The sequence below is a fragment of the Haliotis rubra genome, unplaced genomic scaffold, assembly GCF_003918875.1.
Source record: "Haliotis rubra isolate DU_JTF1 unplaced genomic scaffold, ASM391887v1 Scf809, whole genome shotgun sequence".
Classification (NCBI taxonomy): Eukaryota; Metazoa; Mollusca; class Gastropoda; order Lepetellida; family Haliotidae; genus Haliotis; species Haliotis rubra.
In genome coordinates this window covers 297,707-369,795 of record NW_025767534.1, presented here as the reverse complement: position 1 = coordinate 369,795, position 72,089 = coordinate 297,707, and the positions used below count along the sequence as shown (strand labels likewise).

General features: G+C 39.9%; 1 long non-coding RNA gene across 1 annotated transcript; it reads left to right on the top strand.

Moving 5' to 3' along the window:
- The first annotated feature begins 35,064 nt into the window (after positions 1–35,064).
- Positions 35,065–60,355, top strand: LOC124261782. The gene is made up of 3 exons (XR_006894425.1): positions 35,065–35,076; positions 36,979–36,984; positions 60,279–60,355. It is a non-coding gene; the product is annotated as an uncharacterized LOC124261782 (long non-coding RNA).
- The last annotated feature ends 11,734 nt before the right edge of the window (positions 60,356–72,089 follow it).

Here is a 72,089-nt window from a genome sequence, read left to right as displayed (position 1 = left end):
GCTGGGGTACCCGACTGTATTTCAGTCATATATCGACCAAAACAAGTTATACATGGCAGAGTAAGGGGGACATCGGTGAGTATTTTGTCATTTCTCATACTGGCTGTCTTAAAATACAGACTGCCCGAGTATAAAGAGCTGAATTTCTACCGTCCCGACGTGAGTCCCCGTGTGTGGTGTCAGTTTCAACCACGTGAAGTCCGTGCACTACAGTTCCACCGACACACAGTGGACGGAGAGCCTAAGCCAGGTTATAAAACTTGGACGGACTGTATGTAAACCTTCATTTCATTCAGATCGTGAGCGTCCTTGGAGCTGGTCACAAGCTAAAGCAAGCCGCAGCATCTAATTGGAATTGCACAATCGCCCGACCCTAGTGTCGCCATTTTCACCCAGACATGGACATTTAAACTCAAAGTCTCGGCAGGGCTCCGGCCCCCCTCAAAAACTGCAAGTATAACTTGCCTTCTGTAAATACCATCACCTATTTCAGTAACTGTAAATACCATAATCTCACCAATTGTCTTGTAAATATTAATATCAATCTTATATGTTTCTTCTGTGTATCTTGTACATGGTATATGTAACACAACCCCACCAACACCCACTGCCCCCAACTCTCAAACCCCTCCCCACCCCCAAACATGTCATCCCCACTACCTTCCACATCACTTTTCTCCACCCCAAACAAAGATTTCCCACAACTTACCTCCCAATCAATATCAACCCCATACCAATCAATTTCGAATAGATTTAGACCACCTCCTCCCATCCCAACCCATGGAAATCACTAATCCCCCACCACCACCACCCACAAAAACTCCCAATATCCAACAAAACAAAAAACGCCCACATATCTCACCTCAAGCCCCTCAACAAGCAAGCAAAAAATCATGCGATCAAGACACACCACCTCAACCACAACCAACCAAACACCTACTACTCGCATTCGCCACAAATACCAACACACCTCTAAATCACACCTACTCGACCAACAGATTAGCCCTCTGCCTGAAAAAACAAAACATCACCTACAAGTACATAAACTTCTGTGGCAGAGGGTTCAAGGTAACATTTCCAGACGAGCAATCACTAAAAAGCACACTAAAACACACACTCATCGACGGAAATACAATAAAATGGGAATACCCGAGGTGGCAGACACAATCACAAGGAGTCATACACATCGACAACAGGGAAACACCAGCAGACATACAAGAGTACATCCACATAGCAAATAACATCACAAACCAACCCAAAATCACCGACTACAAAACAATCAACACAAAACAACCATCTGCAAGCAAGCCCAACACTCAAATTACTTTCCTCACATTTCAATCCACCACCCTACCAACCTACATCACATTCGGAGCACTAAATTACAAAGTTCACCCCATCCGCAAAAACCCCACACAATGTAAAAACTGCTTTCAATATAATCACACTACAGAAAACTGCAAAAACTATTCACTATGCCCAAAGTGCGGGTCAGACATGCACGACATAACAGAATGCACACACGCCACATATTGCATACGCTTTGAAATACATGGACACTCTGCAAACCAAAACACATGCCCCATAAAACAAACACAAATATTAAAAATTAACAAGCACCTCAAACAAACTGACCTGCCCAAACCTGCAACTTACAACCACAGAACAAATTACTCACTACTACTATCACTCTCATCCTCCTCTCCCTCAAACATCTCTTCCTCCAACACTTCCACCCTTCCTACCACGCCCCACCTGCCCACCAAATCCCATAAATCCCGCCAACCTCCATCCCTACCTCCCTCCCAACCACCCTCCTCCCCCCATCAACCAAACCTCCCCTAAACACCCTAACCCACCCCACCCCAAACCAACCAAACCCAAGCCCCAACCCAACACCAAATACCCACCTTCAAACTCCCAACCCATTAAAAACCATTACTCCTGCTTCCCAACCCCACCCCACCCACCCAAACAACCCCGCCCAAAACTGCTCCCCCCACACATCCTCCATTCTCTCTCTCCCCCCTCCCCAAAACCATGGTCTCTCCAACCCAAAAGTCACTACATCTGCCCCCCAAACAAACCTCACACTCACCGTACAAAAAATAAACCACAACCTAAACCTCATCATAGAATTTATCACCGCAGCAATACTTATGCAAAACCCAACAGCTAAAAAATTCCACAACATGGCATGCAAAACAAAATATACCACAAGAGCCTAGCCAGTCTCATCATCGCAGTAAAATACATATCATAAACAACCCACCACTAAGCTACCCTAGCACCTAAACCCTCCATTCAAAATTTCTGCCCCATCCATGGCTTATTATAATATTCTATTCCAAATTACTGCAGTCATGGCTCTAATGCAATGGAACTGTAACGGCCTCCGAGCAAACGGGCATGAGCTTAAGGCACTCATCGCCCAAAACAAAATCTCGCCCCAAATAAATTTCTTACAAGAGACAAAACTATCACCCAAATTCGCCTTCAAAATCCCAGGCTACAATTATATCAGGAAAGATAGACCTCGGCCAATAAATCTCCCAGGTCCCCCAGCTGGGGTACTGGGCATATTTATTTCAAACAAACTTAACTATTCAGAAATTGACATTCCAACCACTAACCTAGAAGTCCTGGCTATAAAAACAACAATAAATAATAAATTATTGACATTCATAAACATCTACAGAAGACCCTCTATTAAACTTATACCCCAAGATTTAGACTCTATAGCAAAATTCTTAACGCCCAACACATTTATCCTCGGGGACCTAAACTCTCACCATCCATTATGGGGCACAAAACCCTATACTGACAATAACGGCTTTCTTCTATCTAACTGGCTAGACGACCACAACCTCATTACACTTAACGATAACCAACCCACCAGATACCCTCTCTCCCACGTACAATCACCAACTGCAATAGACCTAACAATCACCACCCCTACATATACAAAATCTTGCCTTTGGGAGGTACATTCAGACACCTGGGGCAGTGACCAAAACTACCATATCTACACTACTTCCACCAGAATCACAAACAAACCATCACACTACCCCCATCCCTAGTGCAGAAATCAAATACAATATACACAAAGCAGACTGGAATAAATTCACCAAATTATGCAATCAAGTTGACCCATCCAACATTATTAACACTGATACAGAAACCTTTAATTCCCAGCTCACAAACACCATTATCGATATAACAAATACATGCATACCCACATTTCGGACCACTCAAGCACAGAAAACAGTCCCATGGTGGAGCCAAGACATTATCAACGCCAGAAAGGCACGGAAAAAGGCCCTCAATAAATCAAAGAGGGACCGTTCTAAATTACATTTGGCTAAAAAACTCAGAAATAACACTAAACGACTAATCGAGGCAGCAAAAAAGGAACATTGGAGAAAATTTTGCTCGACCCTGAGGCTAAATCAACACAACTCTAGAAAAATGTGGAAAAAATTTAAAGCTATTCAGGGAAATTCCAAATCTATAATTCAACCTAACCTTCCCACAAATAAACACAAAGCTAATGCTGTTGCTGTCCATTTTTCGAACACTAGTAGCTCCACCAACTACACAGCAAACTTCCAAAACACCGTTAAAACCCACACACCCTACTCACCTGAACCACCCCACTCACACCTACCTATAAACAAAATCATAAACATACACGAACTTAAGGCAGCCCTAAAACATAAAAAAACAGCCCCTGGTCCAGATAACATTACATACACCATACTCAACAAACTTCCACCAAACATGCTTAACTTAACACTCACACTATTTAACCATATCTGGACCACAGGAAACATACCATCTTCATGGAAAACAGCTAAGGTGGTGCCAATCCTAAAGCCAGGGAAACCCATCAACTCCCCAGGTTCATTTCGACCCATTTCCCTTACCTCACATTTATGTAAAACACTAGAGTCTATAGTAAATAATAGACTAAAACACCAAATCCAAACCCACAACTTAATTAAGCAGGACCAGAGTGGCTTCACTCCAAATAGGCAAACATTAGATCACATTTTACATTTGGAACATGATATAAAAGTAGCCCAAGCACAAAAACAATACACGCTGGCCATTTTTATTGACTTTAGCAAAGCTTTCGACATGATCTGGCACAACGGCCTAATCCAAAAATTACAAGAAAATGCCATACACGGGCGGATTCTAAATTTCATTCAAGCATTCCTTAATAACAGACAAATAATAGTCAAATCTCACAACACTGTCTCGGACCCCTTTCCACTAGAAAATGGACTGACTGACTGAGTTTAGTTTTACGCCGCTTTTAGCAATATTCCAGCAATATCACGACGGGGGACACCAGAAATGGGCTTAACACATTGTGCCCATGTGGGGAATCGAACCCGGGTCTTCGGCGTGACGAGCCAACGCTTTAACCACTAGGCTACCCCACCGCCTCTAGAAAATGGAACCCCCCAGGGGAGCATAATCTCCGCAACACTATTCAACTTTATGATTAATGACATATTTCCGGACAAGTGGCCAGAAATTTCTACCGCAAAATGTGCTGGTGAGATTTCATTTTGGACATCATCCACCTCAGGAAAACAAGCCACAATCAAAACTCAAAGAATGCTAAACCACATCCAAAACTGGGCCCATAAATGGGGGTTCCATATTAACGTTAAAAAAACCGTGGGCATCCTATTCAAAAAGCAAAGAATGCAAAATTATACACCCAAACTCCATCTTAATAACCAAGAAATCAAGTTCGAAAAAGAGGCAAAATTCTTAGGTGTAACCTTTGACCAACACATGACATGGACACCCCACATTAATAATCTGGTCAACTCATGCCAAAAAGATCTAAATCTCATGCGAGCCATCAGTGGTACAAACTGGGGAGCCGACAAACAAACACTTATTAATATATACAAAACTCTTATTCAGTCTAGACTGGACTACGCTGCTCCGGTCCTCCACTCCATCTCCCCAACCAACCTCCAAAAACTCAATTCTATACAGTACAAAGCCCTTAAACAAGCCCTAGGCACTAGGACTGGCACCTCCCATAACACTCTTCTCCTACTTACAGGCATCCCTTCAATCAAAACAAGAATAAATCAAACCGCACTCAATTACTGGGCTGGGGCCCAACACAACCCAATTTACAAACTCATCATAACTAAATACACTATCAAAAAATTTAAAAACAACCCAAACAAAGCCCCTCTACTCACTCACCTCAACAGTCTGCTTCACTCACAACACCTAAACACCATCCAACACACACCTCCCATAACAAGCTACATTCATGACAAACCCCCACCCCCTACAGACACCACCCTAGTAGAAACACTCCAAAATCTCCCTAAAACCACTGACACCCAAACCAAAACAAACCTCATCCAAACCCACATCAACCTAAATTACCCCAACCACACCCAAATATATACAGACGCTTCAATCGGCACAAACAAACGCATAGGCATAGGCATCCATGTAAACCAAACACCCCCCCTAACAACAAACCTCCACTATACAAACCACACAAACATCAACACAGCAGAACTTACAGCAATCTTAACAGCACTACACCTCATCCCCACACCAACATCTTAATACTTACAGATTCCCTCAGCGCCGTCAAACAACTTCAACACAAGCACTCGAAAGCATGAAACGACCTAATACACAACATAATTATACAGACCTACTCACTCCAACAATTAAATAAAAACATAACATTAATGTGTATACCAGCTCACACTCACAACCAAGGAAATAACACAGCAGACACGGCAGCCAAACTAGCCACCACACACAACTCTCCAGCCATAAAATTCCACACATCCAAAACTGAAATAAAACAACTCATTAAACACCACATAATTAACCAAAACTACCAACACAACCTCAACACAAACAAATCCACCTGGGTCAAAGCAATGATAACTAAACCTATCACCAAAACACCCACCTACTCAAACAACAAACACATGGACACACTCATCACTAGATGAATCACTGGCATTACAAACCTAAACCATCCATTATTCAAACAAAACAGACACCCAGATGGATTATGTACACACTGCAATCAACCAGAAACCATTGAACACATATTTACACACTGCCACCTCCAACAAACAAACATCACACAACTACACAGCAGCATACCAAATAAATATCACAACAACATACAGCTACTTTTTAATCCCTTAAACCCGTCAACTATATTTCATGCCATAGCCACCTTCATTCAAAACTCAAACTTAATCAATAAAATTTAGAACTTCCCAGTCAATCCCCACCATACTACCTCTCAATAGCCTATATATTTAGACCAGGCACCCAAATCTCACTTCTCTATACTGATACTCTATCACCAACATAAGCCTGCTCATTTAGACCTGGGAAACAAATTCATTTATTTATAGTTGTCTTATTTCTGCTAAAAGGTCCGCGCCTCTCTCAGCCAACCAGCAACCACTAAAACGTAAATAAACCCAGCACCAGCCCTCGTGTACAAAGGTCACGACCTCCATACCAAGCCAGCTCACCAACAGTCTTATAACCACTGCCACGACCTTTGCCTTATCGTCTCCTCACCCCCCACCCGTTACAAACCCTTTTTCTTTCTTTATTAGGTCCCCTATTATCAAATAAGTACAGCTTAACTGTACCACCATAACATATCCCCCAACATGCTATACATTTATTCTATACTCACCCCACCCCAACCCTCCCCAATTTTAACTATCTTATACTTATTCCAACTCCTCTTATTATTAACAACTGCTTTATTTTTCTGTCTCTCTTTATAATTTCGGCTTTTTATTTTATTTATATGATATTTTTAACTACTTTTATCCTAAAATGTCCTAGGCTTAATCTCCCATAATTTACATTTTTTGGGTATGGTGGTTTATCCCTATTTTACATTATTAATTAATTATATATCAACCCCACCTACCCGTCGGAGACATTGGCCATGCTAAAAGCCGACGTTAGACTATAAATTTCGTTCGTTCTGGCCATCATTCTAACAGATCTTACAAGCTTCGAAATGGAAACTGCTCTCTTTGACCTGAACACTCGTCTGTACGACACTGAGATGAAGTTTAAAAGGGCCTGCGAGCAAGTGGTCCTTCTCAATGACAAACTGGAGGGATTTTGGAGACACGCTACAAGCAGGCACGTCGAGCAAACCAGCACTCCTTTAGATATAACCTACGACTCAGAATGGCAACAGTTGAAGGCATTCGGAATGCCTTCCTCGAGTATGCCTTAGAAAAGGCTGAGAGAATTATAGAGCTCAGATTCAACATCGCTCAATTGGACATCACAGACACCAGCTCAGAACACAGCGATTCTGACGTGATGGCAGATTGAAAAGACACCATGAGTTTGACAACATACGCTCTCTAGCCCTTTTCAGGGCTGACAAAATGAAACGTGTATGTCTAAAAACTGTATTTAATACCAGGTCCCACACGTGACCCAGTTGTATTCTGTTTCTGTACAATAGGCCATATGCCCAGAGTACTCATAAACTACTTGTTCTTGTAAATATCACGTGTGACATTTTTTAGCAATGTATATAATGTGACATTTAAATAAAATACTATCTTATCTTGTCTCATCTGTATATATTGCGCAATCCCTTTGCACTGTTTGAGGGCACCCGTGAAGAGCAAGCTCCTCGCGGTGGGTGCTGGATGATGCTAACAGCTGTTTGCCCGGATTAAGCTCAGGGCATAATAATGGTGTCCAAAGAAACAGTTAAAAAAAGGTAGACAAGGGGAGTGTATGGGCTAGTCTGAAGACCGTCAGTATTGCCCAGGAGGCAATCCTAGTTTCTTCCTGTTCACACGAGCATCTATATTACAAGAGATTGTGCAGTTGTATCTATAACAATAGAAAATAGTACATGGATTAATACCAAGTCCGTGAACACAAAAGAGATTTGAGATGACATGGTCGTTTTAAGTCTACATGCGCGATTATATCACTGTCCTTCGTCGATAGATATTTATATCTATAAGTTTTTAGTTAACATACATATTTCATAGTCACCATATGGCTGAAATACTGCCGATATGACTATCAATTTTAAGAAACACTCTCACTTCCCAGCAATCAATTGTTCTGCTTGTCAAAACTTTCAAATCCACGTCCGTATCACAGCCTCACAGGCCACCGCACCTGTCTACAGTCTGTCCAAGTTTTATAACCTGGCTAAGGCCGCTTCAACATCAGCTTGTCGTCCGCCGTAAGTCGGAACGACGGTAGTGCACGAACTTCACGTGGTTGAAACTGACACGAGACACTGGGAGAAACAACAAGACGACAGAAGCTTTGCTCTTATCACTTACGAAGTGTGTACATATTACAAGCAGCCAGAGAAATGAAACAAATATTACTGACGCTTTTACTTCAATACATCACCCATATTCCAAAAGTATCTAACTAAAAGTCTTAACTCACTCACTGTAACTGTAACTTGCCGGTCCATCGATCACTTGATTGTCTGGTTTGTTTACAGACAGCCGTCACACATGGCAGCGGCAGCTGTTTCTCGACTGGATCTTTTAAAATCAGGGAAACATATTCTGACAACCTTAAAACTGCTATAAAAATAGCTAGTTATGATTAAGTTGAGTGTGCAAAGGATTCAGTGTATAAAATTGTTGAAAGTCGGTAAAATAAATGCGTACACAGCGAACTAAAAAACAGCTAATCGAATGGTTTTCGAACTCTTTGATGACAACATCCGATAAGTAGAATGAGCCTCCGACACTGGGCAATCCCTTAATGTCTCCTACAGAACCAGTAGCATACATCCTGTATTGTCACAAACTTATATCTGCCTCATCTGTTTCATGTCGCCATACATGAGACAATCCTTCTCTAGAAGAAGACAGACAACTTTGGCTGTAATGTTGATCTTAACAAATACGAAAGAGGCATTTTATTACAATGCATCAATCACTGGCACAGACCAGTAATAATCATATATCTATGATACAATCTGCTCAGTCTTCTATCTTATGTTCATTTATTTCCAAACTTATCAAAACTTACCAGCTTTAATAAAACAAAAATGATGCTATTTATTATATGCTGCCCTAAGCAACACAGATTACATGGTTTATCAAATGATTATAGCTGGTTAAATTATCTGTATTCACTTTTTATGAGATATGTTGGGCTATGCTATGAACAAAACCAGAAGTAACCCCTTTAGAACTAATTGCTGTACTGTTTCAACTGAATGCAAAACACCTCATCTCAGGTATTATAAAATAGTGAAACATGTTCAAACTGAAACGAATGGTAGACAGGGACATAAATACTGTTTAATATATGTTTCCTGTGCCGGTTATAATTGTATCCTTATATCTCTTAGACAACATTGGTGTATGGAATCAAAGGAAATTTGGAGCATGTATAAATCCCCCCTCATATCATAATGAAGCTTGTCAAATCAAATTTCAGTTCAATCCAACTTCGAAAGAAATCATATACACATTGATTTTCTTTCAGAAATAGTGTCACTTCATACAGGTCAAGTTATTCCCATTTGATGGTTTCGATGAATTTGTGTCACTGTACATAACTTTGTGTTAAGTTCTAGAGACATTATCTCATGGATAGTCCGGTCTCTGCCATGTTTCACATCTGTGGAGACGTGGTCCTTCATACTCTTGAACTGGAAATCCAGTGGTGTTCAGCATCGCGAGCGGACGCTTTAACCACTAGGCTACCCCACCGCCCTTCCTCATTCTAAAGTTACATGGTAGGAACAGAGAATAGCTGGATATAGCATCTTTCATAAATCGCTTTTCTAATAAACCTGGTCATAATTAAATTAGAATCGACAAAATCCTGTCCACGTTGAGAACCCTCTGCTATCGACAGACTCGATTGTACAATTCGGGCACTATCTGTATTTGATTGACGCCGGATTCAGTTGTATTACAGCTGAACGACGCTGTCTGTTAACAGACGAGCCTGAACAAGACATGCCAATGATTCACACCATGCGATACGATGACAGACCATGTGTTTATGAATGACTATCAAATAGCAGGTCTTCGCGCCCAGGTGAGCGTATCCTGTCCCGTCGGTAGCACCCGTCTTAAACATATGCAAAGGCTTGTAAACTGTTCACCTGAGACAATTTCGGACAAAATATTGTATTATTATTCAGATCAGTCGGTCTCGTAACATATATGTTGCTGCATTTTGTGTGACGCTAAATATCAACACTCACTCATGCAATTTGTGAGAAAGTATACGTAAGGCGAGAGTCCCATTCAAGAGGGTGAGTGAGTTGCTCTATTTCAGCGTTCCAGCAACAACACAAATCATTCACATAGAAATAGTAATTCAATTTATGTTATAAAATATATTGATATTCAATTTGATTTTGGAAAATATTTAAGGGTATGTTGTAAAGGTTATGGTACGTGAAGCCGAAATAGAAAATGTATGAATTCAGGTGAGAAATCTGTTTTGTTCCGTCATTGTTGGCTATGAGAATTTCTAAAATGTCTTTCCTAAGAAACACAACACATTATGTCTGTCAGAACACTAAATCGTCCCAAATCAGTGTTGTAGTAAGTATCAAAAGTTAATGAAATGGTAGAAATACCTTTGCATGGTTACTTGCTTTCCGTTTCTTTCCACTCCTTGGTTCTTGACTCTCCCTTTCACTCTGTAATGTCTCGAGTTGTTTTTACATATCTGCGATCTGTAAATAAAATTACTGAAAATGATACACGTTGTTGCAGAGGCGTCTTTCACGTGTAAAACTAACCCCGTGTAATGTAACAAGTATAAACCTCAACAGAAACACACATGACATGAATGTCAATGTAAAAGGTTAGATTTACTGCTACACACTACACATCTCGTCTCAGGGCACCCTTATAGCGTTCCACATTTTGTCTTCCATCAGCTCCTCTGCTCCATTATCTGTAGGATATCCTCCGTGTGTTGCTTCTCTGAAATCGTAGAATTTCATGTTATATTTGCAGAAGTACTGCCTTATCGTCCTAATGTCATATACAGACAAGCAATTCCCTTATAAAAAAGAGAGATGGATATGTAGTTGATCTGTAACGAATTTGTATAATCCTGCTATATACATACTTCACTTACAGTATCTCTTGTCAAGGTTGAAATCTGCATCGTCTTCAGTTTCGCAGTCTGTAATTGGTAACAGTAGCCCGTGACAAACATAAACATCATATACATAACCATGAACGAAGCCAACATTCACAGGGAACACATATTGGAACTCCAAACACAAAGTACCTGATAACATGAAGGTGTCCTGCCCAAACTTCAACATGCCAACACTTCTACAGCTTAAAACAACAAAGTTCCTGGTTCACTGCACCACTAAGACCCGGTTGTATCAAACTTTAATGAAGCATGAACCTGCCATTAAACGTTCATTAAGTAATGTATCATTCAATTCTGTTGTACTAACGTTTTAATGATGCACTGTTGTCATTAGTGCGTCATTAACTTAATGAAGGTCCTGGGGTATCATTAGAGCGTCACTTCCTGGAAAGTGAACATTGCGCCAGAATTTCGTTTGCGCCGCACTGGATCTACCTACAGCTATAAAATTACACAGACATGTAGAGTATTAAATGTCGTACCTCATGGTATAAACTCAGTTTGAAAAGACACTGCTGAATGTTACTCCTAATTTTGTTATGCGTTAAAAACAGTAAATTTCTCTGCTTTTGATCGTGCACTGATAAAAGTACTGTGCTACTATATTTTCAATTAGCAATATTTACGGAAAGTGTGAGGGAACAAAATTCTGCCTGATACCTGAATGACATAGGTATGTATTAAATTAGTTTGTGTCCTTATGTATAACGTTATACACTCAATCTTAAAAGTGACTGGCAATATGTGTTGAAAATGGATTTTCCCCCGACGTGAAATGGCTACATAAAGGTCACACGCTTATAAAGATAAGGGGGCCTCACTCCAGTATGCTTCATACTAAGTCATTGTAACTCAGATCACTTGGCGAGAATTTGCAGTGAATAAGGACACAATATTTCCGTTTATGTTTTGTTCACGGAGTTATCGAAAACAATGATACTCAAAACATTTGTGACAAACGCGCACCTGGCCAATGATTATACGCCATTGTTTTGTCTATACCCCAACATAAACAAATTCAATGAACAAGACATATCCTTTAAACACGTGTGCATATATACATTTCATGAAATAAATAAATAATTTTTATTTATTATGTCAGTTTTACTTAGGTTTAAAATACTAAATGTTGATAATGAAATTAGTTTCATGAAACCATATCTGAATGATACGCAAAGTATACATTAATAACAAAAGTGTAATCCGCAGGACAGTGTGATTGTGTTTACTCTTTTTCAGCCGACCTTCACCGCAAAGAAATTGCCACATATGTCCAACAATGTTGATGTATGACATCACTACCGATGACCGATTTCTCATGAAATGGCGGCTTTGTGGATATGGGTGCCCACGATTTTGCGAGGGAACCTTTGTCCATAAATGTATGATGTAAGTAATCGGAAACATTCTGACTATCTGCGTATGGTTGTTTGTTTTTATTGTTTTCATTGAAAGAGTCAGAAATACCGATAATTGCCTGTATCGTTCTCCATGATTTTGCGTCTGGCATGGCGTCATGCTGCACAAAACTTTCCAATGAATATATCAAATGTCAGTATTGTATCTGTTTTTAATTTTCTAGTTCTTGTACGATACTCTTTCCGTGTACATTCTAAAAGTATTGAACTCATGCATGCTACGAATAGACAAACTGATGTCCAAAAACTTGCAAAAATGCTGCCCAGTATAACATCTGATTTCCGCTTTGTTTACTTTTCAAGCAAGCGCTGTGTTATGAGCACAACGCTCCGTTTTCACACCCAATATGTTTCGTTTTTTTTCTAGACACTTGGTTTTAGTGACAAAAACCATTTGTAAGTTGATTCTAAAATGTATGAGGAATTCAGCGATGCATTTGTCACAACTAACTATGAAATATACATGATGTAATAGGCGTCATATGACCGGCCTTAGCGAAACTTGATTTTGTAAATACTATCCAATATGGCGGAAAGCTCACTTCGGCGTTCGTGTTCCCCGTATTTTCCAAAACATCCCAACCGATTCTAGATTTATCGGCGACGTTTCAGAATTATTTAGACGTGTTTCTTCACAGCTGACGAAATGTTTGTTTTTGTTCCGAGGTTTAGCCGTGTTTACCTCGCGAAATCGTGGGAACGTCATTAGATAATGATACGCTAATAAGTGTTTGATACAACCGTTTTTAACGTTGCCATTAACTAATGATGCATTAAGGATTTAATGTATCGTTAGGGTTTAATGTTGACATTAGTTAATGAAGCAATGATACAACCGGATCCAGGACATCAGAAGCTTTGCTATTAACACGCACGAAGTATGTACGTTATACAAGCAGCCAGAGAAATGAAACAATGATTACTGACGCGTGTACTTCAATACAGCAGTCATAATCCAAACATATCAAACTAAAAATCTTAACTAACTCACTGTAGCTAGACTTTCTGGTCATATTGATTTGTTAATTCTGTTGATCTGAAAATTTAGCAATGTGAAATATATTTACAAACCTGGGTCAAATGTAGGTCAAACCTCTATCTAATACCTTAAAATGACAGTTTAGATTTCATTGAATGAATGCCGATGTGACGTTAAGTAACTCACTCCCATAAGGGCAAGACTTCCGCCCGTATCCCCCTAAATTTTAACGATAAAGAAAAACACTAACTTTGAGTGCCATTTTCAGAAGTTGGATATATGTTTCAGTATGTTCAGATACAATTAAAGAAACATGTTAAAATTAATCCTGATGCTGGACGAGGATATATATATATATATATATATATATATATATATTCAGGTGATATGATTTTCCAAGAATGAAATATAAGGGGGGATACGGGCGGAAGTCTTTTCCCTTTCTAGTCACTTTATGGCTGAAATATTGCCAAGGTGACGTTAAATTTTAACTCGCACATCTGGGAGACTGCATGATAGTTTAAGAGAGTGAGTAAGCGACTATGGTTTTACGCCGGTTTTAGCAACATTTCAGCAATATCTCGGCGGGGGACACCAGAAATGGGCTTCACACATTGTTCCCGTGTGGTGAATCGAACGCGGGTCTTCGGCGTGACGAGCGAACGCTTTAACCACTAGGCTACCCCACCGCCCCGTTCAAGTGAGTGAGTGAGTGAGTGAGTTAAAATTTAACGTCACCTCGGCAATATTTCAGGCAGTCCCCCGTTAAGCTGGTTTTCCTTTGGTTGCTACTTGTCCATAGATTAGTTTTAATTTGAACTAATTTTTTTCATTTTAATATTGACATGCTTTGAATCAAAATTAAAACTATGATATCTATCGTTTTGCTTTTATGGAATTTGTTGACAGTTTTTAAATAGAATCTTGTTGTCCCAGCTTATGGCTGAAACATTGCCGATGTGACGTAATGACTTTCACCCATCAGTACCATAAAGTGATACTGTACCTGCACAACGTCCTTAAACTTCTGTCCAATAGGGCTCAAACATAGCCGACACCAACGTTCGATATTAACTCACTCACTCACTCACTTTTCAAGACCATTCTCGAAAAATGTTTTATTTCTTAAAAATTGCATCAACTTGTATTTACCGACACGTCCTGACGTTTTAGCTACGTAATAAAACGGTACTTGAATAAATGTTGTTGTTTTTCTATAATAAAATAATTACAGTGTTTATTTGAAAATTACTGAACAAAATTGTTTCGATCTGAAACTGCCCGGTTCCTGCGATGTGGCAACTTTTAGAAAGCGGGAAAATTGCGCCTACACGGAATATGTGTTGGCATTTAAACACCCCGTAATAAAATCGCCGTATTGTTCGTCAATCTTACACAGCCACAAAATCACATTGGTAATACAGTCAGACAGGTTTACGTACCGTCTGTCCATGTTTTATAACCTGGCTAAGGCCGCTTCACCATAGGCTGCTCGTCCACTGTGTGTTGGTGGAACTGTAGTACACGGAACCGGAGGACAGAAGTTTAGCCCTTTATACTTAGGTAATCTGTATTTTAATTGAGTGGGTTAAAATTTACCTTCACATCGGCAGTATTTCAGCCATATCGTGACTAAGACAGTTGTAAATTTATATATGAAGAGCGGGTGAAAAACGATGGTAAATATGAGTATTCTGTGATTGAAGTCAGCCAGTATGAGAAATGAAAAGTAAATTTACGCATGTCTCCCTTACTCTGCCACCTACAACTTGTTTTGGCCACTATATGGCTGACATACTGCCGATGTGACTAGAAATCGTAACTCGATCAGTCGGGTACCCTAGCAACGCATCTGGGTACAACCTGTTTGACTTCTTATATATACTGATGGGCAAAAGAATCTTTCTCCTCGTTCAATTTGATCTCACTTGAAAACAACAACATGAAATCGAACTTTCCAATATATAATTTATAAAGCAGCGACATAGGCACGTGCTTAGTACAAAAGTTCGATTTTTAACAAGGCTGATAACTTATTGAACAGGTTATGGTGGCCATGGGGTAAACTAGAGAATTCACGATCAGTGGGTCCATTCGGGAAACACAGCAACACGTGAACAGAAGTCTCTAATAGCGAGTTTGTCCACCTCTGGATAGAATACATGCAAACACGCTTCTTCTGACTGAAGTTGTGAGGCGTCTGATGACGTCAGCTGGGATTCGCCTCCATTGTTCGACAAGGGCTTGAGTCATTTGCTGTACTGTAACTGGTGGATTCTGTCTCCATTGAATAACTATCAAGGTGGTCCCATACGTGCTCGATTGGCGACATGTCGAGAGAGCGTGCAGGCCATGGCAGGATGTTTTTGGCATGAAAGAAGTTCTGGACAACTCCAGCGACCATGTCGGTCTGTCAGCAGCGTTCCTCGGTACGGTCTGTAGGCCCTAATACCATAGGCCCATAGTCTCCTTCGACTCACTGGGTGACCGAGTGCTGTTGACGCTGATGACGTTACCGTCAGGAAGCGGTTTCTAAGGTGTAACGTCCTCAGGTGGCGGTCTTCCTGCGCAGTTGTCACCTGGGTCTGCCTGTCTGAGATCTTACCAGTCTGCTGGTAACGCCGACGAAGGATCCTTACGGTCACGACGGAGCAATTGAAGGTTTTTGCAACGTGACGCGTTGTAGCGCCCATTTGCAGCATTCCGATGCCCCTCTCTCGCTCTGCTGAAGTTAACCTCAGCATTGTAAAGTGTTTTTTTGCTGAAGTACGATCTGCTCTGCTCTGTGCTGTCAGGTGGTTTTATACCAAGCATGCACGTGCAAAACACCTGCATTTTGCTGTTTTCGATACAAAGTTGTCAAGAGGTGCGTTTGAGCGCTGATGTTGGTTAGAATCGAACCCCTGTTGTTGGCAATAATTATGGGGCAATTTGCATTTGATTTTATTTTCTTATGTTAATATTATGACAAATTGTGCAAGAAAAAGTTTCTTTTGACCATCAGTGTCGATTGGTAATATTTTCCACCTAATTATGACGAACTACTTATTTCATAAATATTTTTTGGTTCGTCATCAGACATTACCAACACCAGAGTTCTGTGTTATATCACGACAACCCTTGAGATACGGTGAAACAACTGATCCCATCAACTTGTGGAGAGAGCCACCTTTGTGGGTGGGTGGGGTCGAACTCAGTCACAAGTCCGCTTCGTGGGGCGTAACTGGTAATAATAATCACTGGATTGTCTGGTTCTGATGTTATTATCAGTACCTTCTAACTACTGCTGAGGATAATTCAATGTTTAAATGATGATAATATAGAAGAATGATGCCGGGATCCCAAAACATGTCGGAATTCACATATTGTTGGATAAATCAGATGTTGGATTATACAGAGTGCACTGTATCCAAAAACAAACGGATAGTGTTATGCTTAAATTAGATGTTTATTTATCTTCAGGGCAGAATTTCCAGATTACATATGTTTTCAAGAAGAAAGAGAAAGATGAAATTTCATGAAAACATACCATTTACAAATTTACATAAAAATATTACACATATCTGTACAAATTTAGCATTATCTCCAAAAGTCTTGGGCGGTGGGGTTGTGGAGTTTTTAAAGCGATCGCTCGTCACGCCGAAGACCTGGTTCGATTTCCCACATGGGTACAATGGGTGAAGCCCGTTTCTGGTGTTCCCCGTCGTGATATTGCTGGAATATTGCTAAAAGCGTCGTAAAACTCACTCATTCACTCACTCTAAAACATTCAATATTTGGTGTTATCCCACGAAAGATCGTTCTTCATCGTTGGAAAATCTGAATTTGATGGTGGTCCACGGACAGGCCTGGTCTTTGGGATGGCTCCTGGACCTTCTAACATTCGGAAATTTGCATCTGCAATCTTCTTTGCTGTCGTCAATTCCCTCGATTCTATCTCAGGTCTCAAATTAAAATATTTGACGTCATCTTCGTCACTTTCCTGACATGACATCATTTGTGCCTTCTGTAAAGCTTGTACATATTTTGTCTTTTTGTGGCTGGGGAAGTCTGTCTGCCGTATGCCTTGGACTCGGCCATGACTCTTCTGAAGAAAACAAGCCAATATGCTAATAATTGCATTTCCATGTGTGTAAAGTGAATGTTAAACCAATGTGAAAATAAAATTCATGGTTTCACTGATAATCTTATAATCAACTTGTCAGTATTATTGATCGTTGCGTGGTTAGTGCATTAGAATAACACAGCCTGGTAATGGCAGGTCATGTACGATACAACATGTTTACTCCTTTCAAAGATCATTTTAATTCCAGGTCACCCGGATTAATACTATGAGTTAATTGGTCTAGTTAGCATGCAGTATACTGTATCTCCCTAATCCTTTGTTAATTGATGAGTGAGTCAAGTCAGTTAGGATATCCTCTTGAAACTGCTTAATCTAATTCTTGATTCCTGAAAGCTGCTAAGTTGGTTTACATGTTTACATACAATAGGTTTTCTTGAGTATGATCTCAGTCGTTCTGTGCTTCACATACAATACAGTACCAAACAAACGAATCTACAATTTAATAAATAACTATGATTATTTACACGGCAGTGGGTCTTGCTTAATGTTTGCTGTGCGTTGATGCATATGAATGCATTACCAACTGATTTTGAACTGTACACCAGAATTGAAGACCTTGAAATTCAGGGAGCGTTGTCTTTACGAAGTTTGATGCATACTCCATCACTTCCTTAAGTTATTCTGCTCTGTTTCCAACCTGAAATCTAAGTTCAATATTTCAGCCATATCGTGACATGTGGTAAGTGAACCATAAATTCGAATATGGATGAATTCTGCTGAAAATTCTGTATTGTTCCGTCATTGTTGGTTATGATGAATTCCAATATGTCTTTCCGAAGAATACATTTTATGTCTGTCAGAACACTAAATCGTCCAAAATCAGTGTTATACTAAGTAGCAAAAGTAAATGAAATGGCAGAAATACCTTTGCATGGCTACTTGCTTTCCGTTTATTTCCACTCCGTGGTTCTTGACTCACACTTGTTTCACACTGTAATGTCTCGAGTTGTTTTTACATATCTGCAAATGAAATTACTGAACATGATACATGTTGGTCGAGAGGCATCTTTCATGTGTACAATTTACCCCGTGTAATGTTATATTTAAAGTCAACAAGGACGATGTCAATATGCACCGGTATCCAATATGCCGACACCAGGGATACAAGGGTGTCAGACTGGTTCGGCCGTGAAAATAAGTTGGAGACATATATCATTTGGATGTCATTAACACTAGATTGGCCCATGGGCCACCGCCTTCTGGCCGACTCTAGGCAAATTGATATATCAATAATTTATCCAATTGAAACGACAAGAAAAACAATAATAAAAATGTGCAAAAATACTCACCCTGCACAGGGATTGCCTTGACCTGCCGATTGATAGAATCGGGCCAATTCTACCACCCGTCTAGGTGAAGTAAGGGGCAAGGTGGTGCGTTGGGCACAAGGAACACGGTTCCATGCTTCCAGTGCCCTCAACCACCAGAATCCCGTCCTCCACCGACACAGGGGCGCAACCCACGGCAAACAGGTTGGCCAATTCTGTGTAACGACCTTTTATGGTAAACATATATTTCATTTCAATATCAAATGTGCTCGTCACGATATGGCCGAAATATTGCCGATGTGACGTTAAATATTAACTCACTCACTCACTAACTGTGTAACGACGAGCAATGGGGTGCTGTGGACCACTATGCCCCCGGGTCCACACGGGGGTTGAAGAGCGCTTAGCGTTACCCAGCACCCACCACTAGGAGGTGGCTCTTCACGGGTGCCAAAAGGAAGTGGAAGAAGTGGGTTGCGGCATCTCTATGGAGGACTGCAACATCAGGTACAATTGAAAGTGTGTAAGTATGTTCAAATTGCCACAATTCTATCCCCATGACACCAGCAACTACGAGGTACACATGTGAGAGTTCACATATTTAACCATTATCTCCATATACCGAATATTTAACTAAATTAATAAATAACCGAACAAAAGCTACTTCAGACATGACAATTAAACATTGGTTTACTATTAACAATACATGATTTTGATGTTTCATATTACAATGTACCTGGGAGGCACTAAATATATAAGAGTTGGAAACATGAGAGACTTTACATGAAGAATGTATAGCAAGAAGAGTCCCATGGTTGCTTAATGAGAAGTCTAGTTTAGTCTAGTGCAAGTAACTGTTCATGGAAATATCCATCCACTGCAGATTAAATCAGGTTCAGGTGCTTGGGTCTGAGGGCTTGTTTTTGGTTAACAATGTAAAGTAATGTACGACGACTTGATGTCGGAGAATGCAGAATCCAATAAATGGTCTCACATAAGGGGTACTTTCACATGCAAAAGTTCCTACAGTAGGGGTGGCTAATATTTTATTTTATAAAAGGTCAAATAATGTAAAGATAAGTGACATTTAACCTTATAATTGTGTTTCTGTTTCAGTTTTGAGAGGACTGAATCAAATCACAACACCAGATAATGGAAGAGAAATCATATCAAAAAAGAAAAATATGAACGTGAAGAAAGTCACAATTACACGGGATACATCCAAGCCATTTCACCTGTGAAGACTAGCAGGAGAAATGTCAAATAGTTCAATGGCATTTTCCAGTGCCAAAACCCCAATGTTTGCTATCCAGAAACTATAAACTAGATTATGTATTAAGTTTATCATGCAACAATTTGACATAATAAAATATTAATAATGTTCACTTCCACTGCTCGACTAATAACATGTACACTATTACATGTGTTTATTTACTTTGTATTCCGCTGAAGGTAGGATCCTCTCACAGAACATGATTCATAAATAGCTATGTGTTCTGTGTACATCAAGCAACTGGCATAGTTGATTTTGTTATTCAGTATAGTAGATCCTTTGGCCATTTCATCTCAAAGGCTGCGCAGTAATTATTTGTATTTTCTGTGCTGATGAAAGACTTTAAACTACAGTGCCCAATTAATTGTCACCCTGTGTTGCAATTGAAGAGTTAAGTGATTTCATGTTTGTTTAAGAAGTTCAGTTATTGTACATTTGTTGTCGGTTGTAAGAATATATTCGCAATGGAATATAGAAATATTAATTTGCAGCTGTATTTAATAATGCATTATTTTGAACTTATGTGGGAAAACATCTGATAGATAAGTCCAGTCAAACTGCTTAACTGCACCGTCCTACCGAACCGGATAAACCAGTTGCAGATGGATTTGAGATTTGGTTCTGGGTCTAAGCTGACATACATGGAGAATCTGGATTTCCAGTTCCAGAGTATGAATGACCACGTCTGCACAGATGTAAAACAACTTGATCCCGAATTACACGTTATCTCTCTTTAAATTTAGCAGATTAAATTCATTGAAAATACATGCGTGTCTTGTTGGGAGAGTATTTTGCACAGACAGTTTAGGACGCCGCATTTGTTACTTACATTCACAAAAAGTAGTCATACATCGTATTAATGCTATGGGAAGTTTGTGTCTTGCAAGCAACTAAGCACTGGTTGGATGGTTTCACACGGATTGATGATGCCAATTAACCAATCAGATGTCACTTTTCTGCAACTACTTGGCTTTGTTTCCTGAGCATATTTAGCTTTGAAGTTACTTGCTGTTTTTTTCTTAGTAGCTTGAGGAAAGGCATTTAGTTCGTGGAAGTTGTTTCAGTTGGTGCAGAGCTAGATGGAAACGGATGACGGATGCTGACTTAGTATCTACAATGTCATCATTGACGCTGTGTCACTGGTAGTGTTGAATTGTCACCTTATTTCATCATTCATAGCCGTAACCTTTAACATCATTAAGGACATTACAACAACATGCTTGTCATGCTTTCTACCCAACAAGACTGTGTACAGGGCCGGGTTAGTGTGAAAACCCAACAAGACTGTGTACAGGGTCGGGATAGTGTGAAAACCCAACACGACTGTGTACAGGGCCAGGTTAGCGTGAAAACCCAACAGGACTGTGTACAGGGCCGGGTTAGAGTGAAAACCCAACAAGACTGTGTACAGGGTCGGGATAGTGTGAAACCCCAACAAGACTGTGTACAGGGCCGGGTTAGTGTGAAAACCCAACACGACTGTGTACAGGGCCGGGTTAGTGTGAAAACCCAACAAGACTGTGTACAGGGCCGGGTTAGTGTGAAAACCCATCAAGACTGTCTACAGGGTCGGGATAGTTTGAAAACCCAACAGGACTGTGTACAGGGCCGGGTTAGTGTGAAAACCCAACAAGACTGTGTACAGGGTCGGGATAGTGTGAAAACCCAACAAGACTGTCTACAGGGTCGGGATAGTGTGAAAACCCAACAGGACTGTGTACAGGGCCGGGTTAGCGTGAAAACCCAACAAGACTGTGTACAGGGTCGGGATAGTGTGAAAACCCAACAAGACTGTGTACAGGGCCGGGTTAGAGTGAAAACCCAACAAGACTGTGTACAGGGCCGGGGTAGCGTGAAAACCAAACAAGACTGTGTACAGGGCCGGGTTAGTGTGAAAACCCAACACGACTGTGTACAGGGCCAGGTTAGTGTAAAAACCCAACAAGACTGTGTACAGGGTCGGGTTAGTGTGAAAACCCAACAGGACTGTGTACAGGGCCGGGTTAGTGTGAAAACCCATCAAGACTGTCTACAGGGTCGGGATAGTTTGAAAACCCAACAGGACTGTGTACAGGGCCGGGTTAGTGTGAAAACCCAACAAGACTGTGTACAGGGTCGGGATAGTGTGAAAACCCAACAAGACTGTGTACAGGGTCGGGATAGTGTGAAAACCCATCAAGACTGTGTACAGGGTCGGGATAGAGTGAAAACCCAACAAGACTGTGTACAGGGTCGGGATAGTGTGAAAACCCAACAAGACTGTGTACAGGGCCGGGTCAGCGTGAAAACCCAACAAGACTGTGTACAGGGCCGGGTTAGCGTGAAAACCCAACAAGACTGTGTACAGGGCCGGGTTAGTGTGAAAACCCAACAAACCTGTGTACAGGGTCGGGTTAGTGTGAAAACCCAACAAGACTGTGTACAGGGCCGGGTTAGTGTGAAAACCCAACAAGACTGTGTACAGGGCCGGGTTAGCGTGAAAACCCAACAAGACTGTGTACAGGGTCGGGATAGTGTGAAAACCCAACAAGACTGTGTACAGGGCCAGGTTAGTGTAAAAACCAAACAAGACTGTGTACAGGGCCAGGTTAGCGTGAAAACCAAACAAGACTGTGTACAGGGTCGGGATAGTGTGAAAACCCAACAAGACTGTGTACAGGGTCGGGTTAGTGTGAAAACCCAACAAGACTGTGTACAGGGCCGGGTTAGCGTGAAAACCCAACAAGACTGTGTACAGGGCCGGGTTAGCGTGAAAACCCAACAAGACTGTGTACAGGGTCGGGATAGTGTGAAAACCCAACAAGACTGTGTACAGGGCCGGGTTAGCGTGAAAACCCAACAAGACTGTGTACAGGGCCGGGTTAGAGTGAAAACCCAACAAGACTGTGTACAGGGCCGGGTTAGCGTGAAAACCAAACAAGACTGTGTACAGGGTCGGGTTAGAGTGAAAACCCAACAAGACTGTGTACAGGGCCGGGTTAGTGTGAAAACCAAACAAGACTGTGTACAGGGCCGGGTTAGAGTGAAAACCAAACAAGACTGTGTACAGGGTCGGGATAGTGTGCAAACCCAACAGGACTGTGTACAGGGCCGGGTTAGCGTGAAAACCCAACAGGACTGTGTACAGGGCCGGGTTAGTGTGAAAACCCAACAAGACTGTGTACAGGGCCGGGTTAGTGTGAAAACCCAACAGGACTGTGTACAGGGCCGGGTTAGTGTGAAAACCCAACAAGACTGTGTACAGGGCCGGGTTAGCGTGAAAACCCAACAACACTGTACAGGGCCAGGTTAGCGTGAAAACCCAACAAGACTGTGTACAGGGCCAGGTTAGTGTGAAAACCCAACAGGACTGTGTACAGGGTTCGGGATAGTGTGAAAACCAAACAAGACTGTGTACAGGGCCAGGTTAGTGTGAAAACCCAACAAGACTGTGTACAGGGCCGGGTTAGTGTAAAAACCCATATAAAACTGTGTACAGGACCGGGTTTGTCTGAAAACCCAGCTGGCACTAACGACGAAGTACCAAACACTCGACTGGCTCAAATTGTTCACTCAAAACAATACCAGGACTTCCAGGAGTAACTTGATCTGTATTAATTACTGAAAAGTCCTGTGATTTCACTTCATTTGGAAACTTCTCGTCAGTCTGGGGATCATCATTGTTGAGAGGGACGGATCGTCGAGGAAGCTTCTGTCCATCTATACAAATCACTGAAGACAGGGATTCAGTCACTACATCTAGATCACCTGCTGTAAAGGACCGAAGTCTGCTTTGCGATTTCACTTGTCTCCGTGCTTTACCCATTTGACCCTTGAAATCTGTGTCTTACATTAGGTCTAACCTGGACGTCAATTTCTGGTTCATCAGGGGTTGGGCTGGTGAAACGCCTGTAGCGGTATCAGGAGTAGTCCTGTAGTGAAAGAGAAATCTGTGTAACTTTGTGAGCAAACAATCTAATTCTTCAGTCTTCAAACCTTGCTTAACAATGCTAATCCATTGGAAGGAGGATGGTAAGGAAATGTTGTAACGTGATCTATGCGATTTGGTTGCATGAAATCTTGAAAATGTTCAAACACAAAATTTGTCCGATTGTCTGTCACGAGAACCTCAGGAAATCCATGCACGGCATATATTCCATGTAATCTAGAGACAGTGGCTTCGGCTGAAGAGGTATTCATCAAAGAACTCTCAATCCATTTTGAGAATTCATCTATCACGACTAAACTCATTTTGCCTTGATAAGGTCAGCCTCACAAAGTCAGCGTCAACGCGTTGCCATAGTGATTGAAATCCCCAAGAATGCAATGGCCCAGCTGATTTCTGGTTTTGATTTTCTTGACCTGGACGACAGGTTTGGATACTTCCTTCACAATCATCCTCAGTTGTAGGCTACCGCACATATCCTCTAGCTAAGTCTTTCCTCCGATTTGTTCCAGAATACCTCTGTGTTATTCCTCTAGTATCGCTTCTTGCAAGGAGGGAGGGGTGACTACCACGACTACCATAGGGTAGTCGTATGCCTGTAACATAGCACTCCGTCTGTGTGAGCAGATCCAGACTTGTGAACCATAGAGTAGTCCTATGCCTGTAAAATGGCACTCCGTTTGTGTGAGCAGATCCAGACTTGTGAACTATCGTGTAGTCCTATGCCTGTAAAATGGCACTCCGTTTGTGTGAGCAGATCCAGACTTGTGAACCATAGTTTAGTCCTATGCCTAGAAAATGGCATTCCGTTTGTGTGAGCAGATCCAGACTTGTGAACTATCGTGTAGTCCTATGCCTGTAACATGACACTCCGTCTGTGTGAGCAGATCCAGACTTGTGAACTATCGTGTAGTCCTATGCCTGTGAAATGGCACTCCGTTTGTGTGAGCAGATCCAGACTTGTGAACTATCGTGTAGCCGTATGCCTGTAACATGACACTCCGTCTGTGTGAGCAGATCCAGACTTGTGAACCATAGCGTTGTCCTATGGCTGTAACATGGCACTCCGTTTGTGTGAGCAGATCCAGACTTGTGAACCATAGCGTAGTCCTATGCCTGTAACATGACACTCCGTCTGTGTGAGCAGATCCAGACTTGTGAACCATAGAGTAGTCCTATGCCTGTAAAATGGCACTCCGTTTGTGTGAGCAGATCCAGACTTGTGAACTATCGTGTAGTCCTATGCCTGTAAAATGACACTCCGTTTGTGTGAGCAGATCCAGACTTGTGAACCATAGTTTAGTCCTATGCCTAGAAAATGGCATTCCGTTTGTGTGAGCAGATCCAGATTTGTGAACTATCGTGTAGTCGTATGCCTGTAACATGACACTCCGTCTGTGTGAGCAGATCCAGACTTGTGAACTATCGTGTAGTCCTATGCCTGTGAAATGGCACTCCGTTTGTGTGAGCAGATCCAGACTTGTGAACTATCGTGTAGTCCTATGCCTGTAACATGACACTCCGTCTGTGTGAGTAGATCCAGACTTGTGAACCATAGAGTAGTCCTATGCCTGTAAAATGGCACTCCGTTTGTGTGAGCAGATCCAGACTTGTGAACTATCGTGTAGTCCTATGCCTGTAAAATGGCACTCCGTTTGTGTGAGCAGATCCAGACTTGTGAACCATAGTTTAGTCCTATGCCTAGAAAATGGCATTCCGTTTGTGTGAGCAGATCCAGATTTGTGAACTATCGTGTAGTCGTATGCCTGTAACATGACACTCCGTCTGTGTGAGCAGATCCAGACTTGTGAACCATAGAGTAGTCCTATGCCTGTAAAATGGCACTCCGTTTGTGTGAGCAGATCCAGACTTGTGAACTATCGTGTAGTCCTATGCCTGTAAAATGGCACTCCGTTTGTGTGAGCAGATCCAGACTTGTGAACCAGAGTTTAGTCCTATGCCTAGAAAATGGCATTCCGTTTGTGTGAGCAGATCCAGATTTGTGAACTATCGTGTAGTCGTATGCCTGTAACATGACACTCCGTCTGTGTGAGCAGATCCAGACTTGTGAACCATAGTGTAGTCCTATGCCTGTGAAATGGCACTCCGTTTGTGTGAGCAGATCCAGACTTGTGAACTATCGCGAGTCGTATGCCTGTAACATAGCACTCCATTTGTGTGAGCAGATCCAGACTTGTGAACTATCGTGTAGTCGTCGTATGCCTGTAACATGACTCTCCGTCTGTGTGAGCAGATCCAGACTTGTGAACCATAGTGTAGTCCTATGCCTGTAACATGACACTCCGTTTGTGTGAGCAGATCCAGACTTGTGAACCATAGTGTAGTCCTATGCCTGTGAAATGGAACTCCGTTTGTGTGAGCAGATCCAGACTTGTGAACTATCGCGAGTCGTATGCCTGTAACATAGCACTCCATTTGTGTGAGCAGATCCAGACTTGTGAACTATCGTGTAGTCGTCGTATGCCTGTAACATGACACTCCGTTTGTGTGAGCAGATCCAGACTTGTGAACTATCGTGTAGTCGTATGCCTGTAACATGACACTCCGTTTGTGTGAGCAGATCCAGACTTGTGAACTATCGTGTAGTCGTCGTATGCAGTTTACTACAAGTGAATGGAAACAATAATTTCGAATTGACGGATACAAGATGCATGAACCCGAGCTATTATCTGTGGAAGTGACAAAATGGCAGAATGGACCAGAGCATTGTGTAATGCCAGTGGAAATAACCCCTGTTTGTTGAGTGTCAGGTGAAAACGATTCTTGAATGTATAAAGAATCTGTAAGAACTGCTATGACTTTCGAAGGTAGATACATGCTCAGATTGGATTCCTGACAACTGCAGGTAATATGGTAGGATTAGTGAGTGAGATTTAAAGTCACATAGGCAATATTTCAGCCATATCGTGACTAAATCTAGTTCTAAATTCATTACACATACATATATAGTATATAAAACTAGTAAGCATATTTCTTTAAAAGTAGAAAATTATTTTTTGACAACACAATGTAAATATGGGTTATAGATTGTCAACAAGTGAAGGTAGATCAGCATACTACAGTGCCTTTGCAAACTGCATTGACTATCGTAGGATTAAATCATACATACTTCTGCGTTTTACATTTTGGCAAATAAATATGTGTGGGTGTATCAACCTAGAGACAGTGCTCGTTGCGACAGCAAGTGTAGGATTCGTTGTCTAAGTACTACCGATATCAAGTCACACTGGTACCACAAACATCCTGAAACAATCAGATTGATTGAAAATTGTGAGCAAACAACTGCTAGCCATTTGAACCGTTTACTCGTCAGCGTTCAGCCTCTGACATCTTTTCACACACGTCTAGTGGTGTCTTGCAGTAAAGTGTGGAATTGGACACATTGTTCGAGTAATGTACGGTTTAACCAGCCGTGCCTTTTGAAAAGCTACTCTTTATTATGCAACGGGTATGTTTGTTGTTTGTTTAATGTCACAAACACAATCCGAGAAGACCTTCGAGCATCCGTCCTCCGTCTCCGGCAACTCTTTGTCCAACGCATTTAACTTCCAGGAGACAAGTGTCTTTCCTCACGCTACTAAGAAAGAGCTACGTAAAAACTCTCGCGAACATCTTTGAAACTCTCCATTTATATATGTTTAGGAAATTAAAACAAATGGTTAAAGAAGGGTGAGATCTGCCTGGCTAATTGCCATCAATATGTTGGCATTCATCTGTCAGCATCCAATGGGTGATTTGCCTCACAAAAAACATACTTTCCATGGCATGACAAACATTATGATTAGATGTACAAGGAAATCAGATATATAGATTTTTACGTGTGCTTTGTTTTACAAGTCACATACTTTCCTAAGAAGGCGTGATTAGATGTACTAGGGTATCGATAGAAACAAGGGAGTCGACTCCCACCAGGCTCAGGTTCTCCAACAAGAAAGAGGTACAATTGGTGACAACCTGCTGCAGGCGTATTTATTCATCTTGCCATGCTTTAGTCAGAGAAATATCATTACCATGACAGCCATACAGATTCAGTATGAACAGAACTATCACCGTTTACAATACAGGCATAATTATATCTGTATTCAATGTTCACATTTCAGAGAAGGGTGGCATTCAGTATCTTCAAGTATGCTGAACAATGTTGCGGCTGAAAGCATGGGGTAACATAATATTCCAGTTGTGTGCTCGTGGTCTTCATTTGCACTCAGCCAGTAGTCTGTCTTAAACTTTACCCTCCAGCTGTCGCCTGTAACCATTTCTTCATACTCCACTACAACCTGAAACTCCGCAAACACACTGAACTCAACAAGTAATATAATGAAGGATAGAGCAACACGCCTTCGTCAGTTTAAACCTGTATCTTCAGTGACTGGGGTGCCTGTCAACATGTCCTTCTCTGCTGTGCTTTGAAACCCATAACCATATTTATTGTTGCAATACCTCAAGCTCATTTTTAGTCTTTTTAACAAATATCTCAAATATATGGTGCGCAAAGGGTTCAAGATGGTGTACTTTTTAATGCCATATTGACCCCTCGGACGTACATAGTCCTTCCTTCATATGGGTCTGGCAATGTGTCATAGCTAAATACTCACTTAGCTTCAGTGTAATGATTCACTTTACTCAATACCAATTTTCGATGGGAAGAGTCATATATAATATATCTTCTCGTTGCTGTACAGCTAGTTCCGATGGGATGTTCAGGCTGCATATATTCAAACTTCCATATTCACAAATTTTGTAACTCACGTGTGCAACGAACCAGTCATCCCTGTGGCAGCGATTAGAAAATGCAAGACCAATGATTTTCAGTTCACAGACAGAATCGCCAAAAAGCTGAAAGAAAACATTTGCTCTAATTGGACAAGGAACGTTACTTCTTTGAGTCATTGTAGTCCAAATAAGTCAAAACCGTTATAATGATATCGATGTTCATCAAATGCAGTACATTTTTACAAAACTCACCATATTCAGAACGCACGCACGCACGCACGCACATACATACATGCAAACAAACATTTGTATAGCGCCGATATCCAGTACAACTGCTCATAGGTGCTTTGTTTTCCCTCGAACATTGGGTTTCCATCAAAATGGCACATCGTATTTTCAATCTCAACTCCCTGGGGATCATACGACTCCTGCTGCCTACTAGGCGCACCGAGTTAATGTGGCTTTCCCATCCTTACGAGGTACGTGTCAGGTAATTATTAAGACCTAACTCCAAACATTTGCATTTGGACTTTCATTGAGTAAGTAAGGTGGAGTTCTTCAGCTTCATTCCACTGGTGTCTAGTCCAGACTCGATTATGTACAGACCACCGCCAATTAGCTGGAATATTGCTGAGTGCGGCGTAAAACAAACTCACTCACTCCCTCTTTCCACTGGAGAATGGCACCCGTGAAGAGCCACCTCCTCGTGGTGGGTGCTGGGTAACGCTAATTAGCGCTCTTCAACACCAAACACACACACCCCCACACACCCCCGGGGAGATTGTGAACCCGGGGGTATATTTGGTCCACCAACCAGTTTGCCGTGGGTTGTGCCCTGTATCGGTGGAGGACGGGTAAAATGGAGGATCCTCACCCATAAGCAAATAATCATGAGTCTATCTTGTATGGCTTATGCGACAACGTCGTATAATGATCTCCTCAAATCTGGACTGACATCTTATGCAAGTTTAAGTAAAATGGGGTTTTATTTCATTCAATGTGTTAATATCAACTTGTGTGTCCCACTTCTAATGCATCAGATCTAATATCAAAGATCTAATTCCAGATTTATAATCTGAGTATAGTATATGACGTGGTGTCACCATCGTGTTACCATTGATTCCAATGTCGTATTGGTCAGTTGCAAGATCATTATATAACTAAATAATGTCATTTAAAATTGTGGCACCCGTGAAGAGCCCCCTCCTCGTGGTGGGTGCTGGGTAACGCTAAGCGCTCTTCGACCCCCCGTTGTGGACCCGGGGGTATATTTGGTCCACCAACCCGTTTGCCGTGGGTTGCGCCCCTGTGTCTGTAGAGGACGGGATTCTGGTGGTTGAGGGCACTGGTTCCAGGAACAGTGTTCCTTTGCCCAACACACCACTTCGCCACTTACTTCACCTAGACCGGGGGTAGAACTGGCCCGTTCTATCAATCGGCTGGTCACGCCAAGTCCTGTGCTACAACTATATAATGTTGCACAAAATTTGAAAATTATTAGATGATATTTTTAAGTCCTGGCAAATAGTTGAACTGAGAATTTCAAGTACGGAATTTCATGTATGTGTTTTACCTAGAGTCGTCTGCCCAGAAGGCGGTGGCTCATGGGCCAATCTGGTGGAATCATTAATCTTTTAATTTTTCTGCTGGTGTATATCATCCGGATATCCTTGGTGCTGCAAGTCGGAGATACGCTTGTTTTTAGCATTGTCCTTGTGATACTCCATGGTGGGTGGGGAGCTCGGATGACGAACCTTGAAAACTTAACCATGGCTTACAAAACCCCCTTGGAAAAAAACAAACGTCCACTGGACACTGATCCAGTTGATAATGGTCAACGACTGTCTATGTAAATTGAATACTGACCACGATTTCTTGTAATTGAAACTGACAAGACACCATTAAGGTTGAACCCTTTTGCCATTTCTAAGTGTATTCAAGGCATTGCCTTTCAACTTAAAAATATTAAACGTTTACGTTCCGGTGGGAAGGGGATCAAACTACCCTCCTTCACTTATACAGATCATTGGTGCGATCTAAACTTGATTATGGCTCGATCGTATATGGCGGAACCTGCAAAAGCAACCTTAAACTACTTGATTCTGTTCACCACCAAGGTCTCAGACTTTGTCTTGGATCATTTAGAACTTCTTCAGTTGATAGTCTCTACGTCTAAACGCCGTATAAAATTATCTTTACAATATATTACCAAACTATATTCTAACGAGTCTAACCCTGTATTTAACTGTGTCTTCAATCATCTTTATGAGGATTTGTATAACAGAAAGTCTTCTCTTGTTCCGCTTCTTGGACACAGAATTAAACCATTCATTGCTGCTGCCGGAATTGAGCTGGAGAATACCTTCTAGTCTTCTTTCTTCTCGTCCTTGGCAATTGGTGAAGCCAAACGTTGACTTAACATTAACCACATTTGAAAAATCCGAAACTAATGATTTAAAGTAAAAACAAGAATTTAGTCAATTAAGAAATAAATATAATACATATATATCCTTATTTACAGATGGATCCAAGGATGGTGACGCGGTGGCTTGTGCCACTGTCATTGGATCGAAAACAATATCTTCTCGACTACCAAATAACAGCTCTATTTTCACAGCAGAAGCTAACGCCATATTAACAGCTCTTCAATATATAAATAAACACCGTAAATATACACAATACATCATCTTTTCCGATTCTCTTTCGTGTCTTCAGGCTATTAAAAATATTTCTTGTAAACATCCACTTGTATTAGAAATTATTGAATTGCATAATGAGCTTGCTACTGGCCAAGGCGACATCGTCTTTTGTTGGTTACACAGCCACGTTGGCATTTCTGGGAATACAATGGCCGATCTTGCTGCTAAGACAGCACTCAACAAATCTGTGCTACCACTTCTTATTCCATACTCTAATTACAAAGCTAGCATTAGAACTTACGTTCGCGATCTGATGCAGAAGAAGTGGGACACACAAGTAGGTATTAATAAATTACATGAAAAAAAAATAATTATCGGTTACACCTACTAGGGTTGTCAGTCCAGATTTGAAGAGGTCACATGTGACGATGTCGTATTGGCCATACAAGGTACACTCACAAATATTTGTTAAAAGGTGAAGATCCTCCGTTTTGTATCCCTCGTGATGAGAGAGTCACAGTCAAGCATCGCCTGCTTGACTGTGTTAAATTTGCCATCATAAGGGATAAATAATTCAATGTTAAAACTGTTAAGGATCTTTTTAATTCTGTTCATCTTCATTTAATTCTTGCTTTTTTAAAAGAAATTGATTTAATGAATGAATTTTGATAAATATGTTCTGTAGATAGACGTGGTTTAATGATTGGTAGTGTAGATTATCAGCTTAGATTGTTAGTGGCTGTATCCTCAAAGGGGTTGAAGTAGCGTAAAATTATTGTCCTCCTGAGAGGGTACGTAAGTCCCCAAAACTGTCAAAGTAAATTTTTCACGTCCTGTGTTTTTAAACGTAGTATTCCTGTCATTTTAATTTGTGGTTAAAGTTTCTTACAATCGCCAACACCTGAAGGGATGATGTAAATCCAGCTAGGGTCCATGCAGGTAGCAAAAGTAATGTAAGTCCCCATGGTTCCTAGTATGGTGATCTACCTTCAGTTGTTGGGGATCTATAGCCCGTTTTTATATTGTATTGTCTTCGTAAATAAAATAGTTTTACATGTTCATGCTAGTTTTAGACTCCATCTGTGATACTCTAGTAATTTTACAGTCCTTCGATGACTGATTATTTAGCAACTTTAATTTATTGTTTATGTAAAACATTTCTCGTCACTATATGGCTGAACTATTGCCGAGGTGACGTTAAATTCTAACTCACTCACTCTCTCACTCAAAGTAAAATGTTCACGTCCTGTGATTTTAAACGTAGTATTCTTGTCATTTTAATTTGTGGCTAAATTTTCATACAATCGCCAACACCTGAAGGGATTGAGTAAATCCAGCTAGGGTCCATGCAGGTAGCAAAAGTAATGTAAGTCCCCATGGTTCCTAGTATGGTGATATACCTTCAGTTGTTGGCGATCTATAGCCCGTTTTCATATTGTATTGGCTTCACTCCATCCGTGATACTCTGGTAATTTAACAGTCCTTCGATGACTGATTATTTAGCAACTTTAATTTATTGTTTATGTAAAACATTTCTCGTCACTATATGGCTGAACTATTGCCGAGGTGACGTTAAATTCTAACTCACTCACTCTCTCACTCAAAGTAAAATGTTCACGTCCTGTGATTTTAAACGTAGTATTCTTGTCATTTTAATTTGTGGCTAAATTTTCATACAATCGCCAACACCTGAAGGGATTGAGTAAATCCAGCTAGGGTCCATGCAGGTAGCAAAAGTAATGTAAGTCCCCATGGTTCCTAGTATGGTGATATACCTTCAGTTGTTGGCGATCTATAGCCCGTTTTCATATTGTATTGGCTTCACTCCATCTGTGATACTCTGGTTATTTAACAGTCCTTCGATGACTGATTATCTAGCAACTTTAATTTATTGTTTATGTAAAACATTTCTCGTCACTATATGGCTGAACTATTGCCGAGGTGACGTTAAATTCTAACTCACTCACTCTCTCACTCAAAGTAAAATGTTCACGTCCTGTGATTTTAAACGTAGTATTCTTGTCATTTTAATTTGTGACTAAATTTTCATACAATCGCCAACACCTGAAGGGATTGAGTAAATCCAGCTAGGGTCCATGCAGGTAGCAAATGTAATGTAAGTCCTCATGGTTCCTAGTATGGTGATCTACCTTCAGTTGTTGGCAGTATATAGCCTGTTTTTACCTTGTAATGCGTCTATAGTTAAACTCTTTTAGCTTTAATTACTAGACGGGCTATAGATCGCCAACAACTGAAGGTAGATCACCATACCAGGGATCTCAAGAATTGAGAAAACAATTTTAAACCACTGTTCTAACGGTACTTAAAATGCCACGATTGTCAAATGTGCAACGTGAACATGCCGTTGTCATGTTGCAAGCGGGAAGAACAGTTATTGACGTCGCAAGAGCAATGGGATGCAGCCGTCGTACTGTGAATGACTTGCGAGGTCGTCTACAACAAACTGGCACCACTTCTGATTGCCCAAGGTCGGGTCAGATTTCTGCCGGCTACACGAACCAGGGCTGAGATGTTTAGAGGTAGACTGTCCTCACAGACCAATCGAAATCGGTTGTTGGATGCCAATCTTCATTCTCGACGGGCCAATATTGACGCCGTTTCATCAACGTCAACGTCTGCGGTGGGCCCAACGTCACCTCCGATGGACCCAGAGAGACTGGAATCGAGTCGTCTTTAGTGATGAATCCAGGTTTACCCTCAGATTCGCGGACGGCAGGCATAGAGTCTGGAGACGACGTCGTGAACGGTATGCCCAATCTTGTGAACAGGAAGTCGACAGATTCGGGGGCGGAAGTTGCATGTTGTGGGGTGCCTTCTGTGGGAACAACCGTTCCCGATCACTGGTCATCCGTGGAAACCTCACAGCTGCTGCTTACCGCGACCAGGTGCTCACCCCTGAACTCGTTCCTTTCATTGCGGCTCATGGCCCAGGTCTACAGTTCCAGCATGATAATGCTCGGCCGCATACCGCGATGTTGACACGAAATGTCCTTCAAAACGCTGGAATCAACGTCATGGACTGGCCATCGAGGTCCCCTGACCTTAATCCAAAAGAGCACGTTTGGGATGCACTTGGGAGAAGGCTTCGTGGTCTTAGGAACCAACCTCAGAATTTGCAGGAACTTGGCGCTGCCTTGCAAGAGCAATGGCGCAGAATCCCCAACCACGTGTTCACAAGCATCAGGCAGTCGATGAGGAGACGGTGTTTGGCAGTGGTGAATGCGTGGGGCGGCCATATACGATATTGAACTGAGAAGTTTCGCATTTTTATTCTTGTGACTTGACACTCTGTATACCCATGTTTTGGAACGGCGGTGTAGCCTAATGAAACTGATTATGGCACTGTCAGTGTATCGAGTACATCACACAGATCTCAGCAATGAAATAAATAACAATTTAACCATCTTACCATCTCTTGTTCTTTTGTAGTGCCCTGAAGAAAGAATGTGAAGTTTCTTGTTTGACTCTGTATATATAGAAGAGTCAATCCTTCAGTGTGTGTTGACGTTTCGTGAGATTACAGTTAGCACTCCTTAAGTATTTGGTGATTATTTCCTTGAGTATCTTTCCAGGTGGTAACAGATAGCTTACCTTGAGTGTGCGTTGGCATCGTTCAAGCATCTCTATAGTTGGGAACCGTTAGCTCACCTTCATTGTCTCTCGAGAACTTCCACTCGAGACGCGTTAACCTACCCTGAATGTACTTTGGTGTCCTTTCCATAGTTTAACGTCTCTTCCATTCTTCAGTTCAACAGCAACTCGTCCACACGTCCCAAGTATTGCTAAACTTAAGTCAGCTCTGGAATCGGAATCTCGTTCCTCCCGGTCTTGACAGTTACCTTGTAAGTCCCATTTTCCCCTGTGGTTTGGAAGGGGGTAAAGCCACTGTTTATCGCTGCTCATTTAGGCAGTCTCATCAATCAGCATCAACCGTCGTCGACAGGTTATTTATCTTTCCATAATTAAGAAGATATTTTAAAATTCTATTCTTTTTAAAATATCAATAAACACACATTTATGAAAATATGCAATACATATATCTCATCACGTGTATGTCCCTGTCAATTTAATACATATTCACACTATAGTTCAATGTCAAACATCACGATGTACAGACGGTACAGAACTGAAAGCTGGTGACACACACGTTTGGTTTTGAACTTCGTCATAGGATTTTTAACTTGTATAAAATGCAAATATAAAATGAAGAGCTTTGACCCAAATGCGACACAGAAGCTATAATGACACCCGTGCAAAGAGACAATCCCACGTGGAGCAAACACGCATGTATATACAAAGGGAAAACATTCACAACTAGACCAGCAACTGAGTGAGATAAACTGCCCTTGTGAAATCAGAAAGATCACAGTCACTACCATGGCCTGTCGACACCACCCGCGTTTATCAGTTCTAGATTGTTTAACAGGTATGGTGTTTCCTAGTTTTTATGACTGGGACAGTAATTATATTGTAGGCTATTGGGCTCACTGTCGACTGTAACAACATTTCAGACATGAAATCAGTGATGCACTGTCATCCATTCGGGAAGCTGATTACTTAAATGAGATGTTAGTATTTCAACATAAAGCAGATTATTGTTTTGAAAATATATCTGTGACATATAAACCTATGTTTCAAAATATATGTTGACTAGACGATATAAATTTACTACCGGTGTTTCCCTGTCTTAGGTGTTACACCATACTTATGATAAAAAACTCAGACAGTTCAGGAAAAAGTTCTTTTTTCTTCTTCTTCTTTTGCTTAACGTCCCACTTAGCAAGATTCCAGCTATATAACGGCCAACTGAGAAATGCTCGACTCTTGAGATCAACAGCATGGGCATCGGTGTATGCAGTTGGGATTCCAAGTCAGCGAGTCTGAACTCCCGGTCCCAATCTCGACTCTTAAGACTAGCATGTGTTGAGGAAGACTCATTCTACCCCAGATCTTCACCGGTTAAATAAAAAACAACAAAGGACATCCGTTGGTACTTAATCGGCAAGACCCTTCTGCAGCTCAACAATGTGAACTTGTGGCCAAATGTATTGTTTGGTTAAGGTAATATACACAACTAAAACTAAGTTCAATGTGATACCACATCCGTCATGCTGTTGTGTTTCCGACCAGCATGCTTAATTAGAAACAAACCGTCCCCTTCCTTAAAATAAATGTTTTATATTGATGTGTGAAAACATTATTAAGTTATGTGTGATCTCTGGCTGTACTCGTAATTTCTCGGAATGTGCCAAGCATTTACGAGGATACTTACATGGGCATCTCTTCATGCATGTTTGTTGGTACATCACGTCTCCAGCTGTTCTGTCGTTTCGCCCATCGTCACATACTTCAAGAGAATGTAAACAGAGACTAGAGCAGACATAACAATGAACATTGGGTAGCAGAATGTGTCTGTAGCATCCTACATGCACTGTAAGAGGCGAGTACATAGACGGACACACATACACAAACACGCACACACACACACACACACACACATACACCCACCCACATAAAAAACTAATCTGAGTACAGTAAGCATCTACTTACGATCATCACTGTAACCCCGACATCGTTTGCTGTGTCTGCTGTACACAAAATACAGACATTTCCCGTGTGTGCCACAGGTCACGCCACATGAAACCAGGTTATGTTCAAGAACAGAGTATAATGGTTCCTTTGTCTCCTCGCTCTTGTCATTTTTGCAACTATACATGTGAGACGTTACATAACCATTGCCACGAACGTAAACTGTCCAAACGACGCACATATACCAAATATTGCCAGCAGATAGGAACGTCATCCTTGTAAACTACAAAGTAGGAATATTGTTAGTACAATGAGTTTTTTTTCTCCAACATGTTTCGCGAAATGAATCTACCTAAATGAAATTTGATATTCCCATTTAAAAGTGATTTGGTGGAAAAGGTATCAAATGTCAAGACATGAATGTCCATTGTTCAGTCAAATGGAGTTCTTTGACTATCGATATATCTGTAAGCCTATGCAGTTTCTAAAACAAAAACCTGAACAAGACTAGGCTTCCTAGTTGTGAATTCTATTTGTGTGGACTTATCAGTCAGTTGTCAGAGCTTCAGCAAAACAACGGATAGAATGTCGCGTAGCATGTGTTATTAATAGTGAGTGAGTGTGTGAGTGAGTGAGTTAATATATAGTGAAATCTATACAATACTTCATCCATATCGAGAGGAGACCAATTAATATATTAATATACTGTACGCTTTTCAAAACCAAATGCAGAACTTTCTTCTCACAAGGTGGTGTTTTTATTATGATTGTACCGTTTTGTTAACATGTTTTTCAATCCAAATTGACAGTTATTACCAACATCAGTGTGTTTTCTGATGAAAAAGCATATCGACAAAACGCACTGAAAAAGGCAGACATGGTGAAAGGCTCCGTATGACATTCGTGAAAATGAAAATGCACGCGCATGTCGTGACAACCTTTCAATGAAAGCGAGTCCTAAACTCGCCTGAAATCAATTTTGTTTTGACACAATCACCATGCCATAATGACATCGGGCTATAGATCACCAGCAAATGAAGAAAGATCCCCATACTAGTGACCATTGGGACTTACAGTATGTTTGCTACCTGCATGGACTAAAGAAGAAAATTGTAGTCAGATTCAACCATAATTAAAATGACGAAAATGCTGCATTTATAGTGAGTGAGCTAAGATTTAAAGTCACATCGGCAATGTTTCAGCCATATCGTGACTAAAACTAGTTCTAAATTCATAATACATACATATAATATATACAAGCCTGTCAACGAAGGACAGTAAAACCACTAGCTTATCACAGATTGAGTTAAAACTAGCTAGCATATATCTTTTAAAGTAGAACAATTATTTCTGGACAATACAATGTAAAATGAGCTATAGATCGCCAACAACTGCTGCATTTATAAAAGCTGGTAACTTTAAATTTCCATTGAATGTTTCGGGGCTTACGTACCCTCTCCGGTTGACAATAATTTTACTATAATTTAACCCCTTTAGAGGATACAGTCACTAACAATCTCAGTTACTAATTTAAATGTTCATTCATAAAAAATATATCTGTCTACAATACATTACAATAAAGATGTTCAATTAGTTCTATTTGTTTTTAAAAATCGATAGTGAAATGGTAATTTCAATTACTAAAAAGATACTTTGCTGTTTTTGCGCTGAAATAATTATCCCTTAATCAATACAGTCAGTCAATTTATGTTTGCACTTAAAAGACCAAAGGCCTATAGTACATGTATACAGACAATGTTATTAGGCAGTAGGGGTACACTTTTTCTTCTTTGTGGCATGTTATAGATACACTGACATGTTTTCTATATGTTTCGTACTAGAACAGGTACGACAACGACAGGTAGACACAACGACAATGATATTCATCTTCAATTAGAATCAAATCACACCTTTACATATTCTATCTATCTCTGTATTCCAATATAGCTACCTGTTTCTACTAACAAATCATGGGATCAGCAATGGAATTTTGTAAGCGTGATTCTATATTTCCGAACATTCAAAGATGAGTAATAGGTCTCATTGTATAATTGGCCAAGCCAACTCTGGATACATACATATATATTGTACCTTTGTTCAATGGATATGAGAAATTTTGGATGCGAGGCTGTGTACTGTTAGACATACAGTGTACTCTGTCAATACCGGCATCATTGGGACCAAATTAAAATGCCGGTTTTGACAGAGTACCGGTTTAGCTAGGTTCAGCCCCCATCAAGATATCCATCCCCTACATTGGCAAACCATCACATCAAATCAGCCGTCTACTAAAACAACAAAGCTGCCATAGATACCACCTTCTCCGCGTCCTCCAACTTAACAGCATTCTCAATGCCAACGGAAGAAAACCCGCCACCGTAAAGAACAACAACCCTAAATGTGTCATCTACAAAATAAACTGTGATTGTGGGCAGAGCTACATAGGCGAAACTTACCGACCCATCAACACCCGAGTGAAAGAACATCAGACCTCTGTTACCAATTCCGACAGCAAATAAGCCATCTCCGACCACATCAAAGCAAGCCCCAATCATCAAATAGAGTGGTCTGACATCACCATTCTCGCTAACAAACAAACAGACTTCACTAAACGCAAGCTCACCGAAGCCATCCACATCAAACGCCAAAAGCCCACCATCAACAGAGACCAAGGATACTTCATTCCATCCGCTTATGATGCACTCATCCACCAAGCCCAACCTACTGTATAGACTCTGCTGTATAAACATACCATTATTATTTGTACATCATTGGCTTCTCCGCCTGTCCTTTGTCTTCTCTCTGGCTTCATCAGCTTTCTGCCTAGCCAATTATGTTAATTATATTGTTTTCTTTGTTACATTGTTACATACAGTATATATACACTTTCCCCCTCTTCATGTTCCATTATGCTTGACAACGGTACAAGAATCTGTATCGAAACGTCGCACTCACCAATAAAAAGAAGTTGTTATCCATAAAGTTTGTCCTATACTGAGTATAGTATATGACGTGGTGTCACCATCGTGTTACCATTGATTCCAATGTCGTATTGGTCAGTTGCAAGATCATTATATAACTAAATAATATCATTTAAAAGTGTATGCTTACAAGAAAGGTTTTTGATAGCCTTAAGGCATGGGAGGGAGTATGAAAATAGGATATTCTAATATGGCGTTAGCTTCTGCTGTAAAAATAGATCTGTTAACCGGTATTCTAGACGATATTGTTGTCATCGCACACTTAATGCAAGGTAAATGTACAGTAGTAAGAAGCTAAAGAGGACAATGTTACACTTAATGAAAGTCCAAAGACAAATGTGTCGGGATGAGGTCTTGACAAATAACTACCATGTTCATATAGTATAGTGAGTTTTGTACAATGGGCACTGTATTTGACGAACTTCGATATTATGGAAACGGTATTGATAGTATAGTGAGTTATGTACAATGGGCACTGTATTTGACGAACTTCGATATTATGGAAACGGTATTGATAGTATAGTGAGTTTTGTACAATGGGCACTGTATTTGACGAACATCGATATTATGGAAACGGTATGTATAGTATAGTGAGTTTTGTACAATGGGCACTGTATTTGACTAACATCGATATTATGGAAACGGTATTTATTTATTTGAGCTCAATACTGCAATGACTCAAAGAAGTAAATAATGTTCCTTGTCCATTTCAACAAATGTTTTCTTTCTGCTTGTTGACGATTCTGTCTGTGGACTGAAAGCCATTGGTCTTGCATTTTCTAATCGCTGCCATAAGGATGAGTGGTTCGTTGCATACGTGAGTTAAAAAAGCATTAAACATCGTATCAGCAGACCGGTGAAGATCCGGGTTAGAATTGGTCTTCAGCAACCCATGCCTGTCGTAAGAGGCGACTAAGGGGATCGGTTGGTCAGGCTCGCTGACTTGGTTGACACATGTCATATGTTCCCAATTGCGCAGATCGATGCTCATGCTGTCGATCACTGGAATGCCTGGTCCAGCCCCGATTATTTACTGACCGCCGCCATATAGCTGGAATATTGCTGAGTGTGGCGTATACTCACTCACTCGTATCAGCAGTATCCTAGTTGTATAGCGACGAGGAGGTACAATATTTATATATATACATATACATGACTCTTCCTACAGAAAATTGTTATTAAGTAAAGTGAGCCATGACTGTGAGGCTAAATGAGTATTGTGCTACCGCACATTGCCTGACCCATGTGTATGAAGGACTATGCACCTCAGTGGGAGCGAAGTGGCATTGAAACCCACCATCTTGAACCCTTTGTGCCGCCAATATTTGGGATACTTGTTTCACAGACTCAAACTGAATTTGAGCTATTGCAGCAGTAAAGATGTTTATAGGTTTCAACTAATGCAGAGGACATCGAAACAGTGGCCGAAGGTGTAAGTTTAAACAGACCAAGACGTGTTGCTCGCTCCGTTGGTATAGTACTTGTTGTTGAGTTCGGTGTTTTTGTGGTGTTCAGGTGAGATGAAATTGGGTTTTAACGTAGTGCTTGAGAATATTTCGCTCATTTGACGACGTGCATGCGTGTGTATGTGTATATGCGGCTGCTTGTACTAGCCCAGACTTAAACTGGATTTATAGTGCTAGCCCACTGAGATACCATGCCGCAGTGAAGCATGAATACCCCACTCAGACTCCGAGCCGACCAGTCCTTGTTGCAATCGAGAGAGATTACATCTGTGGCTGGACTTTTCTAATATTGACTCAAGGCATTCATGCTGAGGTCGATATGGTGATCTTTTAATGAATGAATGGCCATGATCATTTTAACTTATTCATGGTTGTGTGTATGACTGACTCTGGTCCAACCAAATCAGTGGCTGAAAAACCACCGGTTTGTTGACCAGCCATAGGTAAGATATGAGACACACTGACCCTTCCATGTGTAACCCTGTGACAATGATATGGATGCTGATTACTGCTCTGATGGTATAGCATATACTTTTTGGAAGCTCTTGTTAATGAACTTAATGCAGCATGATTCACTGATTTTCCTATCTAAATGAAGCTTTCGTCAGATATATGTTCAGGTTTAAGAATATTCAAGCTGACCTAAATCTTCTATACATCAGCAGACGCACAGTGTTAACAGTCACTGAACATATTTCTTTCAAAAAAGAGAAAGGAGAAGGGACACGTACCTTGATGAATATTGAAAACAAATGTGGACTGATCAAGTTAATGGTTCGATGCAAAGAGATGTGGACACGACATTTCAGTAAACCCTTTTTCTTCTGAGTACATGTTATAAAAAACAGGCGAACACGAATTTCCCAGTGTCCCCGGCCGTGATATTGCTTATAGAGGGTAAAACAAAATTCACTCACACAGTTACTTACTCGCGTATTTCCCAACAAAACTTCATGGCGCTGATAATTTAATGAACTAATGACGCCAACAGATGTTCAGGTAAAGTGTAAGTCTGTCTACATAAGACGCCCATAAATATATATATATGCTAACTTGTATTGCTATGTGTGCATATGTGTGTTGGTTGATGAACGGAAGAAGAAAATATTCGCCAAAATGCAACATGGTCCCATGGTGCCCGATCACGTTGTCATAGCAGGTAACACAAAGCCCAATGCTGAAGCTAAAGCAGCCCTTGACAAGCCCTTAGCTCCACTGCTGATCCCGTACAGTGATTTCAAACCCACTATCAAAAGTCATACTCGGGACCTTATGCAAAAAAGGTGTGACACCCAAGTAGGAAGAAATAAACTTCACGAATTGAAGCCAACAAGTGGTTATTCCTACTTGGGTTGTCAGTCAAGACGTAATGAGGTAATTTTACGACGATGTCGTACTGGCCACAGTCGGTTTACTCATGACTCTCTGCTGAAAAGGGATGGGAATGAACTGCATGTGTGTCTCTTGCGATGAAGTGTTCACCATCAAGTATTCTGCTTGACTGTGTGGACTTTTCGACTGCAAGGGATGTATATTATCATGCGAGAAATATCAGAAATTAAAAAACCCGATGGATCAACCATTAAAGATCAAGAAGAAATACTAAAAGAAATCCAAAGCTTTTATAAAAAAAACATATAAAAATGAAAACTGCACCCAAATTAATCTTTATTCTTTGTTAAACAAACACAATATACCAAAACTAAATGAAGACAGTGCCGCAGCTTTAGAGGGAGAACTAACATATGAAGAAACCCTAGAAGCATTGAAAAAGATGAAAAATGAAAAAAGTCCCGGACCAGACGGGTTTACAACAGAATTTCTAAAATTCCTCTGGATATACTTGAACAAATTCTTGATAAACTCGTTAAATTACGCATATCAAAACGAAAATCCATCAGTTACCCAGAAACAAGGATTAATAACATGCTTACCAAAAGAAAACAAACCAAAACTACTTTTAAAAAATTGGCGGCCAATCTCTCTTCTTAACACATCATATAAAATTGCATCAGCGGTTATAGCTAATAGAATGAAGAAAGTATTACCACTAATAATAAATGACGATCAAAAAGGCTTTGTACCAGGAAGATATATTGGTGAGGTCACAAGGCTGATATACGATCTAATGGAGTACACAGAATCTTACCAAATACCAAGACTATTACTTCTAATAGATTTTGAAAAGGCTTTTGATTCAGTTGATAGAAACTTTATACTAAATGTATTAAGATTCTTTAATTTTGGACCTAGTTTTCAGAAGTGGAACACAACTCTTTTTAAAGATATGCAATCAAGTGTACTTGTAAACGGATTTGCTAGCACCTTTTTTCCTATAGCCAGAGGTTGTCGCCAAGGAGATCCGGTATCGCCATATATTTTTGTTTTATGCCCAGAAATTTTAGCTATACTTATCAGAAATAATAAAAATATAAAAGGTATTAAAAAGGGAAGTATTGAATATGTTCTTGCACAATTTGCTGACGATACCTCTTTATCTTTAGACGGCACTGGGAGCAGTCTATATGCCTTGTTGAACATTTTATCCTTTTTTGCAAGGTTTTCTGGCTTGAAAGTTAATGCTGACAAGACAATACTGATCTGGATAGGTTCAAAGAAAAGATGTAGATATAAACTCTGTAAAGACTGGAACTTAGATTGGACTCAAAGTGACTTCAAGCTACTGGGTATTATGTTTGATGTAGACCTTGACAAAATGGTGAAACTGTACTATGATAACAAGTTCAAAAAGATAGAGAAGGAAATGAAATTATGGTCAATAAGAACACTTACTCCAATCGGTAGAAATGTTGTTTTGAAATCACTACTGCTTGCAAAATTAAACCATTTATTTTCCTCAATTCCATCACCCCCAGATGAAATAATACATCAACTTCAACAAGCCTGCTTCAAATTTGAATGGAAAAACAAACCGGATAAGATTAAAAGAGACGTTCTAGCTATGCCACCTGATTACGGAGGAATTAGTGTCCCACTCATAAAGAATAATATTTATGCACATACAATAGCATGGATAAAAAAATTATATTCCAGTAACTGCAAATGGAAAGCATTAGTGGATAGCTGTATACCTAACTACGGAAGACTTTGGTTAGCGGATCCTGAATATTTGGAAAAACATATAAAACCATACATAAGAAATCCATTTTGGAGAGATGTGAGTGAGTGAGTGAAGATCATATTTACAAAAGCATTATAAGATAATAAACCCAAATGACATGTTAAACCAATGTATTTGGTTTAATTATATGTTTAGCATAGGTAATGAAACAAATTTTATAAACAATTGGTACAATGCAGGAATACACTTTATATATGATCTAATGAACCCAACCACAGGAGAATTCTATACTTATGAAGAACTACAAAAAATATATCAAGTTAAAACAAATATCTTAAGATACCACAGTATTAAATCTTCCATAATTGCCTGCTTAAAGAGAAGACATATCACTCTACCTAAAACACTCCCATTCTCACCAATACTACCATTTAATTTATCCAATCTTAATCTAAAGGTCAAAGGCACCAAAACCTTCTACCTTTCTTTACTGGACTCAAATTACAATAAGTCATATGCACATAAAAAGTGGGAAAGAGTCTTTGAAACACAGTATGATAACACAATGCTACAAAACATATATGTGATGGCAAAACGATCCACAAAATGTAGCAATTTGAAATGGTTACAGATGAAGACATTGTATGATATTATACCCACAAATATGTTCTTAAATAGGATCGGTCTAAAGGACACACCTGTATGTACATTCTGTTCAAAGGAGTGGGTGAGTTATTATTTAACGTCACATCGGCAATATTTCAGCCATATCGTGACGAGAACATATTTGATTTTGAAATGAAACATATGTATATAATAAAAACCTGCCGACGAAGGACAGTAAAACAACTAGAATATCACAATTACAACTAAAACTAGTATGGAGAGTTAAAACTGATAGCACTATCTGTTCAAAGGAACTAGAAACAATTGTCAACCTACTCTGTAATTGTTGTCATGTTAAAAAGATTTGGGAGAGTTTGAGCAGATGGCTAATGACTGTAAAAGGTACCATTGACTTTACACCAGAAATCATCTTACTTGGATTTAAAGGGAAAAACAATCATTCTTTAAATGCAATATGTCTTGTTGTGAAACAGGTAATATACACACAAAAAATAAAAGAACAAGTTCCAAGTTTCAAGCATGTAGTAAGCGAGGTATCAAATTACTATGAAATTACAAAATATAATGCGTATTCTACATGCAGCAACGGTTTTATACCTTCTGGTCATCTCTCCATAATCTATTTACAGAAAATACTAGGTCAGAAAACATATAATAAATGTATTTAATTACTATTATTAGTATTGGAATCACTGAGATAAGATATTCAAAGACGTTTATTCATTGTATGAAGGGGATTTGTGAGGGTGTATTGAGTATACTTGATATATTGTATATGAATATCTGTATGAATATACTTATGTGAATGCATTCTTCATGTACTATGTAAAATGTGGAAATAAAGATGATAAAAAAAATATAAAAAATCATGCGAGAATCTAACAGATCCGTTTTTTCCGTGTGAGCGGGCAACTACCTGAAGGAAGTTGACGTGTATCATGTATTGTAACTAGGTAATGTGAATAACGAATCGCTTGCTTTTGGATTTGGTGCTATGACATCTTCTGCTTTTTTAATACGACTGTGATGAATATATGTGTTTTGAAACTAGAACTCATTTACACTTTGTACTTGAAATGTTCATGAAAGCAGATTTGTGCTGGTCATTATATGGCTGAAATAATGTTGATGTGACGTGAAGCCCAAGTCAACGTAACAACTCAACGCCAAGAATTACGCAAGCATAAGATCGTTATGCCAGATATGTGCGCTTCATGACGTCAGATGGACTTTAACTGCAGCCAGGTCGCCATCAGCACACTGATATACGACTACAAGCAAACAGTCCAGACCCAAGACCACCAGACAATCCAGTGATCGACTGAGTGAGCATCGATCAATTGGGATACTATGACATGCGTCAACCAAGCCAGCGAGCCTGACCACTCGATCCCGTTAGTCAAATGAAACAGAAGTGTACGCCTCTTTCTAAATACAGATTGCGAAGGAACTTTGTGAGTATGCTAGGTATATTCTTTCGGATTCCAATCCTTGAAGACCTCTCAGAATTAAGGTCATTTCCCAAATTCAAAGTTGCTGGATTTTAATGCCACTTTGACTCTGTTTCAATTATGTACATTTTGTAGTACGTACATGGTTAACCCCTGAAACTTATGACAGCCTAGAAAGACTGCAAACAAAGGGGACGTTTCATAGCTCAGAGCAGCTTATCTTTGACAAATGGCAATATCTCCAGACCCATTGCCTGCGGTGAAATATATTTACCAATGAAGTTGGCAGAAAATGTCTCCCTAAAACTATTTGCTGGTTTAAATGTGTAGAATTTATTTCACCGCATTAAAATGTCGCGACTTTCATCTGAGATGCAAATGCCCTGTTAAGAGGCTGTTGAGTTTGCGTGTTTTGTACTGTTCTTCAATTTTAAAACGTTTATCTGAAGCTGGCCAATACACACAAACTTTAATGGGACATTTAGTATCTTCAAACACGCTCTCGTGGTAATGTCTCTTTAATTTTCATTTTATATAGCCAAAGAAACCTATTTGTAGAAATATGTTAAATGTTCAATGAAACAGCTATTATTTATTAATGACCACGGATAGGTGATATTTGGAAATGAGGCGTTTTCGCTATTCCCAGTGAAAGTTTACTCCAGATATGAAGCACTGTCCCGCAGGAATGATTTGGTGCATGTGCATATTTTGGGTAGATCAAGTTTGTAGCAGTGATTTCTTTTCATTGGGAGGCAAAGAATCCCCAATATTCTCTGTTCATGACACTAGCCTTGCCTCGTGTGCCACGACATGTTACAAAGACAGCGGGTGTATGTGCTTTGTGTACACCGAGAGTGACAAAAGATGCGACGGCTACGTGAAATTCCGTAAGTACATATCTGACCACAAGCTTCACTCATATATGTCTGTATATGTCTTCCCACTGATGTGACGATAACTTTTAACTCACTCACTCAATACATTCACACTAAATGTTTTCAGAGACTTGTGGCGATGGTGACGTTACTGGGACAAGAGGAAGAAGCGCTGATGGTCCAGTGTACAGACAGAAGTGCATTAAGAGATGCATGGTTGAACGTAAGTATTCCTGTATGACCTTGTTAGTCGACTGTATATTATTAGGCTCTAACCTGCCAGCAACTACAAAGGTCCACTGCCATGCTTTGCGGCTGTTGTCCCAGTCTGTGATCGAATCCTCTGGCGCAATGCATGGGTATTTGTGTTGGCTTCTTTTTCATAATTAATAGTTTATTTGTGACATGGTCCGGGCGAGATATATATACACGCTGAAGTAGCTGACCTCTTTAATATCGTTGATATTTTTTGTCTCTTTGGGAATTCTTAGAAAGACTTAAACAACATTGGCTCATGATAACGTAAGGGATAGTCCTCTGCTGAAGAAATGCAGGATAATATTATTCCTATACTGATTGATAGCTCTACCCGTAAATAAATCAATACATTTGTAAATGAATGAATGAATAGAAATGAGGAACTAAGACGAACTTTTAAGATCCTAAGCACAAAAGCCGTGTTGTTGACAACAAAGACAAGTATGGACCTCAAGGCCTGGATATTCGAGTTAACATAAAAAAACTCGTTTAGCTGTTTTCGAAATTGTTGGAACCCTCGTTTATAAAGAGAGTTTTAAGATCTAGGAGAGCTAAATATCTGTAGTGACTTTATTTTTGGCACTTTCAACTGTTTGATGGGAATCCCCATATACACGAAAAACTCATCACCGGTTTTGATAGCCAGAGTCGAAAGTCAAAAATTCTATTCCAATCAGAAGACAATATATATAACACAACTTGTACATAATTTGGAAAGGATACACGCTGATGCTGTCGGCAGGCCATGGAAACCCTTCTGTTTAACCTCAGATCACTGTGTATTCGGGAATGTTTTATCATCGTTCATGAATGTGTTGAACATGATGCCATGCTCAGTATTTCAGGTTCTTAAAATGGAAAGATCTTCTATTATCAATCTTGTATCGCATTTGAGTTAAAGTTCTTCTCTTGGTGCACAGAACTCTGAATTCCTGCAGAGGTATAGTCAGAAACAGGGCCCGTTGCCTTTCTCATATGAATGAGGACGACATTGTTAATGAACTACAAAACCAGGGCGTAACAGGAGTAAAGCGTTTTTTTCTAAAAAGAAAGACGATTGATTGCACAATTGTCAAATTGAATACGTACTTGTTTACATTCTCACTTTCCACGCTTCCAAAAAGTATAAAAGCTGGGTACTTTAACGTCGGAGTTGAGGTATATGTACCAACTCCGCTCCGATGTTTCAAATGCCAAAAGTTTGGTCATGGGGCCAGGTTCTGCCGTAATACCATGGTATGTTCCCGTTGTGGTGGTGCACATGAACTCTCTGAGTGCACGAATAGCATCAAGTGTGAGTGAGTGAGTGAGTGAGTGAGTTAATTTAACGTCACATCGGCAATATTTCAGCCATATCGTGACGAGAACATTTTACATTGTAATGGAATATGTATATATTATAAAACCTGTCATCGAAGGACAGTAAAGCAACTAGAGTATCACAGATATATATATGTAAAACTAGTAATTGAATCTAAAACATTTTAACCATAGGGGACAACACAATCTAAAAATGGGCTATAGATCGCTAACAACTGAAGGTAGATCACCATACTAGGGACCATGGGGACTTACAGTACATTAGCTTCCTGCATGGGCCCTAGCTGGATTTACATCATCCCCTCAGCCGTTAGCAATTAAGACATATCTAGCCATACATTAAAATTACAAATATTCTACGATTAAAAAAACGGAAAGTTGAAATTTACTTTGAATGTTTTGGGACTTACGTACCCTCTCAGGAGGACAATAATTTTACAGTACTTTAACCCCCCTCGAGGATACAGCCACTAACAATCTATGTTACTAATTCAGACTTCCAATCATAAAATATTTAGCTATTTACAAATCTGTTAACAAATTTAATTCTTTTAAAAAAAAACAATTATTAAATGATGACTTATATTAGTAAAAAGATCCTTCATAGTTCGGGATTTGAAATAGATATCCCTTGTGATGGAGTACTCAACACAGTCAAGCAAGACATGCTTGACCGTGATTCGTTCATCACAAGGGATACAAAACGGAGGATCCTCACCTTTTAATAGGTACTCATGCGTATATCTTGTGTGGCCAATACGACATCGTCGCGTAATGACCTCTTCAAATCTGGACTGACAACCCAAGTAAGTGTAACCGATATAGGGTTTTATTGCATGTAATTTATTGATACCTACTTGGGTGTCCCACTTCTTTTGCATCAGATCACGGATATAAGATCTTATAGCAGCTTTGTAATCAGAGTATGGGATCAGAAGTGGTGTCACAGATTTGTTGAGTGCTGCCTTAGCAGCAATATCAGCCATTGTGTTCCCAGGAATGCCAACGTGGCTGGGTAAGCAACAAAAGACAATGTCGCATTGGCCAGTAGCAAGTTCATTGTACAATTCAATAATTTCTAATAAAAGTGGATGTTTGCAAGAAAGATTTTTAATAGCCTGAAGACACGAAAGAGAATCTGAAAAGATGATGTATTGTTTATATTTACGGTGTTTATTAATATATTTAAGAGCTGTTAGTATTGCGTTTGCTTCTGCTGTGAAAATTGAACTGTCATTGAGTAGTCTGGAAGATATTGTTTTGGACCCAATGACAGTGGCACAAGCAACCGCGCCACCATCCTTGGATCCATCTGTATATAAGGATTTATAGGTATTATATTTATTTCTTAATTGACTAAATTCTTGTTTATACTGTAGATCATTAGTTTCTGATTTTTTAAATGTGGTTAATGTTAAGTCAACTTCTGGCCTCACCAATTGCCAAAGAGGAGAAGAAAGAAGACGGGAAGGAGATATATTGTCCAGCTCAATGCCGGCAGCAGAAATGAAAGGTTTAATTCTGAGCCCAAGAGGCGGAACAACAGAAGGTTTCTTGGTGTATAAATCCTCATAGAGGGGATTGAAGATACAGTTATATGCAGGGTTAGATTTGTGAGAGTATCGTTTTGTAATATATTGTAAAGATAGTTTGGTACAGCGTTGTGGAAGAGATGGCTCATCTGCCTCGACATAGAAACTGTCAACAGGAGAAGTTCGAAAAGACCCAAGACAAAGTCTTAGACCTTGGTGGTGGACAGAATCAAGTAGTTTTAGGTTGCTTTTGCAGGCTCCATCATACACAATGGAGCCATAATCAAGCTTCGAACGGACCAGTGATCTATATAGATGCAAGAGGGTAGATTGATCCCTTCCCCATTTTGAATGAGACACGACTTTTAATAAATCGAGCGCCTTCAGGCATTTAGTTTTTAGGGATTTGATATGAGGAAGAAACGTGAAATGGGAGTCAAAAATCAGACCCAAGAACTTGGCCTCCTTGACAACTTTGATGGGAAGGCCATTTAAAGTTAGTTCAGGGTCCTTACGAGGCTTATATTTTCTACAAAAGTGTATGCAATTTGTTTTTGACTTAGAAAATTTAAAGCCATTTTCAAGACACCATTTATTTATTTTATTTAAACACAACTGCAATTGCCGTTCAATAGTATGCATATTTTTACCACGACAGGAAACATTAAAATCATCCACAAATAACGATCCATCAACTGAATCGTTTAAAACTTTTGATAAACTATTTATCTTTATGCTAAATAGTGTGACAGACAAAATACTGCCTTGTGGGACACCCTGATCCTGATTGTAATGGTCGGATAGGGTAGAACCCACGCGGAGTTGAAATTGTCTGTCCCTTAAAAGTTGGCTATAAATTGAGGCAAACGGCCTCGCAATCCGAAGCCATGTAAATCTTTTAAAATGCCATATTTCCACGTTGTGTCATATGCCTTTTCAAGATCAAAAAAGATAGACACAGCGTGTTGTTTATTTATGAGAGCGTTTTTAACAAACGATTCCAAACGTACTAAGTGATCGACAGTACTTCTGTTTTTACAGAAACCACATTGTATATCTGTTATGAGGTTATTTGTTTCCAAGTACCAAACAAGTCGATTATTAATCATGCATTCCATGGTTTTGCAAACACAGCTAGTGAGAGGAATTGGTCGATAATTCGAAGGATCCGTATGATCACGTCCAGGTTTAGGGATCGGGACAATGATAGCATCACGCCATGAAGAAGGAAACTCTCCAGAAGTCCAAATATCATCAAAGATATTCCAAAGGGTTTCTAAACATGAATCCGGTAAATGCTTCAGGAGTTGATAATGAATGTTATCAGCTCCTGTAGCAGTATCGTGGGCCTAGTCAAGAGCAGTATTGAGCTCATGAGTCGAAAACACCTCATTATAATCTTCCCCATTATCTGAAGTAAAATTAATAGGCTTCTTTTCTTGCTGTTTTTGATACTGTTGGAAGTGAGGTACATAATTTGAGGAAGAAGAATGTTGTGCCAGTGTTTCGCCAAGTTTATTAGCAATATCAGATTTATTAGTTAATAACTGATCACCGTCTTTGAGATGGTGAACACTAGATCTAGAGCCCTTACCTTTGATTTTCTGGATCATATTCCATACCTTAGATATCGGCGTACGTGAATTAATTTTCGATACATAGTTTCGCCAAGATTGACGTTTATTTTGTTTAAAAGTACGCCTTGCCTTAGCGTTGAAAATTTTAAATTTGTTCAAGTTATGGACCATAGGATGGCGACGGAAGTAATGTTCAGCCTTTTTCCGTGCCTTGCGAGCCTGTTTGCATTCAGCATCAAACCAAGGTTTTCGTAGGTGAGGATTTGCAGAGGACTTTGGGATACACTCGTCAGCTATGTTGTTTAGTTCATCAGAAAATAATTTTATTGCATCAGGAACATTAATAAAAAGGTCTGGTTTAAGTTTGTCAGTACAGAGAGTTTCCTATAAAGGCCAGTTAGCCTTTTTAAAATTCCATCTTGATGATGGAGGAACGTCAGATGGGTTCACGGGTTTTAATAGTGTTGGGAAATGGTCACTTCCACAGAGGTCATCGTGGACAGACCATTCAAATTCACTCAATAAGTTGGAGTCTGTAATCGACAAATCCAGAGCAGAATATGTTCCTGTGCCAGGATGTAAATATGTCTTCGAACCATCATTATAAATGCATAGATCATTATTTGAGATGAAATCCTCCAGTAATTTACCTTTGGTGTTTGTATTAGTACCACCCCATAGTGGGTTATGGCCATTTAAATCACCCACGTTTAAACAGGGTTTAGGTAGTTGATCATAGAGAGCTTGAAAATCAGTCAAGTGAAGTGTTGAAGAAGGCGGGATGTACAGTGAGCATAATGTAAAGACAACATGAAGTGTAAGTCTCACTGCAATGGCTTGAAGATTAGTTGTAAGTGGGACAGGGCTGTGAATTACATTCTGCTTAACAAGGATTGATGATCCACCAGTGGCTCTATCACCCGGAGGTGAGAAGGAATGATATGCAACGTACTGACGTAGATTAAACGTATCTGTCTGTTTCAGATATGTTTCCTGCAGACAAAATGCTCGTGGTGACAAATCTTGGACTAAAAGCTGCAATTCATTAAAGTTAGTCCTTAACCCTCTACAATTCCACTGTAATATATTTTGGGAATGATTCATGATTTGGGTGCACTTATTGGCGATCTACCACGCCTTGATTTAGAAGGCGATGAACTCCCTGACCGGTGATGGATAAGTTCGGATGTATCCATATCTTCGAGAGACCCATACTTGTTAAAAAGCTGGATGTCATATTTTGAACCTTTAGCGATCCTATCGCTATGGCTGATTCTATTTAGTTTTTGATTTCCTTTCACAGTTTGCGTAACTTGAGATCCATGAACAGATTTAGATGGACACGAATCTGATTTGGATTTTGAATGAACGGTTGTACCGGAGGACTTCCCTTTATCTGGTTGAGTCTTTGGACAAGCAGAATTCTTCTGTGAAGAAGGCATAGACTGAGGTTGAGAGGACGTCACTGTAGCTTGTAACACGTCTGCAGTCTGGGTAGCAGATTCTCCTCGTGTCAACAAGTCTTGATTTGGGATGGGTTCAGGAGTAGAAGATTTTATCCATGTCAGCTCTGTTTGACATTCAACTGAGGCTGTGGTCGTGAGTGGTCTTTTAATAACAGAAGCATAAGAGTTACTTGGGTAAACAGATGGAACAAGTTTCTTAGCTTCAGCATAGCTGATGTTTTGAGAATGTTTTATTTTATTGACTTCCATTTCCCTCTTCCATACCGGGCAATCTTTTGATGAGGAGGAATGCTGTCCTGAACAATTGACACATTTTTTAAAGTTGTTTGTACAATCTTCTGTGACATGAGATTGCTCCCCACAATGAGCACAAGTTATAGGGTTTGAGCAAGAATTTATCCCATGACCAAATTTCTGGCATTTAAAACACCTCAATGGATTTGGAATATACAATTCAACTTGAAGATTGCAATACCCGGCTTTAATTGATTTTGGTGCCGTTGGAGAGACAAATGAAAACAAATATGTGTTTGTTGGAATCACTTCTGAATTCTTACGCCTCGTAAAACGTTTCACGTACGTAACACCTTGATCTTTGAGTTCAAGCATGATGTCAAGCTCCGTCATGTCCTCCAAAAGATGATCTCGATCCCTGACAATGCCTTTACTTGAATTCAGTGTACGATGGATTGACCCTGAAACAGGGAATCCAGCCAAAGTATCAATTGACTGCAGGTTAGCTGCTTGATGTCGTTTACTACATTCAATGAGCAACGACCCAGATCTCATTCGCTTGATATTTTAACATCTCATGCAATACCATACACTGCTTTAGATACAGCAAACGGATTGAGTTTAATTGGCTTTTTGTCTGGAGATTCTATCACTAGAAATCTTGGCCAGTAGTCTACCTGTGTCAATGGTCTATAAGTATCATTTGTGCTTTGATCATTATCAAGCTGACGTTTTTTTCTCAGGGGGGTTTCAGGTCCCATGTTAATGTATAAAAGATTCATCAACCCAGCTCCCCACCCACCACGGAGTGTCATAAAAGACGGTGCTATATACAAGTGGACCTCCGACTTGTAGCACCAAGGATACTGGGATGATATACTCAAGCAGAAAGATTAAACAAGTAATCAATCTACCAGATTGGCCCATGAGCCATCGCCTTCTGGGCATAAGACTCTAGGCAATGTAAATAGTACATATTTCAAAATCAAGTGATGATTTATAAACAAAAATGCGTCAAGACCTAAAGTCAAAAATGTAATACATAATATAAATTTTGTGCAGATACAATTTAATGCACAGGGCTCGACATGACCAGCCGGTTGGTAGAACCGGGCCCATTCTACCACCCGTCTAGGTGAAGTTAGGGTCGAAGTGGTGTATTGGGCAAAGGAACGCTGTTCCTGGAGCCCTTGCCCTCAACCACCAGAATCCCGTCCGCCACAGACACAGGGGCGCAACCCACGGCAAACAGGTTGGTGGACCTAATATCCCCCCGGGTCCACAACGGGGGGTTGAAGGGCGCTTAGCGTGACCCAGCACCCACCACGAGGAGGTGGCCCTTCATGGGTGCCTCATCAAGTGTGCTTACTGCGACGGCGAACACTTGGCCTCATCAAAATCATGCCCTGCCTACGAACGTGAGACTAAAATTCAAAAGATAAAACACACCAGCAACATTTCTTATGCTGAAGCTAAAAAGCAGGTAACTGTATCAACCAATTCAGCTCTTTCATATTCAACGGTAGTTTCTTCTCGTGGCAATACCTCCCTAAACCACCAACCCACCCCCACCCCCCCGACATCAACGTCGTGCCAGACATCCATATCCTGGGTACCAAATGAAACATTAATGCTTCGAAAATAAATTCACGGACGCCGATGTCCAAGGTATGGAACATGATCCAGAGAATTAAAGGTAAGGGTACCAAATCAAGCATTCATCATCTCAAAACTGGGGACCAATTGTTAACAGATCAATCTGACATCGCAAATAAACTTGGTGAAACACTCGCAAAATATTCTTCCTCGTCAAACTATGTTCCTAAATTTCAAAAATACAAAAAATTGCAAGAAAAGAAACAAGCAAATTTTCATTCGGATAATGGGGAAGACTATAATGAAATCTTTTCTATCCACGATCTTCATACTGCTCTTGACCAAGCTCACAATACTGCAACAGGAGCTGATAACATTCATTATCAACTCCTGAAACACTTACCTTAATCCTGTTTAGAAACACTATTAAATATTTTTGATGACATTTGGACGTCTCGTAAATTTCCTTCATCTTGGCGTGATGCCATTGTTGTACCAATACCTAAACCTGGACGTGTTCATACAGATCCCTCAAATTATACGCCCATTTCCTTGACTGGTTGCGTTTGCAAAACCATGGAGCGCATGGTCAATAACAGATTAACTTGGTACTCAGAGTCCAATAATTTAATCACAAATATTTTCATGTGGTTTTCGTAAAAATCGCAGTACCATTGACCATTTAGTTCGATTGGAGTCATTCGTTTAGAATGCCATTCTTAACAAACAGCATGCAGTGTCAACATTTCTCGATTTACAGAAGCCTATGACACGACATGGAAGCACGGCATTTTACAAGATTTACATGATTTTGGTTTATGAGGCCGTTTGCCTCAGTTTATATCCGAGTTTTTAACTGATAGGCAATTTCAAGTCCGAGTGGGTTCTACCCTGTCTGACCATTATAAGCAGGATCAGGGTGTCCCACAAGGCAGTATTTTGTCTGTCACATTGTTTAGTATTAAGATCAACAGTTTATCAAAGGTCTTAAACGATTCAATTGATGGATCAATTTTTGTGGAGGATTTTAATATTTCTTGTCGTGGTAAAAGTATGCATACTATTGAACGGCAATTGCAGTTGTGTTTAAACAAAATTGATAAATGGTGTCTTGAAAACAGCATTGAATTGTCTTGATCCAAAACTAATTGTATCCATTTGTTTAGAACATATAAACCGCATAAAGACCCTGAACTGTGTCTAAATGGCTCTCCCATCAAAATCGTTAAGGAAGCCAAGTTCTTGGGTTTAATTTTTGACTCGCAACTAACTTTTCTTCCCCATATCAAGTCCCTAAAAACTAAATGCTTGAAGGCACTTGACTTGTTGAAAGTCGTTTCCGATTCTAAGTGGGGAGGGGATCAAGCTACCCTCCTACAATTATATCGATCATTGGTACATTCCAAACTTGATTGTGGCTCCATCGTGTATGGTGGAGCCTGCAACAGTAATCTAAAACTTTTAGATTCTGTCCACCACCAAGGTCTAAAACTATGTCTTGGCTCCTTTAGAACTTCACCTGTTGACAGCCTCTGCGTCGAGGCTGATGAGCCATCTCTTACACAACGCCATATAAAATTAACTTTACAGTATATAACAAAACTTTGTTCCAATGAGTCAAACCCTGCATATAAATGTGTCTTTAATCCACTATATGAAGATCTGTATAACAAGAAGCCTTCTCTTGTTCCGCCTCTTGGTATAAGAGTGAAACCTTTCCTTTCTGCTGCTGGCATTGAGCTAGAACATGGACACATTTTGATAATCTCTGTATTAAATGTATAATAAACAACTTCAAAATGTCTCGTCTTTGATTTTGAAGACCTTGAGCAATTTTCCTTTCCACAAGTTGACCTAACTCTGACAAAGTTATAAAAATCAGAAATTAATGAATTACAATATAAACAAGAATAAAATCAATTAAAAAGTAAATATAACACATATAAATCATTATTTACAGATTGGTCCAAGGACGGTGGCGCAGTGGCATGTGCCAATGTCATTGGATCCAGAACAATATCTTATAGAATACCGGATAACAGCTCTATATTTACAGCAGAAGCAAACGCCATATTAACAGCACTTAAATATATTCAACGACATCCTAAACTTAAACAATATATAATATTTTCTGACACTCTTCCTTGCCTTCAGGCTATTAAAAATCTATCTTGCAAACATCCACTTTTAATTGAAATAATCGAATGATCTTGCTACTGGCCAATGCGACATTGTCTTCTGTTGGTTGCCCAGACACGTTGGCATTTCTGGGAACACAATGGCCGATCTTGCTGCCAAGGCAGCACTCAACAAATCTGTGACACCACTTCTGATCCCGTACTCTGATTACAAAGCTGCTATTAGATCTTATATCCGTGATCTGATGCAGAAGAAGTGAGATACCAGAGTAGGTATCAATAAAACCCTACACCTACTTGGGTTGTCAGTCCAGACTTGAAGAGGTCATCATACGACGATGTCGTATTGGCCACACAAGTACACTCATGAGTACTTGTTGAAAGGTGAGGATCCTCCTTTTTGTATCCCTTGTGATGAAAGAATCACAGTCAAGCATGTCCTGCTTGACTGTGTTGAATATTCCATCACAAGGGATAAGTATTTCAAAGTAATACTATGAAGGATCTTTTTAATGTTAGTTCTCATTTAATTATTGCATTTTTAAAAGAATTAGATTTGTTTAGTGATTTGTAAATAGATACATATTTTATTATTGGTACATTGAATTAGTAACTGAGATTGTTAGTGGCTGTACCCTCAAAGGGGGTTGACGTATTGTAAAATTATTGTCCTCCTGAGAGGGTACGTAAGTCCCAAAACATTTAGTCAATTTAAGTGTACCAGGTTTTTAATCATAGAATATGTGTGCTTTTAATTTAAGGCTAGATTTCTCTTCTGTCGCAAATGGCTGGAGGGATGGTGTAAATCCCTGAAGAGCCACCTCCTCGTGGTGTGTGCTGGGTAACGCTAAGCGCTCTTCGACCCCTCGTTGTGGACCCGGGGCAATATTTGGTCCACCAACCCGTTTGCCTTGGGTTTCGCCCCTGTGTCTGTGGAGGACGGGAGGCTGGTGGTTGAGGGCAATAGGATCCTGGAACCGTGTTCCTTTTGCCCAACACATCACTTCGCCCCTTACTTCACCTAGACGGGTGGTAGAACTGGCCCGGTTCTATCAATCGGCTGGTCACGTCAAGCCCTGTGCATGGTGGTTATATTTGCACAATAAATTATGATTGGGTCTTGGAAATTTTGATTTTCAATGTTTAAATTATTCATAACTTTAAATTGCCTAGAGTCCTATGCCAGAAGGCGGTGGCTCATGGGCCAATCTGGTGATGTTGACCCCTGGGTAATGTATGTCTCCTATTTCTTGTCAAGGGCCGAACCAGTCTGGCATTAAATTGGTAGATAAATACAGCTATTCATGTCATATTCTCTGGAGTATAACACCCCTGTATCCCTGGTGTCAGCATCTTGGATATCCGATGCATATTGACACAGTCCTTGTTGACACTCCATGGTGGGTGGGGAGCAGGGGTGTCGAATCATTTCCTTTCGCCATGGCACTATCACATGCTGGTTCATCTCGTAGTGAAAAGAAAAGACGTTTTGAAGATTTAGATCCCACATCTGTATCAAATTCTTCTGACAGTGATTCTTGGCCACGATTTTTAGTCATTGAGGCTGCAGATTTCCTGCCAATCAAATTAAATCCGTTTGCCATTTCAAAGGCTGTTTCTGGTATTTGTGGTGAAGTAAAGAATGTCACCCGTCTTCGTAGTGGTTCACTTCTTGTGGAGTGTGCACGGAGACAGCAATCTGTCAATTTGTTATCCATCAAAACATTTGCCAACATTGAGGTTGCTGTGTCTGTGCACAGAACGTTAAATTCCTGTCGCGGCATCGTTCGTGACAGAGCCAGATGTCTTGCTGACATGAGTGAAGAGGACATTGCCACAGAACTAAAAGAACAAGCAGTGACGGCAGTAAAACGTTTTACAGTCAAGAGATGGTGTTATCATTAACACCAATACGTATCTTTTGACGTTTGCTCGGTCTCATATTCCAACATCAATTAAAGCAGGATATTTCAAAATCGGAGTGGAGGTGTATGTCCCCAATCCACTCCGGTGTTAAAAATGTCAGAAGTTTGGCCACGGATCACAGTCTTGTCGTAACTCTCTGGTGTGTCCCCGTTGTTCAGACCACCATGAGGAACCAGATTGTCAGAAAGATCACAAGTGCACAAACTGTGAGGGTCAGCATCCTGCTTCATCCAGGGCATGCCCTGTGTGGCAAAAAGAGTCAAAAATCATGAGACTTAAGTGTGAAAACAATATTTCGTACTTTGAGGCAAAAAAATTGTTATCAGGCCAAACATCAACTCCATCCACTGTCACATATTCTGCTGCAGTTACACGCTCTGTAGCAACGTCTTCTATTTCCTGTCAGACTGACTTGACTTGGGTCAAGTCAGAGAAACCTATCGTGTCAGCTACTCTAACTATGGCTGTAGTCACTCAGTCTCCACCCCTGGTCACTACATCTACGTCGGGAAGCCAAACAGACCGTCTGCCTGGCAATTCATCTCAAACGTCTTCGTCTCAACCGTCAAGTGCAAATACAAAGAAAAATAAGAAAGAAAGGAAACTAAACAAAAACAACCCTACCATCCCTTCATCTTCAGAGGTTCCTCTAGAAAACTCTTTTGGGCCTCTAGATATGGAGGTTACTCTGTCTACACAAGACAGACAGAGGAACAGTTCCTCCTCACATTCAAGGGAACGATCGCCAATTGAGCCACCATGACTCAGTTGTCGACTTTAATGCAGTGGAATTGCAGAGGATTGAAAAATAACTTCAATGAGATTCATTGCCAATGCGACATCGTCTTTTGTTGCTTACCCAGCCACGTTGGTATTTCTGGGAACACAATGGCTGATATTGCTGCTAAGGCAGCACTCAACAAATCTGTGACACCAATTCTGATCCCATACTCTGATTACAAAGCTGCTATAAGATCTTACATCCGTGATCTGATGCAAAAGAAGTGGGATACCCAAGTAGGTATCAATAAATTACATGAAATAAAACCCTATATCGGTTACACTTACTTGGGTTGTCAGTCCAGATTTGAAGAGGTCATTATGCGACGATGTCGTATTGGCCACACAAGATATACTCACGAATACCTATTGAAAGGTGAGGATCCTCCATTTTGTATCCCTTGTGATGAAAGAATCACGGTCAAGCATGTCTTGCTTGACTGTGTTGAGTATTCCATCACAAGGGATAAATATTTTAAATCACGAACTATGAAGGATCTTTTTAATAGTATCAGTTCTCATTTAATTATTGCATTTTTAAAGGAATTAGATTTGTTCAATGATTTGTAAATACATAAATATTTTAAGATTGGAAGTTTGAATTAGTAACATAGATTGTTAGTGGCTGTATCCTCGAGGGGTGTTAAAGTACTGTAACATTATTGTCCTCCTGAGAGGGTATGTAAGTCCCACAACATTCGAAGTAAATTAAAATGTTCCACTTTTTTAATCGTAGAATACCTGTTCTTTTAATGTATGGCTAATTTTGCTAAATTGCTAACGGCTGAAGGGATGGTGTAAATCCAGCTAGTGTCCATGAAGGAAGCAAATGTACTGTAAGTCCCCATGGTCCCTAGTATGGTGATCTACCTTCAGTTGTTGGCGATCAATAGCCTGTTTTTTCTATTGTATCGTCTTGTATAGTTCAAATGTTTTAGATTTAGTTACTAGTTTTACCTATATCTGTGATACTCTAGTTATTTTACTGTCCTTCGTCGGCAGAATTTTATAATTTCACTTAAATTGTTGATATATTTATAACTTGCTTTAGTCACGATATGGCTGAAATATTGCCGATGTGACTTAAAATCTTAACTCACTCACTCACTCACTTCACCTAGACGGGTGGTTGAACTGGCCCAGTTCTATCAATCGGCTGGTCATGTCATGTCCTGAATATGGACAGCGTGTTGTTCACGGCAGGTCTATCTAACACTACTTACCAGTAATTTTTGTGTTTTGTTAAATTGCCTAGAGTCCAATGCCAGAAGGCGGTGGCTCATGGGCCAATCTGGATATACGAACCTCTGACTTCTGTATTTCTTGGGAACAGGGTCATGGGCCGAACCAGCCTGGCAAAGCTGGGTATATCAATATCGGTGTGGACGTTTATGTTCCAAATCCTCTCCGGTGCTATAAATGCCAGCGATTTGGATAGGAACAAAAACTTGCAGAAATAACACGGTGTGTAACCGTTGCAGTGGTAACCATGAAAGCACTGAGTGCACAAATGTTATCAAGTGCGCTAACTGCAATGGAGAGCATTTGGCCTCCTCAAAAACATGTTCCTTTTTCCAACGAGAATCTGAAATTCTTAAAATCAAATATACCCAAAATATTTCTTTTCTTGAAGCCAAAAAATTGGTTCCAAATCCTTCTGAAACTCCTACCATCAAATATTCAACTGTCATTTCTTCCCCACCTCCATTCGCTAAAGTTGTCACAACCTCCGTCATGTGTCAGACATCAATTTCCTGGGTTACAAACCAACTCATTCTAGATGATGTTTCTCAGATGTCAACAAAATAGATAGACACATCTGTGTCATGTTCTCAGACAGAGAAATTGTTGGAACCCTTAAGTGACGTCAGGTCTGAACCAGATTTGCAAAATGGTAAAGATGCATGCAGTAGCCATAAACATTTATCGAACAGTGAAAAGAAAAAACTAAAGAAAAAGACCAGGGCTCTCCAGCACGTCGAGGTGCCTCCTGGGCCATCTGTTGTAGAGGTTCACAATCCATTTGAACCTTTAGAGATGGAGGTCAGTCCCACAACCCCAGTAGATGGGAATAGACCCCATTCCCGATCACGAACTCCAATTAAGCCTCCATGAGCTCTAAAACCATTATTCAGTGGAATTGTAGGGGGCTAAGGAATAATCTTAATGATTTACATTTACTTATACAAGATTTTAGACCGTCAGCATTTTGTTTACAGGAAGCCTATTTCAAAGAAAACGATCGATTTGATGTACGACAGTATAATTCATACAATTATTATTCTCCCCCAGGGCCAAAAGCCACTGGAGGGGCTTCGATATTAGTGAGGCAGGACATAATACACAGTCCTGTTCCTCTGAAAACTACACTTCAATCTGTTGCTGTGCGTGTGACCATGCACATTGTTTTTACTTTGTGCTCACTCTATTTGCCCCCTTCTTCTTCTCTCCAACCTGCTGACCTTCAAGAACTATACGACCAGCTTCCCAAACCTTGTATCATCATGGGAGACTTGAATGGCCACAATCCACTTTGGGGAAGTCCACATACAAACTGTAAAGGGAAAGTACTAGAAGACTTTCTTTCTAACAACAATCTATGTCTCTTTAATGATAACTCTAACACATACTTACATCCTGGAACGGGTACATACTCTTCTCTCGATTTATCCATAACAGACTCTGATCTCCTGAATGAGTTTGATTGGTCAGTCCATGACGACCTATGTGGAAGTGACCATTTTCCAACCATTCTAAAAGCTGTAACTCCGTCTGATGTTCCCCCATGTTCCAAATGGAATTTCTCAAAAGCTAACTGGCCTTTGTTTGAAATAATGTCATCTTCCAAATTAAAACCTGAACTCTTTAGAGATATTTCCGACCCTGTGCAATTCTTTTCTGATGAACTAAACAAAATTGCTGACGAATGCATTCCAAAGTCCTCTACAAATCCTCACATACGTAAACCGTGGTTTAACAATGACTGTAAGCAAGCTAGGAAGGCACGGAAAAAGGCTGAATACTATTTCCGTCGCCATCCAACGGTGCATAATTTGGATAAATATAAAATGTCTAATGCTAAAGCCCGACGTACAATTAAGCACAATAAACGCCAATCCTGGCGAAATTATGTGTCGAAAATCAATTCACGAACGCCTATGTCCAAGGTATGGAACATGATACAAAGAATTAGAGGTAAGGGTACTAAATCCAGCATCCACCATCTTAACCATGGAGATCAATTATTGACCAATAAGTCCGATATTGCGAATAAACTGGGCGAAACTCTTGCTAAACACTCTTCCCCTTCTAACTATGTGGTTCACTTTCAAAAATATCAAAAACAACAAGAGAAGAAAATTATAAATTTCAATTCAGATAATGGAAGATTATAACGAAATTTTGTCTATTCATGAGCTTCATGATGCCCTTGAACAAGCTCACAATACCCTTGAACAAGCTCACAATACTGCTACAGGAGCTGATAACATCCATTATCAACTCCTGAAACATTTACAAGAAACATGCTTACAAACCTTGTTAAATACATTTGATGATATTTGGACATCTGGTACATTCCCATCATCATGGCGTGATGCCATAGTTGTGCCCATTCCAAAACCTGGACGGGATCATACTGATCCCTCAAATTATCGACCCATTTCCTTGACTAGTTGCGTTTGTAAAACTATGGAACGAATGATCAACAATAGAATACTACGTATTTGGAATCCAACAATTTAATTACAAATATTCAATGTGGATTTCGGAAAAATCGAAGTACTGTTGACCATTTAGTCCGCTTGGAGTCATTTGTTAAAAATGCAATTATAAATAACCAACATGCAGTGTCTATCTTTTTCGATTTGAAAAAAAGCATATGACACTACGTGGAAATATGGTATTTTAAAAGATTTACATGATTTTGGATTACGAGGCCGTTTGCCTCACTTCATATCCAACTTTTTAACTGACAGGCAATTTCAAGTCCGCGTGGGGTCGACCCTATCTGATCATTATCATCAGGATCAGGGTGTGCCACAAGGCAGTATTTTGTCTGTAACTTTATTTAGTATCAAAATTAACAGTTTATCTAAAAGTTTGAATGATTCACTTGATGGGTCACTTTTTGTGGATGATTTTAATATTTCTTGTCGTGGTAAAAATATGCGTATTATTGAACGGCAAATGCAGTTGTGTTTGAACAAAATAGATAAATGGTGTCTTGAAAACGGCTTCAAATTTTCTAAATCCAAAACTAATTGTATACTTATTTCTGCCGTAAATACAAACCGCATACAGACCCGGAACTATCTCTAAATGGCACACCTATCAAAGTTGTGAAAGAGGCCAAGTTCTTGGGTATTATTTTTGACTCACACTTAACGTTTCTACCACATATTAAATCCCTTAAAACTAAATGCCTGAAGGCAATTGATCTGTTAAAAGTCGTTTCAAATTCTAAGTGGGGAGGGGACCAAACTACCCTACTACACCTATACAGATCTCTCATCCGTTCGAAACTTGATTACGGCTCCATTGTATATGGTGGAGCCTGTACAAGCAACCTCAAAATACTTGATTCTATCCATCACCAAGGTCTAAGACTTTGTCTTGGATTTTTTAGAACCTCTCCTATTGACAGTCTTTACGTCGAGGCTGATGAGCCATCTCTTGACCAACGCCGTACAAAATTATCCTTGCAGTATGTAACTAAACTGTATTCTAACGAGTCAAATCCTGCATTTAATTGTGTTTTTAATCCTCTCTATGAGGATCTATACAACAAAAAGTATTCTCTTGTTCCGCATCTTGGGCACAGAATTAAACCATTCATTTCTGCTGCCGGCATTGACCTGGAAACTAAAGCTCCTTCCCGTCTTCTTTCTTCTCCTCCTTGGCAGTTGGTTAGGCCCCAAGTTGACCTAACTTTGACCACATTTAAAAAATCAGAAACTAATGAATTACAGTATAAACAAGAATTTAGTCAGTTAAGAAATAAATATAATATATATAAATCCTTATTTACAGATGGACCGAAGGACGGTGGCGCAGTGGCATGTGCCACTGTCATTGGATCCAGAACACTATCTTCTAGAATACCTGATCACAGCTCTATATTTACAGCAGAAGCAAACGCCATCTTAACAGCTCTTAAATATATTCAAAGACATCCCAAACATAAACAATATATAATATTTTCTGACTCTCTTTCTTGCCTTCAGGCTATTAAAATCTCTCTTGCAAACATCCACTTTTAATTGAAATAATCGAATTATATAATGATCTTGCTACTGGCCAATGCGACATCGTCTTCCGTTGGTTACCCAGCCACGTTGGCATTTCTGGGAACACCATGGCCGATCTTGCTGCCAAGGCAGGACTCAACAAATCTGTGACACCACTTCTTATCCCATACTCTGATTACAAAGCTTGCATTAGAACTTACATCCGTGATCTGATGCAGAAGAAGTGCGACACCCGAGCAGGTATCAATACATTACATGAAATAAAACCCTATATCGGTTACACTTACTTGGGTTTTCAGTCCAGATTTGAAGAGGTCATCATACGACGATGTCGTATTGGCCACACAAGTACACTCATGAATACCTATTGAAAGGTGAGGATCCTCCATTTTGTATCCCTTGTGATGAAAGAGTCACAGTCAAGCATGTCCTGCTTGACTGTGTTGAATATTCCATCACAAGGGATATCTATTTCAAATCCAAAACTCTGCAGGATCTTTTTAATAACGTCAGTTCTCATTTAATTATTGCATTTTAAAAAAAAAATTAGATTTGTTGACTGATTTGTAAATAGCTAAATATTTTATTGTTGGTAGTTAATATTAGTAACTGAGATTGTTTGTGGCTGTACCCTCAAAGGTAGTTGACGTAGCGTAAAATTATTGTCCTCCTGAGGGGGTACGTAAGTCCCAAAACTTTCAAAGTCAATTTAAGTGTACCTGGTTTTTAATCGTAGAATATGTGTGCTTTTAATTTATGGCTAGATTTCTCTTCTGTCGCCAATGGCTGAAGGGATGGTGTAAATCCAACTAGGGTCCATGCAGGTAGCAAAAGTAATGTAAGTCCCCATGGTTCCTAGTATGGTGATCTACCTTCAGTCGTTGGCGATCTATGGCCCGTTTTTATATTGTATTGTCTTCATAAATTAAACAGTTTTACATGTTCATGCTAGTTTTAGAATCCATCTGTGATATTTTAGTTATTTTACAGTCCTTCGCTGACTGATTATTTAGCAACTTTAATTTATTGTTTATATAAAACATTTCTCGTCACTATATGGCTGAAATATTGCCGATGTGACGTTAAATAATAACTCACTCACTCATCTATTTGCTCGCCTATTACAGGTGGTCATTGAGTTCATGTAACACTCAGAAGTTGTGTTAAGAGCAAAGTAGCCCAACCATCTGTGTATTTAGTTGCTTCTTACAGGTGTTCAGTGAGTTTATTAAACACTCGGGGGCTGATATTATGAGGTAACTACTCCAACTATCTATCTATTTTGTCGCCTCTTACAGCGCATGTATGATGCTAGAGACACATTATGTTGTTCACTGTTCATTGTTATAATGTCTTCTCTAGTCTCTTTTTACATTTTCTTGAAGTCTGTGACGATGGGCGACATGGCAGAACAGCGGGAGAATCGATGTACCAACACACATGCATGAAGAGATGCCCAAGTAAGTATTCTTTAATGTTAGGCACCTTTCGGGAAATTAGAGCCAGAGATCACAATGAACATAATGTGTTCACACATTAATAGTAAACATTTTTTTAAGAAAGGGGATTTTCTGTTGCTGTTTGAGCATGCTAGTTTAGAAACACAACAGCATGATAGATGTGCATACACAGTTTAATGAAAGGTATGTTATTTGTTACAAACGTTTTATTTTTCTGATACCAAACAACGCTCTCTGAAATCATTTGTCTAAAAGTTAACATAGTCGAGCTGCAGAAATGTCTTCCTCATCAAGCATACCAACGATTACTATTTGTATTTTGAACCGGTAAGATCTGGGTTAGCCTCAGTCTTCAGCAACCCATGCTAGCCGAGATCGCGATCGGGAGGTCAGACTCGCTGACTTGGTACCCCGACTGCGTGGGCCGTTGTCCATGCTGTTGATCACTGGATTGTCTGCTCCAGACTCGAGTATTCTTCAGATGGCCGCTATATAGCTGGAAAGTGTGACGTTAGGCAACAGAAGAAAAAGCTGTTTCTGAACTGTCAGAGTCGGATATGATGCAAAATCTAAGACAGCGAAATACATGTAGTATATTTATATTGTCTGGTCAACATATAGTTTCAAATACATGTATATATGTCACAGATATATTTTGAAAGACATAATCGGCTTTATTTTGAAACACTGACATTTCATTTTGTCAATCAACCCGAATATATGACGGCGCATGCCAGATTTCAGGTGTGAAATGTTGTTAATCTCGGCAGTGAGCCCAATAATAACCTACATTATAATAACTGTCCAAGTCAGATAAAGTATGAAACAATATACCTTTAAATAAATTAGAAAGGATAAACGTTGGTGATGTGGACAGCCCTTGGCAGTGACAGTGATCTTTCTGATTTCTCAGGGGCAGTTAATGTCAATCGATAATCTAGTTGAGAATGTTTCCCTTTGTATATGCACGTGTTATTGCTCAACGAGGAGTTGTGTCATAGTACAGGTTTAATTATATCTTCTCTATCGCATTTGTGTCAAAGTGAGTCTCTACATTTTCCCATATTTTTTTACAATTTAGCCAATGCATATATATGACGAACTACAAAACAGAAAAAATGTGTTTCTAACCAGCTTGTATATCTTTATATCTTCACAATTAACGTTTATGTAGTCTGAATATGATTTAATTTACAGGAAATACAAGTGATGAGTTATCTCGGCATGACATGGAAACACATGACAAGGGCCATAAGTCTGTAACAAATTGTAACATAAAACAAAGCATAGGCTTTGATACTCGTAAACATTGTTCAACATTCACTGCCAATTTTTGGGGTAGGGACGGAAAAGGTCAACTAATCGAAAGTTACTGATGAAATTTATAGCTGTACAATCACAAAGTTTTATGTTGGCATTTGATGCATCCATTTCCAAATGATAATGATTGCTGGTCTTTCAAGGTTTAAGCCATATGTAGTGTTGTTAACTACGATAGATGTTTATAACCCGAAAATAATGAATGTGGGAAATTATACTTTGAAATAAGAAAATAATATCGAAACGAAACGTTTCGAAGCGAAAGGCACGAGTATACTCATCCCATACTAATTGATCATAATGCCAGAGGGACCAGAGGTAAACAGTGGTTTCAACACTTTCCAAACCACAGGGAAACAAACGACTTACAAGTTAACCTTCAAGACCGGGAACCGACGAGATTCTGATTCAGGAGCTGACCTCACTGTAAGCATATTTGGGCAGTGTGGACGAGTTGGTGTTACACTGAAGAATGGGAAAGACGTCATACTACGGAAGGGACGTCGTAGTACATTCACGGTAGGTTAACACACATGGAGAAGAAGGTCGCAATAGACCGACAGGCAATGAAGGTGAGCTAACAGTTCCCACCTGGAAAGATGCTGAAAGATGGTAACGTACACTCAGGGTAAGCTATATGTTGCCACCTGGATACATACTGAAGGAACTATTCCAGGAATGCTAACTGTATTCTCATGAAACAACGACACACACTAAAATATTGACTGTTCTAGATATTACATAGCTGAAGAAAGCCATCTCATACTTCAGATAATATAACAGTTCTCCAATGGAATGCAAAATTTAATGAGGAACATAGGATGAAACAAGACTGTACTAACACTAACACACTAATGAGGAACGGCACCACATAGGATGAAACAAGACTGTACTCGAATAGAATATAACACACTAACACTAACACACACCAGGTAGGCTAGCTGTTCTGAAACAGACTGTAGCTGAATGAAGTGAACACTTAATACAAGCAAAGTGTTCTCAAGTGGAAAGAAGCTGTAGAAGACAATTTTACGATCAATGAAAGTCTGCAGACAATTGTTTTGGGGTCAGGTTTTGATAAATAACTGTCACATTCATATAATATAGTGAGGATTGTACAATGGTCACTGCGTTGGACGAACATAGACATTATGGAAACGGTATTTATTGTTTGGACTCAATACTGCAATGACTCAACGACGTAAATGATGTTTCGTGACCCATTTCAGCAAATGTTTTCTTTCAGTTTGTTGACGATTCTGTCTGCGGACCGAGAGCCATTAATCTTGCATTTTCTAATCTCTGTCACAAGGATGACTGGTTCGTTGCATACGTGAGTTACAAAGTTTGTGAATATTTTAGTGTGAAAGAATTCAGGCTAAACATCCTATCGACACTATCCTAGCTGAATAACTTCGAGAAGCTGTAATGTAATATATGGTGTAATATACATGTATATTATGACTTCGGCTTGGGCACATTGACCGACCTATATGTAAGAAGGACAGTGTACCCCACTGGGGACGATATGGCATTGAAATCCACCATCGTGAACCCTTTCTGCAGCAAATATTTGAGACATTTGTTACACAGACTCAACCTGAATAATAATGCTGGTTATCGGTTCCAACTGAAGCAGAGAACATCTTGACAGTCGCCAAAGATGTAGGTTTAAACTGACCAAAGCGTGATGCTCTATCATTTGGTATATTACTTGTTGTGGAGTTCAGTGTGTTTGTGGCGTTTCAGGTTGTAGTGGAGTATAAAGACACGGCTACAGGCGACAGAGACAGAGTGAAGTTTCAGACAAACTACTGGCTGAGTGCAAATGAAGAACACGAACACACAACTGGAATATCATGTTACCACATGTTTTCAGCCAGCATATTGTCCAGCATATTTGATGATGCCCAATGCCACCCTTCCCAGAAATGTGAACATTGAATACAGATATAATTCTACCTTTTCTGTAAACGGTGATAGTTCTGTTCATACTGAATCTGTATGGCTGTCATGGTATTGATATTTCTCTCACTAAAGCATGGCAAGATGAATAAATACGCCCGCAGCAGGTTGTCACCAATTGAACCTCTTTCTTGTTCGAGAACCTGAGCCTGGTGGACGTCGACTCCCTTGTTTCTCTTGATACCCTAGTACAACTAATCACGCCTTCTTAGGAAAGTATGTGTCTTGTAAAACAAAGCACACGTAAAATCTACCTGTGTGATTTCCTTGTACATCTAATTATAAGGTCTGTCATGCCATGGAAAGTATGGGTCGTGTAAGGCAAATATGTGTACGTATATTTTTGAAATTGCCTAGAAGTGAGTGAGTTAAGATTTAAAGTCACATCGGCAATATTTCAGCCATATCGTGATTAAAACTAGTTCTAAATTCATAATACATACATATAAAATATAAAACCCTGTCAGCAAAGGACAGGAAAACTACTAGATTATCACAGATTGAGTTAAAACTAGCTAGCATATATCTTTAAACGTAAAAAACTATTTTTGGACAATACAATGTAAACATGGGCTATAAATCGCCAACAACTGAAGGTAGATCACCATACTAGGAACCATGGGGACTTACATTACTTTTGCTACCTGCATGGGTCCTAGCTGGATTTACACCATCCCTTCAGCCGCTGGCGATTGTAGGAAAATTTAGCCAACAGTTAAAATAACAAAAAAACTACGTTTAAAATGTGATAATTTATGTTTTACTTTTTGGGGCTTACGTACCCTCTCAGGAGGCCAATATTTTTACATTACTTCAACCGCCATTGAGGGTACAGCCACTAACAATCTCAGTTTCTAATCTAAACTACCAATAATAAAATATATAGCTATTTACAGATCAGTCAACAAGTCTAATTCTTTTAAAAAATCAACTATTAAATGATAACTAACATTATAAAAAAGATACTTCAATGTTTTGACATTGAAATACTTATCCCTTGAGATGGAATATTCAACACAGTCAAGCAAGACATGCTTGGCCATGATTCTTTCATCACAAGGGATACAAAACGGAGGATCCTCACCTTTTAATAGGTACTCATGAGTATATCTTGTGTGGCCAATACGACATCGTCGCATGATGACCTCTTCAAATCTGGACTGACAACCCAAGTAGGTGTAACCGATAGTTGGTTTTGTTGCATGTAATTTATTTATACTTGCTTGGGTATCCCACTTCTTCTGCATCAGATCACGGATATAACATCTCATAGCAGCTTTGTAATCAGAGTACGAGATCAGAAGTGGTGTCACAGGTTTGTTGAGTGCTGCCTTGGCAGCAAGATCGGCCATTGTATTCCCAGAAATGCCAACGTGGCTGGGTAACCAACAAAAGACGATGTCGCATTGGCCATTAGCAAGGTCATTATACAATTCAATAATTTCTATTAAAAGTGGATGTTTACAAGAAATATTTTTAATAGCCTGAAGACACGAAAGAGAATCGGAAAATATTATATATTGTTTAAATTTACGGTGTTTATTAATATCTTAAAGAGCTGTTAAGATGGCATTAGCTTCTGCTGTGAAAATAGAGCTGTTATTTGATAATCGAGAAGAGATTGTTCTCGATCCAATGACAGTGGCACAAGCTACCGCGTCACCATCCTTGGATCCAT